Consider the following 72,089-nt stretch of genomic DNA (forward strand, 5'->3'; position numbering starts at 1 on the left):
AAATCAAATCGTGCTATAACGTTCTTTCTTGTTTAGAACATTAAATTTATTCGAAACTCCATATCTACGAATTCTGGACCATTACCAGAGATGTCCAATCGTAAAAAGAAGAAACGAAGGGACAAAGCTCCAAAAGAAATAGAAAATTGGAGTATAAATCACAACAAAATAGGAGAGAGCATTAACTGTGGATGACAATGATTATAGAAAATAGAAGCAGAGATTTCGAAATATAAGAGAAAATATAAAGCCCAATAACAACACAGAGATTACAAACCGTGGATATTAATACGAATAACAATATAAAAACACGGTATAATTAAGAATAGTATCACCCCAAGGTAATAGTAGAAGTAAACAGATTCTTCTGGTAGAAGATTGAAAAGAAGGATGATAGAAATGATAATTAGAAAAATATCAAGGATTAGAACTGGATTAAGCATTTTCAGAATCTTTTGGATGTATGAAACAAGAAGGAAAGTATAGGAATGGTGAGAATAATGGAACGGAAGAGTTTAATTTATAATGGAAATTTCAGACAAGAGTAATCGAAGCAGATCACCGTATTTAATTAGAGAGATCTTAATTTATTTATTCGCCGAAAAATCAGATCTTATAGATTTCCAAGATTTTCTTTTAAATCCCTTGAATTCCGGAATTCAACCAAGACAACATCAAAAGTTAAGACGCACCTTATTTTCTAAATTTAATCGTGACTACGTCAAAAGTTATAAAAAATCTCCATTTCTTCATCTCGATCTTTTTTGATAGCTTCATTCGTGCTCTTCGAATAATCTAATTATTTTATCTGTATTATTCAATAATGATAAAACTCTATTTATCAGCTCATATTCGTCAGAAAAACGTATTTATTGTTAGCTATGATGACCTCACTCAAATTTCGGGACGAAATTTCTTTAACGGGTAGGTACTGTGACGACCCGAAAATTTCCGATCAAATTTAAACTTCATTATTAGATGAAATCGACACAATAAGCAAAGTCTGTAAAGTTGAGTCTCATATTTTTTTTAATTGTTTATATAAGTACATTTGTCCTTCGACTGTTTTCGACGATTCACGAACCATTGTGTAAATAAATATATAAATAAATATACATATATATACGTAATTATAAATAAAAGTGTATATGTGATATTTTGAATTAATAAAATAAACCTTAATCAATCAGAATTAAACATATAAAATAATAATTAATTAAGTATTTATATACAAATCTATACATGATATTATTGTGAATCTATATGTATATGTATGATTCTACTAATACTTATTAATTGTATATTGTGATATATATATATATATATATATATATGTATATATATATACATATATATATATATGTATACGAAATTTATACTTAATTAATGATTACATGTATATTACTATATAATAAAATGTATAATGTTCAATATATGTTATTATATAATATGTAGTTAATAAGTATTATATAAATAATAAAATATAAAATTTATATATTGAATTTATTTATAGAGTTAAAATATATATGTTATATTAATATCATTATTATTTGAACTAGTAGGAAAATTATAATTTTAGTTATATTATGATTCTTATCACTAAAAGTTATCATTTTATTTATTATCATTATTTCTTCTATTATTACTTTTATCATTATTCCTATTATTATTAATATTATTTTGATATCATTATTAATACTATTATATATAAAATGTGGATATAAAATGAATACATTTAATTGGTTATAATATTATTATTATTAATATTATTGTTATCATTATTAATATCATTAGTTACAATATTGTTAATATTTAACATTAAACTTGCTGTTAATAGTGTTATTGTTATTTTTGAAAGTATTATTATTATTATTAATATATTTATATTTATTAGCTATTAATATTAATTATAAATCATAAATAAATACTACAGAATTTTAACATCAATAACTGATTTATTTAATGTAACTACTGGATTAAATAATATATGTAAAAGTAGAATTCGTACCCTATCACAATCTGATTCATATTTATTTGTTTTTTTTCCTTTTGTCTGAGTAAATCACGGATGACACCTTCAATTATAGGTAACAAACGAACATTCTACTTTATGGACTAAATTCATTCAATCTTCCAATAACACTATCAAATATAACCACAACTGCCTTTATCTTACGCGATTAAACAAAAATTTTTAAAGAAAAAGGCTTAGTATCTCTGTCTCAAACCAATTATACCAAAAGCTCTAATTCAAATGAAATTGCAAGATGTAAAATTGCAGTTACGTTGGAAATCCTCTAATGAAACTACCTGCAAAGTTTCATATTCCAATTTTTAATATTGAATCCAAATTTACGAGTCAAACATAATTTTCCAAAAAGTCAAACTTTTGTTCATCATCAAATTTGAATTCAAATCGATGTTTCTGATTCAATTGAGTTTACAGGAAGATTCTAGGAGTAATTTCAAACCTTTTTCATGTTATAAATTTCACCTAAAACGATCTAAAATTCTAAATTTGATTTACGTTTTCATCGTGTTTTTTTCACAGATTGTTTTCAGCGATTTTTTTATTATTTTATTTCTTTTGTTTTAATTAATTGAGTCGTTTAATAAAAGTTTAAGAATAATAACCCAAATGAATTAATGGTTGTTGCAATGGTTTGATCCCTGGACAAATTCCAAGTTGGGTTGAAGAAGATGAACATGGTGAAAGTCGAATTACGGGCTATAGAAATTAAAATAGGTTTATAAAACAGAAAAACGGGCTACAGCCCATGGTTCAATATGTTTGCGTATAAGCGGGAGGTCGCGGGTTCGAATCTCGTTTGTGACAAATTTTTTTTAGAAAGGCCTACATTTGAGGTAGTTATTATATTTTTATTATTTCCTTATTATTATTATTGTTATTATTATTATTATTATTATTATTATTATTATTATTATTATTATTATTATTATTATTATTATTATTATTATTATTATTGATGTTACAAGTATTATTATTATTGTTAACAGTATTTATTATTAATAAGATTAAGATTACCATTATTACTATTAATATTAATTGCTATTAGTATTATCATTATTATTAAAAATTATTACCATTAGTATTATTATTAGTAGTAAAATTATTGTGATTACTATTATTAGCATCTTTACTATCAATGTTAATATTATTATCGTTAGTATTATTGAAATTATTATATAAAGTATTGTTATTATAATTACTAAGCATATTATTATATTTATCATCTTTAACATGTATTATCTAAAATTATCATTGTTATTAAGAATTAGTATTATTATTAAAAAGTATTATTTTTAATATCATTAAACTTTTTATTAAAAACTACTGTTGTTATCATTATAAGATTTATTATTAAAACAATTATTAATATTATCATTAATAAGATCATTACTCCTATTATCACCATCATTATTATTATCATAAGTATCATTATTACTAGTATTATGACAAATATATATTTTTACATAAAAATACATTACACTAATACTAATAATACATATCACTATATTTTTGTTAAAATGAAAGTAACTAAACTATATATAAAATGAAACAACTAATATATAAATATATGTTGTCATCATATATAAACCCTAATATAAATTTTTATTATTAACATTTGTATATGGATATTCATATAAATAACAAATTAAGTATCTTAATACAATATTAACCAAATATATATTAATATAACTATATTAATATTTATATACAAAATGAATACATTTAATTAAATAATGAAGTATATATATAAGTTATTAATATAAAAATTACATCACTAATAATAATATATTTATTTATTCGATTACGATTATATATATATATTAATGAATACACAAATGATATAGGTTCGTGAATCCGAGGCCAACCTTGTATTGTTCAGTTGTTCAATGTCGCCATATGTATTTTTACTACAAAATACATTAGGTGAGTTTCATTTGCCTTTTTACCCCTTTATATTTTTGGGCTGAGAATACATTCTCAATTTTTATAAATGTTTTACGAAATAGACACAAGTAATCGAAACTACATTATATGGTTGAATTATCGAAATCGAATATGCCCCTTTTTAGTCTGGTAATCTAAGAATTAGGGAACAGACACCCTAATTGACGCGAATCCTAAAGATAGATCTATCGGGCCCAACAAGCCCCATCCAAAGTACCGGATGCTTTAGTACTTCAAAATTTATATCATGTCCGAAGGAGGATCCCGGAATGATGGGGATATTCTTATATGTATATTGTGAATGTCGGTTACCAGGTGTTCAATCCATATGAATGATATTTTTGTCTCTATGCATGGGACGTATGTTTATGAGAAATGGAAATATGAAATCTTGTGGTCTATTAAAAATTATGAAATGATTATTTATGTTAAACTAATGAACTCACCAACCTTTTAGTTGACACTTTAAAGCATGTTTATTCTCAGGTATGAAAGAAATCTTCCGCTGTGCATTTGCTCATTTTATAGATATTACTTGGAGTCATTCATGGCATATTTCAAAAGACGTTGCATTCGAGTCGTCGAGTTCATCAAGATTATTATCAACTCAATTATAGTTGGATATATTATGAAATGGTATGCATGACTGTCAACTTTCGATGTAATGAAAGATTGTTTTTTTCAAAAACGAATGCAATGTTTGTAAAATATATCATATAGAGGTCAAGTACCTCGTGATGTAATCAACTGTTGTGAATTATTTATAATCGATATGGACTTCGTCCGGATGAATTAGGACGGGTCTTCACAGATAATGTATCAACATCATCTGATTTGATGGCAAAAAAAAAAAAAACATAAAAGTTAAAAGTATAACATTAAATACCACCGCTCGAGACGTATGCGCCAATATCTCTACAATACCAAAACACCCAATACATTATACCATTTCCCCCAAATAATGAAAAAAAACAACAATTAACGCACTTCTGATGTGTATACTCAACGTGATTAATAGCCTTAACCAATTGCAACATCAACATCCTAAAATCACACTCAACGTGATTTGAATCTCTCTTTTTTTTCGTACAAAATTAGAGAACAGAGTGTACGGGTAAGGGTACGTCTGACAATAGCTTATGAGTTATGCGTGGGATGACACAAGTTACAACATCGAGCTTGTCAAAGGGAAAATTACTTCATTGTCCCTTATATCATTATACATCATTACACTTTTATCTTTAAAATGTCATGCCATTTTAAATAAATATACTGAATGATTTAACACTGAATGATACGTAATCTGAGTGATTCAAAGTCTCTGAATAAACTTTGTTCTGAATTAAAATAAGCTGTTTAATAATTATTTTGAATGATTGATATTAGTTGGGTAAAATTACATTATTAACTTGTTACACGAATAAAAAATTTATATATATACTAGTTTGTTAAGTATTTTAGATATGGTTTGAGAAAGATATTGTAGAAAATTTAGATGTTTATGTCAAATATGGTGGCCTTGGTTGGTGAGTTCTATAGTCAAAAACACACATGTATATTGTGGTATAAGACTTGGTAAAACTTGGCATACTATACCTACCAAATTGTCTACTAAATATTTACCATTTAGCCATCTTGAATTAGTATAAATAGAGCAACATGTAAGCTCATTTATACATCCCATATTCATTCTTCAATCTTGTATTCTAGTAGATAAATAGAGAGTTGAGAGTATTAATCTCCTAATTACAAGAGATATAAAGATTGATGCTTATCCTTGTAATTAGAGAGAAAGTGTAATTCCTATTTTTCTTATTAGTGAAACGTTTCTTTCCTTGCCCGTGGTTTTTACCATATTGGAGTTTTCCACGTTAAATCTTGGTGTTCCTTTATTGTCATTATTTCGAGTATTACTAGCGGTTTGCTATAATTCGTGTCGCTTTCCTCAACAAGTGGTATCAGAGCTAGTGTCTAATATCTAGTGTGTATTAATCTACTTATCGTATGCTCTATGGTTACCACGGGAGTGGATCGTCCACATCAGAAAATAAGTAAGATTATTTTCACTCGATAAGATAAAATTTCCGTGGGTACTATTTCTCGAAAAATAGTATTGTTGAAAAGAAGATTGTAATTATAGCAATGTCTACGAAATTTGAAATTGAAAAGTTCAACGGGGGTAAATTCTCGTTATGGAAACTAAAGATGAAAGCTATCCTGAGAAAGGATAAGTGTTTGGCGGCCATCAGTGGACGTTCCGCCGAAGTCACTGATGAAAAATGGGAAGAGATGGACGGCCAGGCTATCGCAAATCTTCATCTGGCACTAGCATATAGCGTTTTGTCTAGCATTGAAGAAAAGAAGACGGCGAAAGAGATTTGGAATCACCTCGTAAAATTGTACGAGACCAAATCACTCCACAACAAGATATTCCTTAAGAGGAAACTTTATGCGCTACGCATGAATGAATTGACTTCAGTTAATGAGCATATTAATTCTTTGAATACTCTATTTTCTCAACTCGCTTCATTAAGTTGCAATATAGAGCCAAAAGAACGTGCTGAACTTTTACTTCAGAGTCTACCTGACTCGTATGATCAACTCATTATTAACTTAACCAATAATGTTCTCTCGGAGTATCTAGTCTATGATGAAGTTGCGGATGCTATTCTAGAAGAAGAAAATCGGCGCAATAACAAAGAGGATAAACAGGACAGTTCACGACAAATGGAGGCCTTGGTGGTGTCAGGAGGGAGATCAACGGAATGTGGCCCAAGTGGGAGTCACAATCATGGTAAACCGAAGTCTAAAAAGAAGAAGACCTATACATGCTACAATTGTGGCAAGAAAGGTCACCTGAAGAAGGATTGTCGGAGTTTAAATAACTCAAATCCTCAAGGAAATATTGCAAGCACTTCAGATGATGGGACTGCTTTGGTTAGTGAGGCAGTGGTAGCAAATGAAGGCAGAAAGACATTTGTTGATATCTGGTTATTTGACTCGGGAGCTACTTTTCACATGACCCTTAGAAGATAATGTTTCAAATAATATGAACGTATCTCAGGAGGATCTGTATACGGTTGCAATGATCATGAACTAAAGATCATTGAAATTGGAGATATCATTCTGAAGATGCACGATGGTACAGTTCGTACTATTCAAGGTGTACGACACGTGGAGGGTTTGAAGAAGAACTTATTGTCTTTAGGACAATTGGATGATCTTGATTATAAGATGGAGATACAAGACAAGATCATGAAAATCATGAAAGGCGCAGTTGTAATTATGAAAGGAGAAAAGGTGGGTGCTAATCTATACATTCTGAAATGCGAGACGGTACGGGAAGCGGAAGCATCCATTGCTTCGAATAGTTCAAGTGATAAAACTGCTATAACATGGCATCAAAAGCTTGGACACATGTCTGAACAAGGTATGAAGTTTCTTGTTGAAAGAAATCTTATTCCTGGTCTTACAAAGGTATCACTACCTTTCTGTGAGCATTGTGTAATCAGCAAGCAGCATCGCCTGAAGTTTAACACATCAAATTCTAGAAGTAAATTGGTTCTGAAATTGGTTTACTCTGATGTGTGGCAAGCACCAGTTCAATCCCTAGGAGGAGCAAAGTATTTTGTATCATTTATTGATGATTATACTAGGAGATGTTGGGTGTACCCAATCAAGAGGAAAGCAGATGTCTTTGAAGTTTTCAAAGTTTACAAAGCGCGGGTTGAACTTGAAACTGGTAAAAAGATCAAGTGTTTAAGGACTGATAATGGAGGAGAATACACTGGTGATGAATTTGATAAGTTCTGCAAACAAGAAGGTATCAAAAGGCAGTTCACGACGACATACACTCCTCAATAAAATGGAGTGGCAGAGCGGATGAACAGAACCTTGTTAGATAGAACGAGGGCGATGTTGGCAACTGCAAGCTTGGGAAAATAATTCTGGGCAGAAGCAGTAAGTACTGCCTGTTACGTAATAAATCGATCACCATCAACTGCAATTGAGTTAAAATCGCCGATGGAAATGTGGACTGGAAAACCAGTTAATTATTCTGACCTTCATGTATTTGGAAGTCCTGTGTACGCAATGTACAATTCTCAAGCAAAGACAAAGTTGAATCCGAAGTCCATAAAGTGTTTGTTCTTGGGGTATGCTGACGGAGTTAAGGGGTATCGCTTGTGGGACCCCACTGCCTACAAAGTAGTCATCAGCAGAGATGTTGTCTTTACAGAAGACAAAGATCTTGAAGATGTTAGCATTTCAAAAGAAACTATACCGGTACAGGTGGGTAATGAATTCCATAAAGATTCTTCTGAAGTAGTACCAGAGCACGATGAAAATCAAGTAGTCGTTGATGAAGCTCCAGCGACTCATATTTCTAATCGGGAAAGGAAACATCTAGGGTGGCACTCAGATTATATTATAGAAAGCAATGTTGCATATTATCTTCTAATAGAGGAAGGAGAGCCAACAACTCTTCGCGAGGCACTAAATCATTCACATGCATCTCAGTGGATGACAGCTATGCAGGAAGAAATTGAAGCTCTTCATAAAAATAAAACATGGGAACTTGTGTCATTGCCGAAAGGTAGAAAACCAATTGGAAATAAATGGGTGTATAAGATCAAGTGAAATGGCCATGATCAAGTGGAGCGGTATCGTGCAAGACTGGTGGTTAAAGGATATGCTCAGAAAGAAGGTATAGACTTTAATGAAATATTTTCTCCTGTGGTTCGAGTTACAACAATTCGAGTAGTTATAGCGATGTGTGCTACATTTGATTTGCATCTAGAGCAGCTAGATGTGAAAACTGCATTTCTTCATGAAAATCTTGAAGAAGAAATTTATATGCTTCAACCAGAAGATTTTGAACTACAAGGAAAAAAGAACTTGGTTTGCAGGTTAAAGAAATATCTGTATGGTCTCAAACAGGCGCCGGGATGTTGGTACAAGAGATTTGATTCTTTCATAATGAGCCTTGAATATAACAGACTTTATGCAGACCCTTGTGCATATTTTAAGAGGTTTGGGGACAATAATTTTGTCATTTTACTGTTATATGTAGACGACATGTTGGTTGCAGGACCCAACAAAGATCGTATTAATAAGATGAAGGCTCATTTGGCTAGGGAGTTTGAAATGAAAGAATTGGGTGTCGCAAACAAGATTCTAGGGATGCAAATTCACCGAGACAGAGATAATAGGAAGATTTGGCTTTCTCAAAAGAATTATTTGAGGAAAATCTTGGAGCTTTTCAATATGCAAGATAGTAAGCCAATCTCAACCCCACTTCCTACTAATCTCAAGTTATCCTCCGTTATGTGTCCTAGCAGTGAAGACGAGAGGAAGGAGATGTCTCGAGTACTGTATGCATCAGCAGTGGGAAGTTTAATGTTCGCAATGATATGTACAAGACCAGACATTGCACATGCAGTGGGAGTAGTTAGTCGGTACATGGCGAATCCTGGTAAAGAGCATTGGAATGCAGTAAAGAGGATCCTAAGATACATTAAGGGTACCTTAGATGTTGCATTATGTTATGGGGAACCGGAATTTATTGTCAAAGGGTATGTTGATTCTGATTATGCAGGGGATATCGACAAAAGTAAATCTACCACTGCATATGTTTTCAAACTTTGTGGTGGAACAGTAAGTTGGGTTTCAAAACTGCAGTCAGTTGTGGCGATGTCAACAACAGAAGTAGAATATGTAGCAGCTACTCAAGCTACTAAAGAGGCAGTATGGTTAAAGATCTTGTTGGAGGAACTCGGGCACAAACAAGAGAATATCACTCTATTTTGTGACAACCAGAGTGCCTTGCATCTTGCAAGGAATCCGGCATTTCATTCAAAGACAAAGCATATACGAGTTCAGTATCACTTCGTTCAAGATAAAATGGAAGAAGGAACCGTGGATATGTAGAAAATTCATACTGACGACAGTGTGGCTGATTTTCTAACAAAGTCAATCAACCGTGACAAGTTTATTTGGTACCGTTCCTTATGCGGCCTAGCAGAGACGTAAGCAACATCATTGGCAAGGAAGGATTATCATGTAAAGATCGATTGAGCTTCAATCGAATCTTCAAGTGGGAGATTGTCAAATATGGTGGCCTTAGTTGGTGAGTTCTATAGTCAAAAACATACATGTATATTGTGGTATATGAAATGTTCCGTTCTTATTGATTAAAAACGTTCCATATTAATTGATTTCGTTGCGAGGTTTTGACCTCTATATGAGACATTTTTCAAAGACTTCATTCATTTTTAAAACAAACCATAACCTTTATTTCATAGATAAAGGTTTTAAAAAGCTTTACGTAGATTATCAAATAATGATAATCTAAAATATCCTGTTTACACACGACCATTACATAATGGTTTACAATACAAATATGTTACAACAAAATAAGTTTCTTGAATGCAGTTTTTACACAATATCATATAAGCATGGACTCCAAATCTCGTCCTTATTTAAGTATGCGACAGCGGAAGCTCTTAATAATCACCTGAGAATAAACATGCTTAAAACGTCAACAAAAATGTTGGTGAGTTATAGGTTTAACCTATATATATATCAAATCATAATAATAGACCACAAGATTTCATATTTCAATACACATCCCATACATAGAGATAAAAATCATTCATATGGTGAACACCTGGTAACCGACATTAACAAGATGCATATATAAGAATATCCCCATCATTCCGGGACACCCTTCGGATATGATATAAATTTCGAAGTACTAAAGCATCCGGTACTTTGGATGGGGTTTGTTAGGCTCAATAGATCTATCTTTAGGATTCGCGTCAATTAGGGTGTCTGTTCCCTAATTCTTAGATTACCAGACTTAATAAAAAGGGGCATATTCGATTTCGATAATTCAACCATAGAATGTAGTTTCACATACTTGTGTCTATTTTGTAAATCATTTATAAAACCTGCATGTATTCTCATCCCAAAAATATTAGATTTTAAAAGTGGGACTATAACTCACTTTCACAGATTTTTACTTCGTCGGGAAGTAAGACTTGGCCACTGGTTGATTCACGAACCTATAACAATATATACATATATATCAAAGTATGTTCAAAATATATTTACAACACTTTTAATATATTTTGATGTTTTAAGTTTATTAAGTCAGCTGTCCTCGTTAGTAACCTACAACTAGTTGTCCACAGTTAGATGTACAGAAATAAATCGATAAATATTATCTTGAATCAATCCACGACCCAGTGTATACGTATCTCAGTATTGATCACAACTCAAACTATATATATTTTGGAATCAACCTCAACCCTGTATAGCTAACTCCAACATTCACATATAGAGTGTCTATGGTTGTTCCGAAATATATATAGATGTGTCGACATGATAGGTCGAAACATTGTATACGTGTCTATGGTATCTCAAGATTACATAATATACAATACAAGTTGATTAAGTTATGGTTGGAATAGATTTGTTACCAATTTTCACGTAGCTAAAATGAGAAAAATTATCCAATCTTGTTTTACCCGTAACTTCTTCATTTTAAATCCGTTTTGAGTGAATCAAATTGCTATAGTTTCATATTGAACTCTATTTTATGAATCCAAACAGAAAAAGTATAGGTTTATAGTCATAAAAATAAGTTACAAGTCGTTTTTGTAAAAGTCATTTCAGTCGAAAGAACGACGTCTAGATGACCATTTTAGAAAACATACTTCCACTTTGAGTTTAACCATAATTTTTGGATATAGTTTCATGTTCATAATAAAAATCATTTTCTCAGAATAACAACTTTTAAATCAAAGTTTATCATAGTTTTTAATTAACTAACCCAAAACAGCCCGCGGTGTTACTACGACGGCGTAAATCCGGTTTTACGGTGTTTTTCGTGTTTCCAGGTTTTAAATCATTAATTTAGCATATCATATAGATATAGAACATGTGTTTAGTTGATTTTAAAAGTCAAGTTAGAAGGATTAACTTTTGTTTGCGAACAAGTTTAGAATTAACTTAACTATGTTCTAGTGATTACAAGTTTAAACCTTCGAATAAGATAGCTTTATATGTATGAATCGAATGATGTTATGAACATCAATACTACCTTAAGTTCCTTGGATAAACCTACTGTAAAAGAGAAAAATGGATCTAGCTTCAACGGATCCTTGGATGGCTCGAAGTTCTTGAAGCAGAATCATGACACGAAAACAAGTTCAAGTAAGATCATCACTTGAAATAAGATTGTTATAGTTATAGAAATTGAACCAAAGTTTGAATATGATTATTACCTTGTATTAGAATGATAACCTACTGTAAGAAACAAAGATTTCTTGAGGTTGGATGATCACCTTACAAGATTGGAAGTGAGCTAGCAAACTTGAAAGTATTCTTGATTTTATGTAACTAGAACTTGTAGAATATATGAAGAACACTTAGAACTTGAAGATAGAACTTGAGAGAGATTAATTAGATGAATAAAATTGAAGAATGAAAGTGTTTGTAGTTGTTTTTGGTCGTTGGTGTATGGATTAGATATAAAGGATATTTAATTTTGTTTTCATGTAAATAAGTCATGAATGATTACTCATATTTTTGTAATTTTATGAGATATTTCATGCTAGTTGCCAAATGATGATTCCCACATATGTTAGGTGACTCACATGGGCTGCTAAGAGCTGATCATTGGAGTGTATATACCAATAGTACATACATCTAAAAGTTGTGTATTGTACGAGTACGAATACGGGTGCATACAAGTAGAATTGTTGATGAAACTAAACGAGGATGTAATTGTAAGCATTTTTGTTAAGTAGAAGTATTTTGATAAGTGTATTGAAGTCTTTCAAAAGTGTATAAATACATATTAAAACACTACATGTATATACATTTTAACTGAGTCGTTAAGTCATCGTTAGTCGTTACATGTAAGTGTTGTTTTGAAACTTTTAGGTTAACGATCTTGTTAAATGTTGTTACCCCAATGTTTATAATATCAAATGAGATTTTAAATTATTATATTATCATGATATTATCATGTATGAATATCTCTTAATATGATATATATACATTAAATGTCTTTACAACGATAATCGTTACATATATGTCTCGTTTAAAAATCATTAAGTTAGTAGTCTTGTTTTTACATATGTAGTTCATTGTTAATATACTTAATGATATGTTTACTTATCATAGTATCATGTTAACTATGTATATATCCATATATATGTCATCATATAGTTTTTACAAGTTTTAACGTTCGTGAATCACCGGTCAACTTGGGTGGTCAATTGTCTATATGAAACATATTTCAATTAATCAAGTCTTAACAAGTTTGATTGCTTAACATGTTGGAAACATTTAATCAGGTAAATATCAATCTCAATTAATATATATAAACATGGAAAAGTTCGGGTCACTACAGTATAAGACTTGGTAAAACTTGGCATACTATACCTACCAAATTGTCTACTAAATATTTACCATTTAGCCATCTTGAATTAGTATAAATAGAGCAACATGTAAGCTCATTTATACATCCCATATTCATTCTTCAATCTTGTATTCTAGTAGATAAATAGAGAGTTGTGAGTATTAATCTCCTAATTACAAGAGATATAAAGATTGATACTGGTGGACTAATTTGACTCAATTCCAATTTGGATTGTGAGTTAGGCCACCTAAAATATCTAGATGGATCACATGGGTGGTTGTTGAAATATGCATTCAACACATGGGATTATTCAAGGTTGGCCATGAAATGTCTTGAATTCACACATGCATTCATATTCTCAGTCAACAAAAGATGGCAATGAATTCAATGAAAGATGGTCATGCAAAGTTACGTGATCATACTTGCTTGCTTTTACATCATCTATAAAATGGAATGGCAGTAGCTTCATTTTGATCATCCCATCTCAAGTTACATAATACTTGAAAGAGTCTATAACACTCTTGTGAGAAGTATTGTAGAAAATAGAGAGAGTATAGAATTATTAAATAAAATTCTATACGAGTGAGTTACGAGGGAAGTGTAATAATCTAGTGAGTGGTCTAAATACTTTGTTAGTATTTTCGGAGCCTAGATTGAGTGATACATTGTAACCTCGGGTTTGCCATATTTGCTAGTAAAATCCATCTCTGCTTCCGCCCGTGGACTAGGACTCACGCCGAACCACGTAAAATCTTGTGTCTTTATTTATTGCTTAATTGTTCTATTAATTTCTCGGGTCTTGAAAGTGCGCTAAATCACAACAAACTGGTATCAGAGCGTAGCTGTGATTAAATATTCAAGATGATGATAATCAGGTCCGATGTAGAGAAATTTAATGGCCATAACGATTTTGGTCTTTGGCGAATGAAGATGCGGGCTCTACTGAGCCAACAAGGTTATTTGTTAGCTTTGAAACGGAGAGAACATCTACCCAAAAAGTTGACAGATGAAGAAAAGGATGAACTTCTGGAAAAGGCACACGGCATGATTATTCTAAATCTTGCCGATTGTGTGCTTAGAGAAGTTGAGGCAGAAACCACACCGGCTGGACTTTGGAAACAGCTAAAATCTCTATATATGACTAAGAGTCTCACAAATCGGTTGTATATGAAACAACGGTTGTATACTCTTCGGATGAAAGAAGGTTCATTAAATGATCACATCGATGAGTTCAATAAAATAATTTTGGACTTGAATAATATTGGTGTGAAAATTGACGATGAAGATCAATAATTAATTTTCTTATGTTCCTTGCCAAAATCATACGAGCATTTGGTTACAACTCCACTATATAGTAAGGATACTATTTCCAAGGAGGATGTCAAATCTACCTTGGACTCTGTTGAGTTAAGGAAGAAATCCTCTGCGGATTATGTGGAAGAAAGTGCAAATGGTTTGGTGGTGAGTGGAAGAAGTAATGATAGAGCATCAAGTAGTAACAACAAAGGTCGTTCTAGATCGAAACCAAGATCTAGAAAGATCAAGTGTTACAATTGTCACAAGGAAGGTCACATGCGTAGAGACTGCCCAGACTTAAAAGGAAAAAAAGAGACTTGGAATGCAGCGGGAGCCGAAAAAGTTGTCGCGGTTGCAGAAAACGATTCTGATGGCGCAAATGTTCTTAGTGTTACCGATGGTCGCTCAAGTGACGAGTGGATTCTTGACTCAGGTTGTTCTTATCACATGTGTCCTATTAGGGATTGGTTTACCACCTATCGAGAAATAAATGGTGGTAAAGTCCTTATGGGAAACGATGTGGCTTGTTGGAATAGGAACGGTCCAAATTAAGATGTATGATGGCACGGTGAGGACTTTGACAGATGTCAGGCATGTTCCAGAATTGAGAAAGAATCTTATTTCCTTGGGTACGTTGGACTCCATCGGCTGCAATTATCGAGCTCGAGGTGGAGTGATAGTTAAAGCTAAGGTGTATAAAATACTATTAAATTTTACTAGGAAATAATATTAAATACGATACAATTTTATACAAGATATTTATTTATTTATAGAATGGATATATTTAAACCTTGCTACAACACTTATAGGCAGTGTACCTAATCGTACAGTAGTGTAGTTTTTAGTAAGTCCGGTTCGTTCCACAGGGAATCTTTTAAACAAAGCTTAACGCTATATTAGTTTTAATTTATAAAAATACAAATATATATATAAGTAATATTATTATTATAAAGGGGGGTTTTTTACCGTTTAATGACCGGTTTGTCGATTTTAAAAACTTTAGTCGCAGTTAAAACCTAATGTAAAATATTAAATAAATAAAAGACTTAATTTAAAGCATAAAGTAAATAACGATAATGAAATTGCGATAAATAAAAGTGCGATAAAATAAAATTGCGATAATTAAAAAGTACGATAATTAAAAGTGCAATTAAATACAATAACAATAAATAAAAGTGCGATAATTAGAAGTGCAATTAAATATAAAATAAAATAAATTAAATATGAAATAAAAGAATTATGCTTATTTAAACTTCCGTAATCATGATGTTTGACGTGTTGATTTTAATTTATTCCCATGGGTTAATTGTTCTTTGTCCTGGATTATTTAATATGTTCATACGGATTTGTCCATAATAGTCCATCAGCCATAAATATAAAGAGCGTAAGCCTTCGTCAAATTATCCTTATTCCCGAAGTCAAATATTCCAACTAATTGGGGATTCGAATTGTAACAAGGTTTTAATACTTTGTTTAATGAATACACCAGGTTATCGACTGCGTGTAAACCAAGGTTTTACTACTTTGTTAACAATTACACCAATTACCCTTGAATGTAATTCACCCCTGTTTCAACAAGTCTATTAACTATTAATCCAGTTCCGTGTCCAGTAAAATGAATAATTATTGGTATTTATAGATATCCCGCCCACCGTACTCAGTCAAGCGTATGTGGTTATATATAAATACGTCAAATTATAAGTTTGTATATTAAATTAATAAGGTATTGTTTAGTTAATATAAAACCCACTAATAGCCCATAGTCTAATTTCCACAAGTGTCGCTCTTTTATCCAAACCCCAATTATGGTACAAAGCCCAATTACCCAATTTTAATATTTTTAGCCCAACATCATGATTACTTCGGTATTAAATAAGCATAATAATAACTTAGCTACGAGACATTAAATTAAAAAGGTTGAACATAACTTACAATGATTAAAAATGGCGTAGCGTTACACGGACAGAATTTCGACTTACACCCTTACAACATTCGCTAACATACCCTTATTATTAGGATTTAAAATTAAAATTAAAATTAAAATATAAATATAAATATTTACGTATACATATATAGAGAGAGATTGATTTTATGGATGATTTAAAACGATCGAAATGCGTTAGCTTTTATAGGCATTTTTGTCCAGGGAAGCTCCGCGAGTCGCGGCATTCTAACACTTCAAACTCCGCAAGTTGCGGAGTTTGATTTTACAGCTCACACAAGTTTGGATCTTCTTTGCCGACGAATTATATAAATAAATATAATATATAAATAATTTTAGTAATTATTTAAATATTATATTATATTTATGTGCATAGTTGACTTGTAATTTTTAGTCCGTTGCGTCGAGCGTTGGGAGTTGACTCTTGTCCCGGTTCCGAATTTTCGAACGTCCTTGCGTACAATTTAATATCTTGTACTTTGCGTTTTGAATCTTGTACTCTTATAATTCTGAGACGTTTCTTATCAATAATTGGAACCTCTTTGATTGTATTTTGTACTTTTGAGCTTTTTGGTCGTTTGCGTCTTTAATTCGTCGAATCTGTCTTTTGTCTTCACCTTTTATTATTTAAACGAATATCACTTGTAAATAGAACAATTGCAACTAAAAGCTTGTCTTTCTTGAGGAATAATGCTATGAAATATATGTTTGCTTTTAGCATTATCAAATATTCCCACACTTGAGTGTTGCTTATCCTCAAGCAATATAGTCTTGAAATACTAGAATCACTTCTTTATTCTACACACTTTGTACATCAGTGATTTCTATATGGCGGTATAAACAATGGTAGTAACGATGTGGTTTACAGTCTCACATGACTTATGAAAATTTAGATCCATTAAGGAAATTGGATCTTTATGAAAACATTTGATCTTTTGAAAATTAAATCTAGCTTTTACCCTAGATAAGTTTTCCGGAATAACCCTTCACCGGTGTTTGCAAATTCTTTTTGTGGGTTTGGTGGGTTTCATATTTGAAATTTTTAGCTCAAAACTTGTGGTTTTGTGTCACCCACTTGCTAACCTTGTATTGGAAAAGCAACACGTCCAGTATACTTGCTCCGTATATTACCTTTCGATAAACTACCGTCCAGTTGTAAAGGAAAGCGTTGAACAAGCAACTGTTAAGGCAATGTCCCCTGACATGCTTTTAATTATGGTCTATAACGTGTCGGACGCAATTACTATTATTGGTAGGAGCAATAGTAAAGCTCACCCTTATAATTTTCCGATCTGGCACAAGGTCCTGTCTTTGACCATGCTATGCAACCACCGTTCTTACGGTTGACACCCGATTTGGTTCAGGTGACCTAATGAATTCCAGTTGAATTCCTAGGATTTTACGTTCAATGGTAATGAACGCATTGAAAATGGGTTTTCAGAAAACAAATCAGTTTGTAATTTTGATCAAAATATTTTCTCGTTCAAGCTCGAGTTTAGATATCATCGAATTCCATGAGTTTGAATTCTCAATCTTTAAGGTCAATCTCAAGGATTGAGTAATATCAGTCTTAAAAGCTGATTTTTGATCTTTTAAGGAGATTATCCTTTCTGGGGATCTGATTCATTAGTCTTATCAAGCTAATTTGCACGGTGCCCCCCATTGTACGTGATAAATCCTTCTCATGGTTAGGATAAATCTGACCACTTGGCGACCCTGTTTTATGCTGAGGTCCGTGGATTTCCTGCTGATTTTAGAGATGACTTTTCTAGGTTTTTCGTCAACCTACAGCTGGTCTGGATGACAACTTCATGACCTAAATCAAGAAGCGCGTTTCTTTTTCGGAAGACTTTACTTCCTTTTAATGATGGAATTGATTCATCGTGTAGATCCATCTCTTCTTTTCTTTCATTGGGTAAAACAGTTAATTATCGTCCAAAACAAAAGTATTTTCAATTATTTGTACAAAAATATGTGATATATGTTTTGAATAACTTGGTAAAAATTTCCCACACTTGGCTTTTATTTTTCCTTTTTGTTCTCCTCTATTCCATTTTAAATGAATTCTAACATTTTGGTTTGTTTCTCAATTTATGTCCTTTCCAAGGTAACAATAATTTCGGTGTTAACACCTAGTTTTATCGTTCATAAATATGTATAAACATGATTTTGAGTTCATTTAATTGAAAATTTTGAAAAAATTTACTAGAATTGGGTAGTCAGTATATAAGACTAGGGCTGTTCTTTATTATCAGAGAGCAGTAGATTCTAATATAACTAGTGCTTTACTAGTATTTCTAATGGTAACCAAGTGTATAAAGTAAAAATTTTAAAATCCGAAAGAATTTAACCCCTTCCCACACTTAAGATCTTGCAATGCCCTCATTTGCAAGAAATCAGTAACAATTTAAATTATTGAGGGTGATTAGCGTAGAAAAATGATTAAATTTTACCAAAGTTTCCAAACATATTGGCGTTTATTTGCTGAATGATAAATGTTGCACATCATTTGTTCATTCCGTCTTGTTGTTACATCACATTTATTTTTCATCTTGTCGTCAAAATTAGTAGCTTTTGCTGAACTTAATGCCAGTCTTTGAAAATGCGTTGTTTTACCCTGTTGTGTACATAAGATAAACTGCAAACATATATACATATTTTTGAAGTTTGGTATATTACCCCACATTCAAAAATTATTAAAATCTAATAATAAAAGTTAGAAAATTATAAAAAACTATTACAATATCAACATAAGTGTATAATGTAGTAACATTGCAAAAATAAAATAAATAAAACTAAATAAACTAGGGTTGTTACTGATACCAGTAGGGGTTCCATGCATAACCGTATGTGTTATAAAATGCTTCAGCTGGGTTATAAGTAGGATACGGTGGTTGCATCTCTATAGACCAGGGAGGAAATACGGGCGTTGGAGTAGGAATATAGTTTCTACCTATATGTTGGCAATGAGCTATGATTTGGTTTTGATGAACTTGCCAATCTTCAAATGCTCGATGTCTAGCATTTTCATACTCTTGTGAAGCTATAAACCTTTGCATTTCTGTCATTTCATTTCCCCCTACCACATTACCTGGCTGTTGATTTCTCTCAACATGTGAATGTCTTCCATTATATCTTACTGCGGCGTTATTTCGCCTCTTCAAAACCTTAGCACCATGATATACATTTAAACCAATTGTATCGTGGAGTTCTGGTTCTTCGATTAATAATCCCCCCGACTTATATCCACATTGAGATACTCAAAAATTAATGTAATAAATATACCACCTCCTATTATACTGTGCGGTCTCATCTCCCTAACCATAGCTGATAAATAATAACCCACACAATAAGGTATACTTACAGCACTTTGTGGGTCTCGAATACACATGTAGTAAAACAAATCCTGTTCATTTACCTTTTCCTTATTTTTTCCTCGTTGTGTAATCGAGTTCGCTAGAAACCTATGAATTACTCTTAACTCAGCTCTATCTATATCCAAATAAGAGTAATTTCCCCCTTTAAATCGGTGATGGCTAGTCATTTGACTCCATACACCATGCGTATCAAAATTTTCATCAATCTTCCTATCATTCAATATCAACCCTCGACAATCGGCAGATGCTAGCTCCTCAGGCGTATATATACATAAGGCCTGAGCCATGTCTAGTAGAGACATGTGGCGCATCGAACCTCCTAACAAAAATCTAATAAAACTTCGATCGGTTAAACTAGCTACCCGATCATTTATTTCTATACTACACAATAATTCTTCACACCATACTTTATATACAGGTCTACGCATGTTGAATAATCGTACCCAATCGTTAAAAGTAGAATTACCATACCTCTGTGTAAGTAATTCTCTAATTGGCTCGGCCAATTCTACAGCTTCTAACGGTTCCCATTCTATTACCCTAGGTACTTCAACAGCTTTAGAATGAAGAGTGTGCAATCCCCTTTGGTATTTTGGATAATCTATCCAACGTCTGTCTAATCTCAAGTTCGGGTGCAAATCTTCCACGTGCATATCTGAAAATGTCATAACTGGATGAGGTATATCTTGTTTGTAATGGTTATCAACATCTTGTTGTTCCGTATTCTCAGGAGGAGCAATGCGAGCTTGGGATGAAGATTCACCCCTTTCAGTCTGCAAAACACATCAAACACAATTTTTGTGCATCCAAATATGCATTAGTGTCAGCAAAATCATCAAGTAAAATAATTACAATGACATGTTCAATTTATATCAAACTTATGCTCATTTTCATATTTTTATCAAATCTACACTTTTTCAAATAAGCAGATACGAAAATGTTCGCCAAGTTCATAAGCATTCAACTCAAATAACATGTCAAAATAATCATTATTAGCAATTAAACAAGTTTCAAATAGCATTATCTCTCAAAAATCAAGTTCATGAATTTTAGACTTGAAAAAGTCCACTTTAATTCTCAAAAATAATGTTTAGGCTCAAAGTTTGGATCATTTAACTACCTAAACATGTTACACTACTTAATTTAGCAATAATTCATGACAAAAATCGGCCATAACCTGTTTATATCAAAAAGCCCCAAATTGCTCAAGAACACAAACCCTAGATTACTCAAAATTTGAAGTTTAAGGCTTCTAATCATGTTAAATAGCATCAATCTTGGTTATACAAGCATAATACATAAGCAATTTAAGCATAATTACACTAAAAAGCATCAAAATCGAATTGGGTATAAATTTGTTCAAGAACACTAATTTTCGGATTAAATGGTGTTTTGGTGTAGAAATTTACCGTTTTCTTTGAGTAATTCCTTGATAGCATTCTTCTCAACATGATTTTGTGAAAGATTTGATGAAAAATGGCCAAAAATTGCGAATTTGTGTGTGTTTTTTCGGGTGTTTTTCGCAGTTTTTAGGTGTTTTGTGTTGGTTACTGGTCTGTCTCGATCCCTTTTATTTTTTTTTCTGGATTTTGAAAGCTCCGCGAGTCGCGGTATATTTCCTCTTCAAACTCCGCGAGTCGCGGAGTTTGATTTTTTTTTTTATATAAAAACTTTAACTTATAAAACAATTAATTAATTAATTTTAAAATTTTGTTTCCCTTATTATTTAGGACGAGGTCGTTTCGGAACGATGTCCTAGTCCGTCCCTCGACAAAATTTTAAAATTTGTCAATTTAAAGCGTGGTTTTAAAAGCAAAGATTTTTTGGTTTTTTAATGTTTTTGGCATACTTTAATTCAATAAGATTAAAAATAATGATAATAAAAGTTCTCGTCCCTCCCTCGGGTAAAGCAATTTCGGTTCAACGACCTAGTCTTCAACTCACGACGAATTTTAAAAATCATATTTTTAACTTAGCGAAATAATGTAAATTTTTGTTTTTAAATTCACATCAAACTTAAATTTAAAATGCATAACATTAAAAATTCACACCAAACTTAATTAAAAATTCATATTATAAATTCACACCAAACTTAAATTATATTTTTGTTTTTTACATACAAACTTATATTAAAAATATTAATTTTTCAAATATTTACAATTTTAAAAGTTTACAATATTTATTTTAATATTAATTTATTAATTTTAAAACATGGTAAAAATAAAATTAAAAATCTTTTTGGCTTTTATCCCACTTCAATCAATCAAATATTATCAAAAATATACGCCCCTCTTTTCGGTAAAGTAATTTCGATTCCATGACCTAATTTAACTCATGACGAATTTTTGAAATATTTTGTGTTGATTGATTAAAGATATTTATACCTTAAGAATAAATGTTAAATTTCGCAGTGATGTAATAAATTTTTGTATGATATCAATAATTTCGGTCGCAAGACCTAATTTCATCGAATACCAATTTAATACTTTATAGCGAACAAATTAGCGTTTATTATCAAAAGGTTAAAAATAAAAATAAAAATAAAAATGAAAACTGTACAAACTTACCTGTGAAATATATTTCTTAGTGATATGCTCTAGCCCACTCATAAGATAGTCGGACTAATTAGTTTTCCATGGCTACATAGGCGTAACCTCGAGCATTTAATGTTTTTTTCTTCTAAACATATGAACGGTCCATCTCTGCATAAAGTAACAAATTCGGTATTTGAATAGGTTTGATTATTTGAACATTTACCTTCGTGTGACCATTTTCCGCATTTCTGACATTTTTCAAGGTGTCGTGCTCTTCTTTTCACTGCGGATTTTGATTTTCCTTTACCAAATTGTAACTTATTATCTTCGCATCTGGATTCTTTTCTTACTCCGTCCAATTTACCTCTGATTAATGATACTATTTCACTTGGAAGTGTGTCATTATTACGTTTAGTGATCAAAGCGTGTAGCATTAGACCATGGTTTAATTCACAGGAAGTCTTCATTTCGTAAAAACCTAAAAAAAAAAAAATTCAGAATGGGGGGAGAAGACTAGTTCTTTAGGGTCTGCTAGGGAAAGACCATTCGGGTTCCAATTTCGAGAACTACACGAAAACAGAAAATCTAACTCTAACAGAAATACATAAACCTCCCTACACTTAGTTGAAATTGTGATTAACATTATTTTCAATTGAATCATCAACAACTTGTATATCTTTGACTTTTACTTCAATCCATTTGTTGATTTCCTCCGTAGCTTTCACAAATTCAACTAACATCTCCTTTTCTTTTGGCAATAAATTGGATACTAATCGATTACATAACTTAAAGTTTCCTTTAATCTTAGCATCGTGAATCCGTTTATAAAGTTTCTTCGTTGAACTGTTAAAAATGGGTTCATCTAATTTCGTATCATCAACGGCATTCTTTGTGATTGGATCATCATTAAGTGTTTCTTCATCTTCCCCACAATTATGCGTTTTTATTGGTCTAACAGTTTTGGTTGGTGGAGATCTAAACTTTCGGTTCACAAAGGTGATCGATGTATCACCATCCCTAAGTGTCATTCTACCTTCTCTTACATCAATGAATGCCTCGGTGGTTGCTAAAAATGGGCGACCTAGAATTAGAGGAATATCAAGGTTTTCCTCCATATTAATCACTATGAAGTTTGCAACAAAGGTCAAACTTCCCACGTTAACAAGTAAATTATTTGCTATTCCAACCGGGTGTTTAATGGTTTGGTCAAATGATTGAACACCTATTTTGGTTGGTTTTAATTTACCCATGCCTAATCTTTTGTATAAGGAAAGAGGCATAATATTTGCACTTGCTCCTAAATCTGCGAGTCCATTATATACAGCACCATCATTAAGCAAGTAAGAAATGAAAAATTCACCCGGGTCTCCTGCTTTAGTAAGTCGAGTTGGTTTGTAAACCTTTTTCGGGTGTTCTTTTCTTGGTTCTTTCACTTCTATTTGAACTTCTTGTTCACATTTTTCTTCGTTTCTTGGAATGGGAGGTTTGTATAAGAATTCTTCTTCATCACTCAAATTTGACTCCTCCCTATATTCCAATTTTGATTTTTCATATGTTGTTGATAACATATTTATGTTTTCATTTTGAAGGTTTTCTTGGGTGGTGAAATTATGATTAACTTCATTGTCAACTTCCATCGGTCCATGTATGTAATGTTTAACTCTGTGACCATTAACTTTAAATTCAATCCCATTTGAATTTATTAATTCTACTGTTCCGTATGGGAAAACTCTTTTGACTATGAATGGTCCATACCATCTTGATTTCAATTTTCCAGGAAATAGCTTGAATCGTGAATTGAAAAGAAGAACTCTGTCTCCTTTTATGAATTCTTTTGAACTTCTGATTCTTTTATCATGCCATTTCTTCGTTCTTTCTTTATAGATTAACGAATTTTCATATGCTTCATGTCTTAATTCTTCTAATTCGTTTAATTGACTTAACCGTAGACGTCCGGCTTCATGTAAATCAAGATTACATGTCTTCAAAGCCCAAAATTCTTTGTGTTCAATTTCTACTGGAAGATGACATGCTTTTCCATAAACGAGTTTAAAAGGTGTGGTTCCAATTGGAGTTTTGTAGGCTATTCTAAAAGCCCAGAGTGCATCCTCCAATTTAATGGACCATTCCTTCGGATTTGATCCTACAGTTTTCTCTAGAATACGTTTTAAAGCTTGGTTGGTATTTTCAACTTCTCCACTTGTTTGTGGATGATATGCGGTGGAGATTTTATGAGTTACTCCATATCTTTTGAGAACTTTCTCAAGTTGATTATTACAGAAATGAGTACCCCGATCACTTATTAAAGCTTTCGGTGTTCCAAACCTTGCAAAAAGACATTTTAAAAAGTTGACTACAACTCGTGCATCGTTAGTTGGGAGAGCTTGTGCTTCTGCCCATTTAGATACATAATCAATGGCAACGAGAATGTAGAGATTATTATGAGATTTTGGAAATGGACCCATAAAGTCAATACCTCAAATGTCAAATACTTCACATACTTGAATGACATTTTGTGACATTTCATCACGTTGACTTATTTTTTCGGCCCTTTGACAAGCATCACAGGATTTGCAAAGAAGGTGCGCGTCTTTGTAAATTGTAGGCCAATAGAATCCAGTATCGTAAACTTTTCTTGCTGTGAGTTGAGGCCCATAATGCCCTCCTGTTGGTCCTGTGTGACAATGGTTTAAGATTTTCCTAGCTTCATCTCCGAATACACATCGGCGCATTATTCCATCGGGACAACTTTTAAACAAATGTGGATCTTCCCAGAAATAGTGTTTTATATCACTAAAGAGTTTCTTTCGTTTTTGGTACGATAATCCTTTTTCAAGGAATCCACATACTAAATAGTTTGCATAGTCAGCAAACCATGGAATTTCATTATAATCTATCTTCAATAGATATTCATCAGGAAAGTTGTCTTGTATGGCCGATTCATTTAGAACTTCTAATTCGGGATTTTCAAGACGAGAAAGATGATCGGCGGCGAGATTTTCTGCTCCTCTTTTATCTCGGATTTCAATATCGAACTCTTGTAAGAGTAAGATCCAACGGAATAATCGTGGTTTAGCATCTTGTTTCGAAAATAGGTATCTAAGAGCAGAATGGTCGGTATAGACCACCGTTTTAGCTAGAACGAGATATGATCGAAATTTGTCAAAAGCAAAGACAATAGCAAGGAGTTCTTTTTCAGTAGTTGTATAATTCGTTTGTGCTCCTTGTAACGTCTTACTAGCATAATATATAGGTTGAAATCGTTTCTCAATTCTTTGTCCTAAAACGGCTCCCATTGCAAAATCACTTGCATCGCACATTAGTTCAAATGGTAGATTCCAATTTGGTGTTATCATGATCGACGCATTAGTGAGTTTCTCTTTAAGAATATTAAAAGATTTGATGCATTCATCTGAAAAGATGAATGGAGCATCCTTTTCTAGGAGTTTATTCATAGGAGTGGCAATTTTAGAAAAATCTTTTATGAAACGTCGGTAAAAACCGGCATGCCTTAGAAAACTCCTAACTCCTCTAACATTGGTGGGATATGGAAGTTTAGCAATTACATCTACTTTAGCTCTATCCACTTCAATTCCTTCCTTTGAAATTTTATGTCCAAGAACGATGCCTTCTTTAACCATGAAATGGCATTTCTCCCAATTAAGTACTAGATTTGATTTTTCGTATCTAATAAGCATTCGTTTAAGATTCACTAGACATGATTCAAATGTATCACCGAAGACTGAAAAGTCATCCATGAAACTTCCATGCATTCTTCTATCATGTCGTGAAAAATCGCCATCATGCACATTTGAAAGGTTGCAGGGGCGTTGCAAAGTCCAAATGACATGCGTTTGTAAGCAAAAGTACCATAAGGGCACGTGAACGTGGTTTTCTCTTGGTCCTCGGGTGCTATTGGAATTTGAAAATATCCGGAAAAACCATCAAGAAAACAATAGTAACTATTTCTGGCTAATCTTTCCAACATTTGATCAATGAAAGGTAAAGGAAAGTGATCTTTTCTGGTGGCGTCATTTAATTTTCTATAATCAATACACACACGCCATCCTGTTACAGTCCTAGTAGGAATAAGCTCATTTTTCTCATTTGTAATGACAGTCATGCCACCCTTCTTAGGCACGCATTGAACTGGGCTTACCCATGGACTATCAGAGATTGGATAAATTAAACCTGCATCTAGCAGTTTAATAATTTCTTTCTTAACTACATCTTGCATATTAGGATTTAGTCTTCGTTGGCGTTGCACATACGTTTTATGACCTTCTTCCATAAGGATTTTATGTGTGCAATACGAAGGACTTATTCCTTTAATATCATGAATTTTCCATGCAATGGCTGGTTTATGAGCTTTTAACACAGAAATGAGTTGTGATTTCTCATTTTCAGTAAGAGAAGACGATATTATTACAGGTAATTCAGATTCACCATGTAAATAAGCATATTCCAAATGGTTTGGAAGTGGCTTTAACTCTAATTTTGGAGGTTCTTCTATCGATATCTGTCTTCTTCTTTTAGCATTTGAATTTATTCTGTTGTTGGTTCATATCCATTAACCATTAGTGTAGCTAACATTTTAGCTTCATTAATTGGTTCAGTTCCTTCTTCTAAAGAACATTCTCCTGTTCCTTGTAATTTTGGAAATTCTTCTAACAATTCTGCATGTGAATCTATAGTTTGAATATAATAACTATCATCTGCAGATTGCGGTTGTTGCATAGCTCTATCAACTGAAAAGGTAACACTCTCATCCTCTATACTTAGGGTCAGTTTCTTACCGAACACGTCTATCATTGCTTTAGCCATGTTTAAGAATGGTCTTCCTAATATGAGAGGAACTTGAGAATCTTCTTCCATGTCCAGAACAACAAAATCTACTGAAAATACTAAAGTACCAACTTTAACTAGCATGTTCTCCATTATCCCTCTAGGATATTTTATTGATCGATCGGCTAGTTGTATGCTTATTCGTGTTGGTTTCAAGTCTCCAAGGTCTAGTTTAGTGTATAGTGAATATGGCATTAAATTTATACTAGCACCTAAGTCTGCCAATGCTTCTATTAAACTAAGACTACCCAGAAAATATGGAATTGTGAAACTTCCTGGATCAGATAGTTTTTCTGGTATCTTATTCAACAGCACTGCTGAACAATTAGCATTCATAGTAACAGCCGAGAGTTCTTTCATTTTTTTTCTATTTGTGATTAAATCTTTCAGAAATTTGGCATATCTAGGCATTCCTGAAATTACATCAATGAAAGGAAGATTTACATTTATCTGTTTAAACATATTCAAGAATTTAGATTGCTCGGCTTCAAGTTTCTCTTTCTTCATTTTTCTCGGGTAAGGAAGTGGTGGTTGGTATGGTTTAACATAAGGTTTAGCCTTAACTGTGTTATCTTCATTAACCTTTTCAACTACCGGTTCTTTTTCCTTATCTTGTTCAGGTTGTGGTTTTTGTGGAGTAGGAATAGCTTCCTCAGAAATTACAGGTATTTCAGGTGGTTTAAGTGTTGTACCACTTCTTGTGGTAATGGCTTTAGCTGTTTCATTCCGGGGGTTAGCATTTGTATCACTAGGTAAACTTCCCAGTTTTCTTTCACCTATTAACCTTGCTAGGTTACTTACTTCTTGTTCCAAATTTTGAATAGAAGCTTGTTGATTTCTAAATGCTTGAGCATTTTGTTCATTCGTTTGTTTCTGAGATGTGAAAAACTGTGTTTGAGATTCAACTAGCTTCGTCATCATATCTTCTAAATTTGGCTTTTTATCATCGGTTTGTTGTGGTTTGTTTTGAAAATTAGGTCTTTGCTGATTGTAAGTATTGTTGGATACTTGTTGATTGCTAGGACCTTGTTGATTGTTGTATGAAACATTTCGGTTATAATTCTGGTTTTAATTGTAAATTGGTCTTGGCGGTTGATAATTATTCTGATAATTATTTCCAGGCCTTTGGTTTAGATATGAAATATTCTCTCTTTGTTCCATTGTTAGCTCAATACTGAGACAATCTTTTGTCAAATGTGGTCCTCCACACTGCTCACAACTAATTCGTATTGAGTGTATATCCTTAGTCATCTTTTCCATTCGTCTCTCGACAGCATCTATCTTTGCTGAAATGGAATCTAAGTCATGGCTAGAATCGGCTCTAGCTGCTTTAGATGATCTAACGATATCTTTTTCTTGGTGCCACTCATGTGAGTGGGAAGCAGTGTTATCAATAATTTTATAAGCATCAGTTTCGGTTTTCTTCATAATGGAACCACCAGCTGCTATTGTAGTGACCCGAACTTTTCCATGTTTATATATATTAATTGAGATTGATGTTTACATGATTAAATGTTTCCAACATATTAAGCAATCAAACTTGTTAAGACTTGATTAATTGAAATAGGTTTCATATAGACAATTGACTACCCAAGTTGACCGGTGATTCACGAACGTTAAAACTTGTAAAAACTATATGATGACATATATATGGTTATATATATAGTTAACATGATATTATGATAAGTAAACATATCATTAATTATATTAACAATGAACTACATATGTAAAAACAAGACTACTAACTTAATGATTTTGAAACGAGACATATATGTAACGATTATCGTTGTAAAGACATTTAATGTATATATATCATATTAAGAGATATTCATACATGATAATATCATGATAATATAATAATTTAAAATCTCATTTGATATTATAAACATTGGGTTAACAACATTTAACAAGATCGTTAACCTAAAGGTTTCAAAACAACACTTACATGTAACGACTAACGATGACTTAACGACTCAGTTAAAATGTATATACATGTAGTGTTTTAATATGTATTTATACACTTTTGAAAGACTTCAATACACTTATCAAAATACTTCTACTTAATAAAAATGCTTACAATTACATCCTCGTTCAGTTTCATCAACAATTCTACTCGTATGCACCCGTATTCGTACTCGTACAATACACAGCTTTTAGATGTATGTACTATTGGTATATACACTCCAATGATCAGCTCTTAGCAGCCCATGTGAGTCACCTAACACATGTGGGAACCATCATTTGGCAACTAGCATGAAATATCTCATAAAATTACAAAAATATGAGTAATCATTCATGACTTATTTACATGAAAACAAAATTACATATCCTTTATATCTAATCCATACACCAACGACCAAAAACACCTACAAACACTTTCATTCTTCAATTTTCTTCATCTAATTGATCTCTCTCAAGTTCTATCTTCAAGTTCTAAGTGTTCTTCATAAATTCCAAAAGTTCTAGTTTCATAAAATCAAGAATACTTTCAAGTTTGCTAGCTCACTTCCAATCTTGTAAGGTGATCATCCAACCTCAAGAAATCTTTGTTTCTTACAGTAGGTTATCATTCTAATACAAGGTAATAATCATATTCAAACTTTGGTTCAATTTCTATAACTATAACAATCTTATTTCAAGTGATGATCTTACTTGAACTTGTTTTCGTGTCATGATTCTGCTTCAAGAACTTCGAGCCATCCAAGGATCCATTGAAGCTAGATCCATTTTTCTCTTTTCCAGTAGGTTTATCCAAGGAAATTAAGGTAGTAATGATGTTCATAACATCATTCGATTCATACATATAAAGCTATCTTATTCGAAGGTTTAAACTTGTAATCACTAGAACATAGTTTAGTTAATTCTAAGCTTGTTCGCAAACAAAAGTTAATCCTTCTAACTTGACTTTTAAAATCAACTAAACACATGTTCTATATCTATATGATATGCTAACTTAATGATTTAAAACCTGGAAACACGAAAAACACCGTAAAACCGGATTTACGCCGTCGTAGTAACACCGCGGGCTGTTTTGGGTTAGTTAATTAAAAACTATGATAAACTTTGATTTAAAAGTTGTTATTCTGAGAAAATGATTTTTATTATGAACATGAAACTATATCCAAAAATTATGGTTAAACTCAAAGTGGAAGTATGTTTTCTAAAATGGTCATCTAGACGTCGTTCTTTCGACTGAAATGACTACCTTTACAAAAACGACTTGTAACTTATTTTTCCGTCTATAAACCTATACTTTTTCTGTTTAGATTCATAAAATAGAGTTCAATATGAAACCATAGCAATTTGATTCACTCAAAACGAATTTAAAATGAAGAAGTTATGGGTAAAACAAGATTGGATAATTTTTCTCATTTTAGCTACGTGAAAATTGGTAACAAATCTATTCCAACCATAACTTAATCAACTTGTATTGTATATTATGTAATCTTGAGATACCATAGACACGTATACAACGTTTCGACCTATCATGTCGACACATCTATATATATTTCGGAACAACCATAGACACTCTATATGTGAATGTTGGAGTTAGCTATACAGGGTTGAGGTTGATTCCAAAATATATATAGTTTGAGTTGTGATCAATACTGAGATACGTATACACCGGGTCGTGGATTGATTCAAGATAATATTTATCGATTTATTTCTGTACATCTAACTGTGGACAACTAGTTGTAGGTTACTAACGAGGACAGCTGACTTAATAAACTTAAAACATCAAAATATATTAAAAGTGTTGTAAATATATTTTGAACATACTTTGATATATATGTATATATTGTTATAGGTTCGTGAATCAACCAGTGGCCAAGTCTTACTTCCCGACGAAGTAAAAATCTGTGAAAGTGAGTTATAGTCCCACTTTTAAAATCTAATATTTTTGGGATGAGAATACATGCAGGTTTTATAAATGATTTACAAAATAGACACAAGTACGTGAAACTACATTCTATGGTTGAATTATCGAAATCGAATATGCCCCTTTTTATTAAGTCTGGTAATCTAAGAATTAGGGAACAGACACCCTAATTGACGCGAATCCTAAAGATAGATCTATTGGGCCTAACAAACCCCATCCAAAGTACCGGATGCTTTAGTACTTCGAAATTTATATCATATCCGAAGGGTGTCCCGGAATGATGGGGATATTCTTATATATGCATCTTGTTATTGTCGGTTACCAGGTGTTCACCATATGAATGATTTTTATCTCTATGTATGGGATGTGTATTGAAATATGAAATCTTGTGGTCTATTGTTACGATTTGATATATATAGGTTAAACCTATAACTCACCAACATTTTTGTTGACGTTTAAAGCATGTTTATTCTCAGGTGAATATTAAGAGCTTCCGCTGTTGCATACTAAAATAAGGACAAGATTTGGAGTCCATGTTTGTATGATATTGTGTAAAAACTGCATTCAAGAAACTGATTTCGATGTAACATATTTGTATTGTAAACCATTATGTAATGGTCGTGTGTAAGCAGGATATTTTAGATTATCATTATTTGATAATCTACGTAACGCTTTTTAAACCTTTATTTATGAAATAAAGGTTATGGTTTGTTTTAAAAATGAATGCAGTCTTTGAAAAACGTCTCATATAGAGGTCAAAACCTCGCAACGAAATCAATTAATATGGAACGTTTTTAATCAATAAGAACGGGACATTTCAGTTGCTATCCGAGCGTTGGTCTTAGAGAACCAGAAAATTTGCATTAGTGTGTCTTATTGAGTTTGTTAGGATGCATTAGTGATTCTGGACTTCGACCGTGTTTTCTTTAAAAATGATTGCTTAACATTTTTGTTGGAAACTATATATTTTTAACATATGAATATTATGTGATATATTAATCTCTTAACGTGTTTGATATTATGTGATAGATGTCTACCTCTAGAACAAGTCCCATTGACTCAACTAATAATAATGAAGAGTCAAATGTAAATTGGAATGATTCGTGGACTGATTCACAAGTTCCCGAAGAGGAACCGGAAGAAGAGTCGGAACCGGAAGAAGAATCGGAACCGGAAGAAGAATCGGAACCGGAAGAAGAATCGGAACCGGTGGGGGAAATAATAAAACGGTTAAGTAAAAGAAAATCCTCAACCAACCGACCAAAGTTAATTATGGTCAATGGTGTTTCCGCCAAGGAAGCAAAATATTGGGAGGATTACCAATTCTCCGATGAATCGGATTCCGACGAGAATTCCGATGATGTTATAGAAATTACCCCAACTGAATTTAAAAAGGCAAAAGAAAATAATAAGGAAAAGGGCATAAAAATAGAGAAATCTAATTCCAATCCCGATGAACTTTATATGTATCGTCAACCCCCGAAGTCCTTAAGTTGTAACAATGACCCGGGAACCTCTAAACCACCAGGTTTTTCTAAACCAATGTGGACAACGACGGCTCGTATTAGGGGAACATCATATATCCCTAGAAACTTGGCAAAACGAACCAAAACCGAAGAAGAAGAAACGAGCGAGTCGGAATAAGATAGTTGTATTCGTGTGGTGTAATATATGTAATATAGTGTTCTTATGCTTTATGATATATGTAAAAATTGCTTGTATTAATAAGTATTTTTTTTATGAATCTAACTCTTGTCTATTTTACAGTTTAAAAACACAAAATGGATAGACAACCCAATATTTTAAGAGACCTACCCGGAGACATGATTGATGAAATCTTGTCTAGAGTCGGCCAGAATTCTTCGGCACAACTATTTAAGGCGAGATCAGTTTGTAAGACATTCGAAGAACGTTCCAAGAATGTCTTGGTTTATAAGAGACTTTCATTTGAAAGATGGGGGATATCACATTGGGAAACCCATAAGTTACGATGTGTTTACTTTGACGCATATATTGCGGGGAACCCAAATGCTATTTTACGCAACGGGTTAAGAAATTATTTTGACTCAATATATCCGAATATTGGACTTCGTGATTTAGAAAAAGCGGCTAACATGCAACATAAAGAAGCATGTTATGCTTACGGATTAGTAATGTTCGCTTCTCACCAAAGTGAGAACAAGAACATCGGGCTACAACTATTAAACAAAACGTTTCCACAAGTGACGGAGTCGGTAATTGGGGTAAGAAATGAGGTTTTTAGATTATTACGGGACTGTTGGACATTACGTAACCCTCGTCCCTTTGATGACGTTACAACACGCTGTCTTATCAACGGCCATAACGGTTATGTTGCACAAGACCAAGGATGGGAAGTAGTCCTAGTAAAACCAGAATGCATGACTTGTTTCTGGACGTATGAATTACGTGTCTTTATTGCCTTTGCTGAACGACTTGTGTACTAGCTAGAATTATCTTCACAACTATCTTGTATCAAAGTTATTGTGTGCTATATTTCATGCTTTATGTAAAATAAGCGGTATTGTAAGTTTGTAAAATATTGTATAAAAGTTTGAACGCGAAATATTATTATAATCAGTTTTTCATATAGAATTGTAGTAGTTGAATTGTATATTAGCTACTAAGTATGAACTTAACGGGTAGGTACTACCCGAATTTAAACTTATAAAACGCTAATATGAAGAAAAAGCTTTTATAAATGAGTTCATATTATGCTACGAAATACTATTAACTACTCTTAATATTCTGTATGATTAACTTGTTCCATTTAACTATTTTGAAGGAAATGGCACCGACTACTCGACACACCGTGAATATGAATGAAGAGGAATTCCGTACTTTTCTAGCTTCAAACATAGCCGCAGTACAGGCTGCGCTACATACCAACAATAACCTTGGATCTAGCAGTACAGGAAATCGTGTAGGATGCACCTACAAAGAATTCACTGCCTGCAAACCTTTGGAATTTGATGGAACCGAAGGACCGATCGGATTGAAACGGTGGACCGAGAAGGTTGAATCGGTGTTTGCCATAAGTAAGTGTACTGAAGAGGACAAAGTGAAGTACGCTACGCATACCTTCACAGGTTCTGCGTTAACATGGTGGAATACCTATCTAGAGCAAGTGGGACAAGATGATGCGTACGCACTACCGTGGTCAGCATTCAAGCACTTGATGAACGAGAAGTACCGTCCCAGAACCGAGGTCAATAAGCTCAAGACAGAACTTAGAGGGTTACGAACCCAAGGATTTGATATTACCACGTACGAAAGACGATTCACAGAATTGTGCCTATTGTGTCCGGGAGCATTCGAAGATGAGGAAGAGAAGATCGACGCGTTTGTGAAAGGATTACCGGAAAGAATCCAAGAAGATATAAGTTCACACGAGCCCGCCTCCATACAACAGGCATGTAGAATGGCTCACAAACTAGTGAACCAGATTGAAGAAAGAATTAAAGAACAGACTGCTGAAGAGGCCAATGTGAAGTAAGTCAAAAGAAAGTGGGAGGAAAACGGTGATAAGAATCACCAATACAACAACAACAGCAATTACAACAATAATCGCAACAATTATCCCAACAATCGCAACATCAATCGCAACTACAACAAACGGCCCAACAACAACAACAACAACAACAACAGCAACTACAACAATCATCCCAACAACAATAATAACCGCAACAACAACAACAATCAGAAGCAGCTATGCCAAAGGTGTGAAAAGAATCACTCGGGGTTCTGCACCAAATTTTGCAACAAGTGTAAAAGAAATGGTCATAGCGCGGCGAAGTGTGAGGTCTACGGACCAGGGGTTAATAGAACGAAAGGAACAAATGGTGTTGGAACGAGTAATGGCGGAGCAAGTAGTGTCGGAGCAAGTTATGCCAATGTAGTTTGTTATAAATGTGGAAAACCAGGCCACATTATTAGAAATTGCCCGAACCAGGAGAACACGAATGGACAAGGCCGTGGAAGAGTTTTCAATATTAATGCGGTAGAGGCACAGGAAGACCCGGAGCTTGTTACGGGTACGTTTCTTATTGACAATAAATCTGCTTACGTTTTATTTGATTCGGGTGCGGATAGAAGCTATATGAGTAGAGATTTTTGTGCTAAATTAAGTTGTCCATTGACGCCTTTGGATAGTAAATTTTTACTCGAATTAGTAAATGGTAAATTAATTTCAGCAGATAATATATGTCGGAATCGAGAAATTAAACTGGTTAGCGAAACATTTAAGATTGATTTGATACCAGTAGAGTTAGGGAGTTTTGATGTGATAATCGGTATGGACTGGTTGAAAGAAGTGAAAGCAGAGATCGTCTGTTACAAAAATGCAATTCGCATTATACGAGAAAAAGGAAAACCCTTAATGGTGTACGGAGAAAAGGGCAACACGAAGCTACATCTTATTAGTAATTTGAAGGCACAAAAACTAATAAGAAAAGGTTGCTATGCTGTTCTAGCACACGTCGAGAAAGTACAAACTGAAGAAAAGAGCATCAATGATGTTCCCATTGCAAAAGAATTTCCCGATGTATTTCCGAAAGAATTACCGGGATTACCCCCACATCGATCCGTTGAATTTCAAATAGATCTTGTACCAGGAGCTGCACCAATAGCTCGTGCTCCTTACAGACTCGCACCCAGCGAAATGAAAGAACTGCAAAGCCAATTACAAGAACTTTTAGAGCGTGGTTTCATTCGACCAAGCACATCACCGTGGGGAGCTCCTGTTTTGTTTGTCAAGAAGAAAGATGGTACATTCAGGTTGTGTACCGACTACCGAGAGTTGAACAAACTTACCATCAAGAACCGCTACCCACTACCGAGAATCGACGACTTATTTGATCAACTACAAGGCTCGTCTGTTTATTCAAAGATTGACTTACGTTCCGGGTATCATCAAATGCGGGTGAAAGAAGATGATATTCCAAAGACTGCTTTCAGAACACGTTACGGTCATTACGAGTTTATGGTCATGCCGTTTGGTTTAACTAATGCACCAGCTGTGTTCATGGACCTTATGAACCGAGTGTGTGGACCATACCTTGACAAGTTTGTCATTGTTTTCATTGATGACATACTTATTTACTCAAAGAATGACCAAGAACACGGTGAACATTTGAGAAAGGTGTTAGAAGTATTGAGGAAGGAAGAATTGTACGCTAAGTTTTCAAAGTGTGCATTTTGGTTGGAAGAAGTTCAATTCCTCGGTCACATAGTGAACAAAGAAGGTATTAAGGTGGATCCGGCAAAGATAGAAACTGTTGAAAAGTGGGAAACCCCGAAAACTCCGAAACACATACGCCAGTTTTTAGGACTAGCTGGTTACTACAGAAGGTTCATCCAAGACTTTTCCAGAATAGCAAAACCCTTGACTGCATTAACGCATAAAGGGAAGAAATTTGAATGGAATGATGAACAAGAGAAAGCGTTTCAGTTATTGAAGAAAAAGCTAACTACGGCACCTATATTGTCATTGCCTGAAGGGAATGATGATTTTGTGATTTATTGTGATGCATCAAAGCAAGGTCTCGGTTGTGTATTAATGCAACAAACGAAGGTGATTGCTTATGCGTCTAGACAATTGAAGATTCACGAACAAAATTATATGACGCATGATTTGGAATTAGGCGCGGTTGTTTTTGCATTAAAGACTTGGAGGCACTACTTATATGGGGTCAAAAGTATTATATATACCGACCACAAAAGTCTTCAACACATATTTAATCAGAAACAACTGAATATGAGGCAGCGTAGGTGGATTGAATTATTGAATGATTACGACTTTGAGATTCGTTACCATCCGGGGAAGGCAAATGTGGTAGCCGATGCCTTGAGCAGGAAGGACAGAGAACCCATTCGAGTAAAATCTATGAATATAATGATTCATAATAACATTACTACTCAAATAAAGGAGGCGCAACAAGGAGTTTTAAAAGAGGGAAATTTAAAGGATGAAATACCCAAAGGATCGGAGAAGCATCTTAATATTCGGGAAGACGGAACCCGGTATAGGGCTGAAAGAATTTGGGTACCAAAATTTGGAGATATGAGAGAAATGGTACTTAGAGAAGCTCATAAAACCAGATACTCAATACATCCTGGAACGGGGAAGATGTACAAGGATCTCAAGAAACATTTTTGGTGGCCGGGTATGAAAGCCGATGTTGCTAAATACGTAGGAGAATGTTTGACGTGTTCTAAGATCAAAGCTGAGCATCAGAAACCATCAGGTCTACTTCAACAACCCGAAATCCCAGAATGGAAATGGGAAAACATTACCATGGATTTCATCACTAAATTGCCAAGGACTGCAAGTGGTTTTGATACTATTTGGGTAATAGTTGATCGTCTCACCAAATCAGCACACTTCCTACCAATAAGAGAAGATGACAAGATGGAGAAGTTAGCACGACTGTATTTGAAGGAAGTCGTCTCCAGACATGGAATACCAATCTCTATTATCTCTGATAGGGATGGCAGATTTATTTCAAGATTCTGGCAGACATTACAGCAAGCATTAGGAACTCGTCTAGACATGAGTACTGCCTATCATCCACAAACTGATGGGCAGAGCGAAAGGACGATACAAACGCTTGAAGAAATGCTACGAGCATGTGTTATTGATTTCGGAAACAGTTGGGATCGACATCTACCGTTAGCAGAATTTTCCTACAACAACAGCTACCATTCAAGCATTGAGATGGCGCCATTTGAAGCACTTTATGGTAGAAAGTGCAGGTCTCCGATTTGTTGGAGTGAAGTGGGGGATAGACAGATTACGGGTCCGGAGATTATACAAGAAACTACCGAGAAGATCATCCAAATTCAACAACGGTTCTTTTATTTTTATAGTAACAGCCGAGAGTTCTTTCATTTTTTTTATAGCATTCATAGTAACAGCCGAGAGTTCTTTCATTTTTTTTCTATTTGTGATTAAATCTTTCAGAAATTTGGCATATCTAGGCATTCCTGAAATTACATCAATGAAAGGAAGATTTACATTTATCTGTTTAAACATATTCAAGAATTTAGATTGCTCGGCTTCAAGTTTCTCTTTCTTCATTTTTCTCGGGTAAGGAAGTGGTGGTTGGTATGGTTTAACATAAGGTTTAGCCTTAACTGTGTTATCTTCATTAACCTTTTCAACTACCGGTTCTTTTTCCTTATCTTGTTCAGGTTGTGGTTTTTGTGGAGTAGGAATAGCTTCCTCAGAAATTACAGGTATTTCAGGTGGTTTAAGTGTTGTACCACTTCTTGTGGTAATGGCTTTAGCTGTTTCATTCCGGGGGTTAGCATTTGTATCACTAGGTAAACTTCCCAGTTTTCTTTCACCTATTAACCTTGCTAGGTTACTTACTTCTTGTTCCAAATTTTGAATAGAAGCTTGTTGATTTCTAAATGCTTGAGCATTTTGTTCATTCGTTTGTTTCTGAGATGTGAAAAACTGTGTTTGAGATTCAACTAGCTTCGTCATCATATCTTCTAAATTTGGCTTTTTATCATCGGTTTGTTGTGGTTTGTTTTGAAAATTAGGTCTTTGCTGATTGTAAGTATTGTTGGATACTTGTTGATTGCTAGGACCTTGTTGATTGTTGTATGAAACATTTCGGTTATAATTCTGGTTTTAATTGTAAATTGGTCTTGGCGGTTGATAATTATTCTGATAATTATTTCCAGGCCTTTGGTTTAGATATGAAATATTCTCTCTTTGTTCCATTGTTAGCTCAATACTGAGACAATCTTTTGTCAAATGTGGTCCTCCACACTGCTCACAACTAATTCGTATTGAGTGTATATCCTTAGTCATCTTTTCCATTCGTCTCTCGACAGCATCTATCTTTGCTGAAATGGAATCTAAGTCATGGCTAGAATCGGCTCTAGCTGCTTTAGATGATCTAACGATATCTTTTTCTTGGTGCCACTCATGTGAGTGGGAAGCAGTGTTATCAATAATTTTATAAGCATCAGTTTCGGTTTTCTTCATAATGGAACCACCAGCTGCTATTGTAGTGACCCGAACTTTTCCATGTTTATATATATTAATTGAGATTGATGTTTACATGATTAAATGTTTCCAACATATTAAGCAATCAAACTTGTTAAGACTTGATTAATTGAAATAGGTTTCATATAGACAATTGACTACCCAAGTTGACCGGTGATTCACGAACGTTAAAACTTGTAAAAACTATATGATGACATATATATGGTTATATATATAGTTAACATGATATTATGATAAGTAAACATATCATTAATTATATTAACAATGAACTACATATGTAAAAACAAGACTACTAACTTAATGATTTTGAAACGAGACATATATGTAACGATTATCGTTGTAAAGACATTTAATGTATATATATCATATTAAGAGATATTCATACATGATAATATCATGATAATATAATAATTTAAAATCTCATTTGATATTATAAACATTGGGTTAACAACATTTAACAAGATCGTTAACCTAAAGGTTTCAAAACAACACTTACATGTAACGACTAACGATGACTTAACGACTCAGTTAAAATGTATATACATGTAGTGTTTTAATATGTATTTATACACTTTTGAAAGACTTCAATACACTTATCAAAATACTTCTACTTAATAAAAATGCTTACAATTACATCCTCGTTCAGTTTCATCAACAATTCTACTCGTATGCACCCGTATTCGTACTCGTACAATACACAGCTTTTAGATGTATGTACTATTGGTATATACACTCCAATGATCAGCTCTTAGCAGCCCATGTGAGTCACCTAACACATGTGGGAACCATCATTTGGCAACTAGCATGAAATATCTCATAAAATTACAAAAATATGAGTAATCATTCATGACTTATTTACATGAAAACAAAATTACATATCCTTTATATCTAATCCATACACCAACGACCAAAAACACCTACAAACACTTTCATTCTTCAATTTTCTTCATCTAATTGATCTCTCTCAAGTTCTATCTTCAAGTTCTAAGTGTTCTTCATAAATTCCAAAAGTTCTAGTTTCATAAAATCAAGAATACTTTCAAGTTTGCTAGCTCACTTCCAATCTTGTAAGGTGATCATCCAACCTCAAGAAATCTTTGTTTCTTACAGTAGGTTATCATTCTAATACAAGGTAATAATCATATTCAAACTTTGGTTCAATTTCTATAACTATAACAATCTTATTTCAAGTGATGATCTTACTTGAACTTGTTTTCGTGTCATGATTCTGCTTCAAGAACTTCGAGCCATCCAAGGATCCATTGAAGCTAGATCCATTTTTCTCTTTTCCAGTAGGTTTATCCAAGGAAATTAAGGTAGTAATGATGTTCATAACATCATTCGATTCATACATATAAAGCTATCTTATTCGAAGGTTTAAACTTGTAATCACTAGAACATAGTTTAGTTAATTCTAAGCTTGTTCGCAAACAAAAGTTAATCCTTCTAACTTGACTTTTAAAATCAACTAAACACATGTTCTATATCTATATGATATGCTAACTTAATGATTTAAAACCTGGAAACACGAAAAACACCGTAAAACCGGATTTACGCCGTCGTAGTAACACCGCGGGCTGTTTTGGGTTAGTTAATTAAAAACTATGATAAACTTTGATTTAAAAGTTGTTATTCTGAGAAAATGATTTTTATTATGAACATGAAACTATATCCAAAAATTATGGTTAAACTCAAAGTGGAAGTATGTTTTCTAAAATGGTCATCTAGACGTCGTTCTTTCGACTGAAATGACTACCTTTACAAAAACGACTTGTAACTTATTTTTCCGTCTATAAACCTATACTTTTTCTGTTTAGATTCATAAAATAGAGTTCAATATGAAACCATAGCAATTTGATTCACTCAAAACGAATTTAAAATGAAGAAGTTATGGGTAAAACAAGATTGGATAATTTTTCTCATTTTAGCTACGTGAAAATTGGTAACAAATCTATTCCAACCATAACTTAATCAACTTGTATTGTATATTATGTAATCTTGAGATACCATAGACACGTATACAACGTTTCGACCTATCATGTCGACACATCTATATATATTTCGGAACAACCATAGACACTCTATATGTGAATGTTGGAGTTAGCTATACAGGGTTGAGGTTGATTCCAAAATATATATAGTTTGAGTTGTGATCAATACTGAGATACGTATACACTGGGTCGTGGATTGATTCAAGATAATATTTATCGATTTATTTCTGTACATCTAACTGTGGACAACTAGTTGTAGGTTACTAACGAGGACAGCTGACTTAATAAACTTAAAACATCAAAATATATTAAAAGTGTTGTAAATATATTTTGAACATACTTTGATATATATGTATATATTGTTATAGGTTCGTGAATCAACCAGTGGCCAAGTCTTACTTCCCGACGAAGTAAAAATCTGTGAAAGTGAGTTATAGTCCCACTTTTAAAATCTAATATTTTTGGGATGAGAATACATGCAGGTTTTATAAATGATTTACAAAATAGACACAAGTACGTGAAACTACATTCTATGGTTGAATTATCGAAATCGAATATGCCCCTTTTTATTAAGTCTGGTAATCTAAGAATTAGGGAACAGACACCCTAATTGACGCGAATCCTAAAGATAGATCTATTGGGCCTAACAAACCCCATCCAAAGTACCGGATGCTTTAGTACTTCGAAATTTATATCATATCCGAAGGGTGTCCCGGAATGATGGGGATATTCTTATATATGCATCTTGTTATTGTCGGTTACCAGGTGTTCACCATATGAATGATTTTTATCTCTATGTATGGGATGTGTATTGAAATATGAAATCTTGTGGTCTATTGTTACGATTTGATATATATAGGTTAAACCTATAACTCACCAACATTTTTGTTGACGTTTAAAGCATGTTTATTCTCAGGTGAATATTAAGAGCTTCCGCTGTTGCATACTAAAATAAGGACAAGATTTGGAGTCCATGTTTGTATGATATTGTGTAAAAACTGCATTCAAGAAACTGATTTCGATGTAACATATTTGTATTGTAAACCATTATGTAATGGTCGTGTGTAAGCAGGATATTTTAGATTATCATTATTTGATAATCTACGTAACGCTTTTTAAACCTTTATTTATGAAATAAAGGTTATGGTTTGTTTTAAAAATGAATGCAGTCTTTGAAAAACGTCTCATATAGAGGTCAAAACCTCGCAACGAAATCAATTAATATGGAACGTTTTTAATCAATAAGAACGGGACATTTCAGCTATGTCTATGTCTTTCCTTGTAGTGATGTCGCATCCTTGGTAGAATATTTGTACTATTTGACAGGTGTCTAAACCATATTGCGGTCATCCTCTTAATAACTTTCTAAATCTTGTCCATGCCTCATATAGAGTTTCATTTGGTTTCTGTGTGAACGTAACAATTTCTCCTTGAAGTCTCACGGCTTTAGATGCCGGAAAGAATTGTTTAAGAAATTTTTCAACTAAAACATCCCATGTATCAATCGCCCCTTCAGGTAACGATTCCAACCAATCTTTGACTTCTCCCTTTAAAGTCCAGGGAAATAACATGAGATATATCTGTTCATCCTCCACTTCTCTTATTTTAAATAGTGTGCAGATCTTATTAAAGGTACGAAGATGTTCATTTGGATCTTCCTTCGGCTCATCACTAAATTGGCATTGATTAGTCACCATGTGTAGAATTTGTCCTTTGATTTCATAATCTGGCGCATTAATGTATGGATGAGTAATTGCGTGACCTTGGCCAGTGCGTTTAGCTCTCATTCGGTCTTCCATACTTAAAGGTTCCAGATTCTCCATGATTGAATTTGTTGAATCTGAATCACTAGAGGATTCTGATTTAATGGTTCATTCCTCAACAATCTCTGTTTGAATAATTGGTGGTTCCGGAGGAAAAATTAATGGTTCAGGATCTATGAATCGTCCCTGAATATTCTCCGGATTCTCAATTGTGAGGTCGGGTTCAAAAAATGGATTATCGGAAATTTGAATTGGAGTACTTGGTCGACTGGATGACGATTCTAAAGAAAAATCAACGGCGGCAATATTTGCTAGATGTCTTGATCGAGTTACAGGTGGTGAACGTACAAAAGGTGGCGAACGTCTTGCTCGGTGCATTCACTGAATATCCTATTAGTTTTTAAAAGGAAAGAAAAATTATATAAGTTATCCAATTAATAGACTTTTCTGATTTTGCCCACGTTTCGAATAGCCAAAAGATGCAGCAGAGGGGCATGATTCGTTTGGTCTCAATATAATTGAGTACTGTTTGGCTCCAATAACCCGGTCCACGTACAAATCCAACTATTACTACGAACCAGAAAATTTTGATGTCTATCAATTTAGCCACTTAAAATAAATTTTCGTAATTTTAAGAAATTTAGGGAAGAAATAGAATAAAAATCTATGTCCTAAAAACTAGAATGACGAGAAATAAGAAAGAAAAAGAGCGCGTCGAAAAAGGTCGAAAAAAAAAGAAAAGGGTTGAAAAATAAAAGGCGTCGAAAAATAAGAAAGAAAGAAAAAATTGACTTATGAAACTTTAAAACACTCAACTAACCCAACCTTATTACTATTACTAACTTAAAATTAAAATTGAAAATTGAGATTACTAATTAGAGTGATAATTGATACATAGGTAAAAGGCGTCGAAAAATAAAAATAAGAAAGTAGCGCGTCTAAACTTAAAAAGGAACTAAAAACTAAGAATTAAAAGTTGCGTCTAAAAATATTAAAGCTTAAAAGAAAAACTGTATCCCAAATGGCAATAACTTAAAAAGGTACTAAAACTTAAAAAGGCATCGCAAAATTCTAAAGCACCTAAATCTTAGTCTAAAGAAAAAGCACTTAAGGGATTTTACGGCAAAGCCTAAAAATCTAAAAAATAAAAATAAGCTATGGCAAAAACTATATTTAAAACTAAATACGAGCGAAAAATACAAAAGTTACGCTAAAAACGAATAAAAAGGGACAAAATATAAAAATATACTAAAAGTTGTAAAAAGTACAATTTTTTTTAAAAATATTTTTTTTATATTATTTATTTTATAAAACTATTAATTTTACAATTTAAATAAAACTAATTAAAATTAATTATAACAAAATAATAAAATTAAAAGTAAATATTATAATAATAATACCCTAATTAGGGTTTAAAATTAATAATAATAATAATTATCCCGTAATTAATGCGAAATTAGGGTTCTGGACACGCGTGTCAGGGTGGCTCCGCGAGTCGTGGTACCACCTACCAGCAAACCCCGCGAGTCGCGGTCGATGAAAATTCAACTCAGGTGTGGGTTTCGTTCGACATGTTTCAGTTTTTATTATATTTTTTTTTATTTTCTGTTTTAATAATTAAATAAAATATTTATATAAATTAAATAAAAACTTATGTTTTAAAAACTAAAATAAAAATAGAAATACTTTATAATTTTATAAAAAACTTAAAAATAGATTTATATATATATTTTTTTCTTTTTTCAGTTTTTTTATATGTTTTAAATAAAAACAAAATATTTAAATAAAACTTATATTTTTATAAAATAAAAATAAAGAAACTTTATAAAACTTAAATATTTAACAAACTCTTAAAAATATTTATATTTTTGTTTTTCTTTTTATATTTTCGAATATTTAAAACGTATTTTTACAAAAACGTATTTTTATAAAAAATAAACTAAAAATAAAAATCTTTTTTTTATGTGGCGTTTTGCTTCGGCGTTCCCCTGCAGCGGCGCCAAAAATACTTGATAGTTAATGCTAAGGTGTATAAAATACTATTAAATTTTACTAGGAAATAATATTAAATACGATACAATTTTACACAAGATATTTATTTATTTATTGAATGGATATATTTAAACCTTGCTACAACACTTATAGGCAGTGTACCTAATCGTACAGTAGTGTAGTTTTTAGTAAGTTTGGTTAGTTCCACAGGGAAAATTTTAAACAAAGCTTAACGCTATATTAGTTTTAATTTATAAAAATACAAATATATATATATATATATATATATATATATATATATATATATATATATATATATATATATATATATATAAGTAATATTATTATTATAAAGGGGGTTTTTACCGTTTAATGACCGGTTTGTCGATTTTAAAAACTTTAGTCGCAGTTAAAACCTAATGTAAAATATTAAATAAATAAAAGACTTAATTTAAAGCGTAAAGTAAATAACGATAATGAAATTGCGATAAATAAAAGTGCGATAAAATAAAATTGCGATAATTAAAAAGTACGATAATTAAAAGTGCAATTAAATACAATAACAATAAATAAAATTGCGATAATTAGAAGTGCAATTAAATATAAAATAAAGGAAATTAAATATGAAATAAAAGAATTATGCTTATTTAAACTTCCGTAATCATGATGTTTGACGTGTTGATTTTAATTTATTCCCATGGGTTAATTGTTCTTTGTTCTGGATTATTTAATATGTCCATACGGATTTGTCCATAATAGTCCATCAGTCATAAATATAAAGAGCGAAAGCCTTCGTCAAATTATCCTTATTCCCGAAGTCAAATATTCCAACTAATTGGGGATTCGAATTGTAACAAGGTTTTAATACTTTGTTTAATGAATACACCAGGTTATCGACTGCGTGTAAACCAAGGTTTTACTACTTTGTTAACAATTACACCAATTACCCTTGAATGTAATTCACCCCTGTTTCCACAAGTCTATTAACTATTAATCCAGTTCCGTGTCCGGTAAAATGAATAATTATTGGTATTTATAGATATCCCGCCCACCGTACTCAGTCAAGCGTATGTGGTTATATATAAATACGTCAAATTATAAGTTTGTATATTAAATTAACAAGGTATTGTTTATTTAATATAAAACCCACTAATAGCCCATAGTCTAATTTCCACAAGTGTCGTTCTTTTATCCAAACCCCAATTATGGTACAAAGCCCAATTACCCAATTTTAATATTTTTAGCCCAACATCATGATTACTTCGGTATTAAATAAGCATAATAATAACTTAGCTACGAGACATTAAATTAAAAAGGTTGAACATAACTTACAATGATTAAAAATAGCGTAGCGTTACACGGACGGAATTTCGACTTACACCCTTACAACATTCACTAACATACCCTTATTATTAGGATTTAAAATTAAAATTAAAATTAAAATATAAATATAAATATTTACGTATACATATATAGAGAGAGATTGATTTTATAGATGATTTAAAACGATCGAATTGCGTTAGCTTTTATAGGCATTTTTGTCCAGGGAAGCTCCGCGAGTCGCGGCATTCTAACACTTCAAACTCCGCAAGTTGCGGAGTTTGATTTTACAGCTCACACATGTTTGGATCTTCTTTGCCGACGGATTATATAAATAAATATAATATATAAATAATTTTAGTAATTATTTAAATATTATATTATATTTATGTGCATAGTTGACTTGTAATTTTTAGTCCATTGCGTCGAGCGTTGAGAGTTGACTCTTGTCCCGGTTCCGGATTTTCGAACGTCCTTGCGTACAATTTAATATCTTGTACTTTGCATTTTGAACCTTGTACTCTTGTAATTCTGAGACGTTTCTTATCAATAATTGGAACCTCTTTGATTGTATTTTGTACTTTTGAGCTTTTTGGTCGTTTGCGTCTTCAATTCGTCGAATCTGTCTTTTGTCTTCACCTTTTATTATTTAAACGAATATCACTTGTAAATAGAACAATTGCAACTAAAAGCTTGTCTTTCTTGAGGAATAATGCTATGAAATATATGTTTGTTTTTAGCATTATCATGGAGTATTAATAGTCTCAAAAGGTGCACTTGTTGTGATGAAAGGTGAAAGGTGTAATGGCCTTTACCTGTTAAAGGGTAGCACGGTTACTGGTGCGGCTGGAGTTTCTTCATCGGCTAAAGATGTAGATACCATGAAGTTATGGTACATGCATCTTGGGCACATGAGCGAGAGAGGAATGATGGAACTTAGTAAACGAGGTTTGCTGTGCGGTCAGAATATCGGAAGATTGGAATTCTGCGAGCACTATGTATTCGGAAAACAGAGCCGAATAAAGTTTCGCACAGCCGTTCACAGGACGAAAGGTACTTTGGATTATATCCATTCAAATCTTTGGGGTCCATCTCCTGTTCCTTCAAAAGGTGGTGCGAGATACATGTTAACCTTTATTGATGACTATTCGAGAAGAGTGTGGGTTTATATCCTTAAACGTAAGGATGAAGTCTTTATCAATTTCAAGCAATGGAAGATGATGATAGAGAAGCAGACTGGAAAGTTCATCAAGCGCTTGAGAACTAACAATGGACTGGAATTCTGCAAAGGCGAATTCAATGACTTCTGCAAGAACGAAGGTATTGTGAGACACCACACAGTGCGGTTTACACCACAACAGAATGGCATTGCCGAACGGATGAATAGAACGCTCCTTGAGCGAGCGAGGTGTATGCTCTCAAATGCAAAATTACCAAATATATTTTGAGCTGAAGCTGTCAACAAAACTTGTTATTTAGTAAATCGGTCTCCATCAACGGCAACTGATTGTCAAACTCCTTTGGATAAATGGTCAGGTTCCCCTGCAAGTTATAGTGATTTGAAAATTTTTGGTTGTCCTGCTTATGCTCATGTGAAAGATGGTAAACTTGAGCTGAGGGCTAAGAGATGCATATTTCTAGGGTATGCAGATGGGGTGAAGGGTTATAGATTGTGGTGCCCTGATGGTAAATCATCGTGATTTCTTATCAGCAGGGATGTGACATTTGATGAGTCTGCTGTGTTGAAAAAGACAGAGGAGAAACAAGTAGTTGCTGGAAAAGATCGTGAAGTTGAAGAGCAGGTGGAGCAAGAAATAGAAGTTCCACAAGGAGTAGTACAAGATACTCCTGTCGAGCCCGTTGTAGAAGACGTACATGACTTAGGTGTTGATCATATGACACCAGAATATCAGTCAGATGAACAACATGATCTACAGAATTATAATCTAGTAAGAGATAGAGAACGACGAGTAATAAAACCACCACAACAGTTCGGGCATGGAGATTTGGTAGCTTATGCCCTGAGTATGGCAGAAGATATAGAGGTCCAAGAACCTGCTACATATCGTGAAGCTATAAGTGGCCCAGAATCTGCAAATTGGTCTGTAGCTATGAATGAAGAGATGGAGTCTCTTTATAAGAATCATACGTGGGAGCTGGTGAAACCGCCTAAAGATCAGAAGATTGTTGGATGCAAATGAATCTTCAAGAAGAAGGATGGAATTCCGGGTGTAGAAGATGAAAGGTTCAAAGCATGCCTTGTAGCAAAAGGCTTTACTCAGAGCAAAGGAGTTGACTTTAATGAAGTTTTCTCACCGGTCATAAAGCATACATCTATTCGCGTGTTACTTGCCATGGTTGCCTTACTTGATATGGAGCTGCAGCAATTAGATGTCAAAACGGCATTATTACATGGTGAGTTGGAGGAACGGATCTTTATGCGCCAGCCAGAGGGATTTGTTGTTCAAGGAAAGGAAGATCATGCTTGTTTGTTGAAAAAGTCATTATATGGCTTGAAGCAATCACCTCGACAATGGTATAAGCAGTTTGACGTATTTATGACGTATTTATGACTAGTAAATCTTACTCACAGAGTGATTATGATAGTTGTGTATATCACAAGAAGCTTCCTGATGGCTCGTACGTTTATTTACTGTTATATGTGGATGATATGTTGATTGCTTCGAAAAACATGTCTGAGATCGATCAGTTAAAATCTCAACTCAAAAGTGAGTTTGAGATGAAAGATTTGGGTGCAGCTAAGAAGATATTGGGAATGGAGATTATCAGAGATAGACATGAAGGAAAATTGTATTTGTCACAAAAGAAATATATTGAGAAGGTTCTTCAGCGTTTTGGGATGGATAACTCCAAACCAGTTAGTACTCCACTTGCTGCACATTTCAAATTTTCATCGGCGTTGTCACCGGAAACTGAGGAGGAAGTGGAGCATATGTATAACGACCCATCCTAATCCATCTAGACGAATACATTACATTTGGTTACATCGCGAGGTATTTGACCTCTATATGATACATTTTACAAACATTGCATTCGTTTTTAAAAGACAAACTTTCATTTCATCGAAAGTTGACAGGCATGCATACCATTTCATAATATATCAAACTATCAATGACTTAATAATATTCTTAATGAACTCAACGACTCGAATGCAACGTATTTTAAAATATGTCATGAATGACTCCAAGTAATATCTCTAAAATGATTAAATGCACAGCGAAAGATTTCTTTCACACCTGAGAATAAACATGCTTTAAAGTGTCAACCAAAAGGTTGGTGAGTTCATTAGTTTATTATCAATATTCATTTTTATCATTTTAATAGACCACAAGATTTTCATTTCTATTTCTCATAAACATCATGCATCTGCATAAAAATCATTCATATGGATTGAACACCTGGTAACCGACATTAACAAAATGCATCTAGAATATCCCCAAATATATAACGTCGAAGTACTAAAGCAGTTCAAATTCTCTGACTGGGGCGTGTCAAAGCCCATAGATCTATCTTTAGGATTCGCGTCAATTGGTGGCAATTATAATAAACACCAATTCTAGGCTACCAAGTTCAACAAGGGCGATATCCGGTATAACGATTCAACCATAGAATGTAGTTTCGATTACGTGTGTCTATTTCGTAAAACAGTTATAAAAGTGCATGTATTCTCAGTCCCAAAAATATATATTGCAAAAGCATTTAAAAAGGGAGCAAATGAAACTCACTCTACAATATTTTGTAGTAAAAATATTCATACGACGAAACTGAACAAAGCAGGGTTGGCCTTGGATTCACGAACCTATATCATTATATATATATATATATATATATATATATATATATATATATATATATATATATATATATATATATATATATATATATATATATATATATATATATATATATATATATATATATATATATATATATATATATATATATATTAACACATATAATCGTAATCGAACAAAATTTATATATATATATATTTAGTTGTGTATTAATATTTATGTATAATTTTATTAATACTTATAATATATTATAATATTTATTTGATATATAATTCAATTAACGTTATAATATTATATTAGTTAAAACATAATTTTTATGTAATATTAGTAAACTTATGTAATAAATATATTTAATGTATAAAATATTTATTTATTAGAATGATAGTTTTGAAAATATTGATTTACTAATAGTAATAATAATAATAATAACTTTATTAATAATGATAATACTAATAACACAAATGAAAATGATATTTTTTTTAATAATAATGATACTAATAATAATATTAATAATAATAATGATAACAATCATTATAATATTGATAATAATACTAATGTTAATAATAATAATAACAAAATTTTATTAATCTTTTTAATACTAAAGATAATAATATTAATGGTAATAATAATAATAATAATAATATTACTAATACTAACAATAATGATAATAATATTAATTGTATGAATGATACTAATAATTATAACTTTAATACTTGTAATAATAATAATAATAATAATAATAATAATAATTAATAATAATAATAATAATAATAATAATAATAATAATAATAATAATAATAATAATAATAATAATAATAATAATAATAATAATAATAATAATAATAATAATAATAATAAGGAAATAATAATAATAATAAGAGTATTAGTAATAACTACCTCAAAGGAGTAGCTCTTAAAAAAATGCCCAAGTCCGGGTTTGAACTCGCGATGTCCCGCTAACCCGATACTCCCTAACCATTCCTCATTTACTTCTTTTATGATCAAATGGCCATACTAATTTTTATATAACTTGTCTCCTCCTGTTTTCATCTTCATTATTACTAATATCATAATCATTATCATTTCATCTTCACTGAATTTTAGTCACCATCCTCCCTTCATCATCATGCATCATCCTTAACATAGCATCCTTCATCATCAATCGTACACACATCATAATCAACTCACGATCACTATCGCCTCCCTCACAACCGCTAATCATCATCATCCTTGCATTAACAGTCCCTTCATCCTCTTCATCATTCATAACTCACCATCACCTTTCATTAATATTATAACACCCGTATCATTTACATATCTCCCATCGTCATTCTGCTTACTTTTAAATAAATAAAAAAGCAAGTCCCTAAAGTATTATGGTGGGCAAATTAGTCTCACTTGTCTAATCTTTGAAAAATTTAATAATGTATAATACAGTGCTCCAATATTCCAATCGACTAGATAGTAATACCAGTGGGGTTCACTTTTAGGTAATTGTCCACCATTATAATTTAACTAGTCCCACTTGTATTATAAAACCAAAAATAAAAAACGCTGCATAATACACTTATATATCAAGTTAACAACTTTATTTTGTGGACATATTTCCTTCATTCTTTTCGTTAATTTGCTCGATAGGATAGCAATGAATAGCAGACATATCAGCTATACAGCAGTTTGTCGCTGCTTTGGATGTCTGTTTTCGACGGCGATAGCACGCAAATGCAGCAGGGTTCGAGAGAAAAAAAGTTGCAATGTTGATCTAGGTTCACGAAGAAGAAATTCAAGAAAGAGAGAGAAAAATGGTGGAGTGACGTTTTGGGCAGCAGCAGGTTTAAATGCGTTTGGTTTTGGTTTTACCTCATCGACAGGAAAACATCCACGGAGTAGCAGTCTAGATAGGTTTCAATGGTGGTGGTTGTGGTGTTCGTTTTAAAAATAGGAAAATAATAAATCAAGTGGTCAAGTGGGTTTAGGTGATGGTTTAGTAGATTTCAAGTAGCATTAAAAGAGTAGCAAAACCGTTGGTTATTGTGGTTCTTGGTTACCCAATGGTGATGATTTAATGTGATAATCGGTTTACGTTCCAACCAGAAAAGAACAAGCAGCACTTCGAAAGTGGTGTTTTCGGTTTTTTTTTTAGTTACGTACATCTTCAAAGTTCGAATCATTATGGTGATGGAGTTTTGATGGTTGTTTCATGAAAGAAGGAAAAGGTGACGAGGTGGTGTTCTTGAAGATGGGAGTGGCGGTTTATGGTGTTGAAAGGTGGTGGGTGTCGATATACAATAAAGTTTCCGATGAAGATGGTTAGTCGATGCAGGAGAGTGGAGAAGAAGAGGTTGTTTTGTGGTTCCAACAAAAACAAAGAAGAATTGTAGAAGTGAGTTTTGTATGGTTGATCTATATTTGTATGTATATGTACAGGGTGATGAAATGATCTAATATAGATAGATGGATTCGATGACAGTATTATATACATGTTATATATCTAAAGAATTGATAGATAAGTTAGATGGTGATATGTTGTTTTCATGGATACAGGGTTTTAACTTTAACTTTACATTCCGTGAATTGTTGTCTGCCTAATTGATATCATGATATATGTATATGGATTTTACACGTAATTGAAAAGAACACATATAGAATATCAATAGGTCATTACTCTTGAATGGGTAAACAGCTCATCACATCATGGATTTAATTTGGATTCACTTGCCTACATTATTGTATGTAAAATTGATTGATTTCACAAATGATGGATCCTTCTCCATTTACTATATTAAATATTCAGTGAATGAGCTTTACATAATAGACTAGATATAGATATAAATATAACTATAAACTAGACATGAACTTATCCTAATACAAAATAAATTCATAAAAATATATATGCACTAATAGTACGTACTGGTATCTCGTGCACTGTTTGAAATCAGTGGCGGATAAAAGTATTCAGCAAAATCTCAAAATTTTAAATTAACTATATTTATTTATTTTGGTCATTATGGTATAAAATTTGATCATAAATTATTTAAACAAAAATTAACTCACTGCCCACTCCCGATCCTTGGCAAAATATAAAAAGTGTTGAAATTTATTAATTAGTTTCTAAATATATTTTTAATAAGCCTAAAATTTATATGACTCATTTTCGAATCACCGTTTATTTTAAAATCACGTAAGTTTGAATTTAACTTGTTTAATATCCATCGAATGGCAATTTGAGTGTTACCGTCATTTACTATATAGATTCGAAATCACAAAATATATATTTTATATACTTTATTTATATATGTAGATATGTTTTATATAATAATTATTATAATATCATATTTTTATTTTATTTTACATAATTAATTTTAATGCAACAACATATAATATTTAAAATAAATTTCCAAATTATTATATTTATATATATATATATATATATATATATATATATATATATATATATATATATATATTTAAATACACAAAAATCTATTTACAATTATCTGTTCGTGAATCATCGAAATTGGCCGAAGGTTAATTGAATATATGTAACAGTTCAAAGTTTTTGAGACACAACCTAACAGACTTTACTTATCGTGTCAAAAATATTAAATCGTATCGAGAGTTTGGTTCAAAATTAGTCGAAATTTCCGGGTCGTCACAGTACCTACCCGTTAAAGAAATTTCGTCCCGAAATTTGAATGAGGTCGTCATGACTAACAAAAAAAATGTTTTCGTGACGAATATGAGTCGATAAATAGAGTTTTATCATTATTGGTTAATATGGATAAACAATTCGATCACTCGAAGAGTACGAGTGAAGCTATCACTAAATAGTGAAATGAGAAAGACATGTTTCATCATAATTTTTGACTAGTCATGGTTGAATTTTGGAATTCAAGGGATTTAAAGAAAATCTTCGAAATCTAAAAGATTTGATTCTTCGGCAAACAAGGAAATTAGAATCCTCTATAGTTAAATGCGATGATCTATTTCGATTGCTCTGTCTGATATTTCCATTATAAATTAAACTCTTCCGTTCCATTATTCTCACCATTCCTATAGTTTCTTTCTTAGTTCGTACATCCAAAAGATTGTGAAAATGCTTAATCCAGTTCTAATCCTTGATATTTTCCTAATTATCATTTCTGTCATCTTTTTTCTCAATCTTTCACCAGAAAAATCTATTTACTTTTACTATTACCTTGGGGTGATACTATTCTTAATTCTACCGTGTATTTATATTGCTATTTGTATTAATATCCATGGTTTATAACCTTCGCGTTGTTATTGAGCTTTATATTTTCTCTTATATTTTGGAGCTCTTTGCCTTTTTATTCTCCTCTCGACCTCTAGTAAAGCGAGTAATGGTCCAGAATTTGTAAGTATGGAGTTTCGAATGATCTTAATGTTCTAAACAGGAAAGAACGTAATAGCACGATTTGATTTGTCAAATTACCAGAATTCAAAAGAAAAGATAGGACTATCAAGAAAATATGTTCTTGATGTGTTTGGAGATTAGATAGAATGTAAGAGTCGTGTAACATGGCACATGATGACATTATGATCTGTGAATCATCACGTTCCATTAGAAACTCAGCATGACTTACTGTAATATAATCACGTTGATCAAGTGTCATTATATTATACTAACTCATGCATCAGTTCCCAACACTACTTTAAAAACATTCATATTTTAAACTCGAAGGTTTCAAAATTTAGAAACTAAAACAGTTTCTCTTCTGATATAACATTGATATCGCGAAGAGATAAATGATTTCAGATGAGAATTGTGATGGCCCCGTCAAAACACTTAACGGCTCCGTCACTTGGTCCCACAGCTTGATCGAACTTAAATGAATTTAACAAATGACATTGCATTCTTTTATTTCAAAAGTTTCCCAAAAAAGAAAGCATACCAAAATATGTAGTTTAATACAACCCAACATATTAATTAACCAAACTTGACACAAAACATTGCCAACAAACCCACAAATTTAAATTATCCAAAAACAGAATGCAAGCTTAAGTTTCATAATTGTTTCATAAAATCTGCCCAAATGCATGCAGACTCTTCTAAACACAGCGGAAGCATCACATAAACTCAAGTAGCTGTGAAAACATGCGAGTAAACTGTCAACACAAAGGTTGGGTGAATTATAGGTTTAAATAATTGAATAAACTTTAGACCACAAGATTTAAAAATGTTAGAAAACATTAAACATTATTCCATTAACAATGAGCCACCTGGTAACCACTTAACCCTTTATTTACCCTTGCCAAACACAATAAATGATATACACCGGACAGTGTATCTACAACAAAATACGAAGTACTAAATATTCCGATTATAAATTGCTAGCGCGACTAGCTCGAAATGGGGTTGTCAAACCCGATAGATCTATCTGTAGGATTCGCGTTCACCAGTAGAAACCAGTGATTACAGTTACCAGACTAGGGGATATTTTTGTCCAACTCACAATGAATAATTTAAATTTAATTGTCACTTGTGTCTAAACGTGAAATAAAATGCATGTAATCACATCCCAAAAATATACTTTGAAAAGTATATAAAAACGAGACTATAACTCACCTTAATAGTAACGAAGTAACCAACACAAATAAGCGAACAGCAAATGAGTACAGTGATCAGGAATGATCACAACGCCGACCTATAAATAAAGCAGGCCGATATAAATAACTAACTTAGGTCAAGTCTTAGTATGATAGCTATTGTACATGTTTCAGGTAGACATAGAACAATACTCAGCATGCATCGGTTTGATCGGAACAGCGTACGGACACACACTTTCTATTTTTAGAAAGTTTCTATTTTTAGCAGGTTTCCATTTTTGGAAAGTTTCTATTTTTGGAAAGTTTCTATTTTTGGAAAGTTTCCAAATTTAGAAAGTTGCTATTTTTGGAAAGTTTATTAGTTAGGAAAGTTTCCTTAATTAGAAAGTCAACAAAAGTCAACTGAAAGTCAAAGTCAACTGAAAGTTAACTCAAAAGTCAACCTTATTCAAACATAGTCAACGTTAATTTTGAAATGTCCCGTTCTTATTGATTAAAAACGTTCCATATTAATTGATTTCGTTGCGAGGTTTTGACCTCTATATGAGACGTTTTTCAAAGACTGCATTCATTTTTAAACAAACCATAACCTTTATTTCATCAATAAAGGTTTAAAAAGCTTTACGTAGATTATCAAATAATGATAATCTAAAATATCCTGTTTACACACGACCATTACATAATGGTTTACAATACAAATATGTTACAACAAAATAAGTTTCTTGAATGCAGTTTTTACACAATATCATACAAGCATGGACTCCAAATCTTGTCCTTATTTAAGTATGCGACAGCGGAAGCTCTTAATAATCACCTGAGAATAAACATGCTTAAAATGTCAACAAAAATGTTGGTGAGTTATAGGTTTAACCTATATATATCAAATCGTAACAATAGACCACAAGATTTCATATTTCAATACACATCCCATACATAGAGATAAAAATCATTCATATTGTGAACACCTGGTAACCGACAATAACAAGATGCATATATAAGAATATCCCCATCATTCCGGGACACCCTTCGGATATGATATAAATTTCGAAGTACTAAAGCATCCGGTACTTTGGATGGGGTTTGTTAGGCCCAATAGATCTATCTTTAGGATTCGCGTCAATTAGGGTGTCTGTTCCCTAATTCTTAGATTACCAGACTTAATAAAAAGGGCATATTCGATTTCGATAATTCAACCATAGAATGTAGTTTCACGTACTTGTGTCTATTTTGTAAATCATTTATAAAACCTGCATGTATTCTCATCCCAAAAATATTAGATTTTAAAAGTGGGACTATAACTCACTTTCACAGATTTTTACTTCGTCGGGAAGTAAGACTTGGCCACTGGTTGATTCACGAACCTATAACAATATATACATATATATCAAAGTATGTTCAAAATATATTTACAACACTTCTAATATATTTTGATGTTTTAAGTTTATTAAGTCAGCTGTCCTCGTTAGTAACCTACAACTAGTTGTCCACAGTTAGATGTACAGAAATAAATCGATAAATATTATCTTGAATCAATCCACGACCCAGTGTATACGTATCTCAGTATTGATCACAACTCAAACTATATATATTTTGGAATCAACCTCAACCCTGTATAGCTAACTCCAACATTCACATATAGAGTGTCTATGGTTGTTCCGAAATATATATAGATGTGTCGACATGATAGGTCGAAACATTGTATACGTGTCTATGGTATCTCAAGATTACATAATATATAATACAAGTTGATTAAGTTATGGTTGGAATAGATTTGTTACCAATTTTCACGTAGCTAAAATGAGAAAAATTATCCAATCTTGTTTTACCCATAACTTCTTCATTTTAAATCCGTTTTGAGTGAATCAAATTGCTATGGTTTCATATTGAACTCTATTTTATGAATCTAAACCAAAAAAGTATAGGTTTCTAGTCGGAAAAATAAGTTACAAGTCGTTTTTGTAAAGGTAGTCATTTCAGTCGAAAGAACGACGTCTAGATGACCATTTTAGAAAACATACTTCCACTTTGAGTTTAACCATAATTTTTGGATATAGTTTCATGTTCATAATAAAAATCATTTTCTCAGAATAACAACTTTTAAATCAAAGTTTATCATAGTTTTTAATTAACTAACCCAAAACAGCCCGCGGTGTTACTACGACGGCGTAAATCCGGTTTTACGGTGTTTTTCGTGTTTCCAGGTTTTAAATCATTAAGTTAGCATATCATATAGATATAGAACATGTGTTTAGTTGATTTTAAAAGTCAAGTTAGAAGGATTAACTTTTGTTTGCGAACAAGTTTAGAATTAACTAAACTATGTTCTAGTGATTACAAGTTTAAACCTTCGAATAAGATAGCTTTATATGTATGAATCGAATGATGTTATGAACATCATTACTACCTTAAGTTCCTTGGATGAACCTACTGGAAAAGAGAAAAATAGATCTAGCTTCAATGGATCCTTGGATGGCTCAAAGTTCTTGAAGCAAAATCATGACACGAAAACAAGTTCAAGTAAGATCATCACTTGAAATAAGATTGTTATAGTTATAGAAATTGAACCAAAGTTTGAATATGATTATTACCTTGTATTAGAATGATAACCTACTGTAAGAAACAAAGATTTCTTGAGGTTGGATGATCACCTTACAAGATTGGAAGTGAGCTAGCAAACTTGAAAGTATTCTTGATTTTATGAAACTAGAACTTTTGGAATTTATGAAGAACACTTAGAACTTGAAGATAGAACTTGAGAGAGTTCAATTAGATGAAGAAAATTGAAGAATGAAAGTGTTTGTAGGTGTTTTTGGTCATTGGTGTATGGATTAGATATAAAGGATATGTAATTTTGTTTTCATGTAAATAAGTCATGAATGATTACTCATATTTTTGTAATCTTATGAGATATTTCATGCTAGTTGCCAAATGATGGTTCCCACATGTGTTAGGTGACTCACATGGGCTGCTAAGAGCTGATCATTGGAGTGTATATACCAATAGTACATACATCTAAAAGCTGTGTATTGTACGAGTACGAATACGGGTGCATACGAGTAGAATTGTTGATGAAACTGAACGAGAATGTAATTGTAAGCATTTTTGTTAAGTAGAAGTATTTTGATAAGTGTATTGAAGTCTTTCAAAAGTGTATAAATACATATTAAAACACTACATGTATATACATTTTAACTGAGTCGTTAAGTCATCGTTAGTCGTTACATGTAAGTGTTGTTTTGAAACCTTTAGGTTAACGATCTTGTTAAATGTTGTTAACCCAATGTTTATAATAACAAAAGAGATTTTAAATTATTATATTAACATGATATTATGATGTACGAATATCTCTTAATATGATATATATACATTAAATGTCGTTACAACGATAAACGTTACATATATGTCTCGTTTCAAAATCATTAAGTTAGTAGTCTTGTTTTTACATATGTAGTTCATTGTTAATATAATTAATGATATGTTTACTTATCATAATATCATGTTAACTATATATATAACCATATATGTCATCATATAGTTTTTTTACAAGTTTTAACGTTCGTGAATCACCGGTCAACTTGGGTGGTCAATTGTCTATATGAAACCTATTTCAATTAATCAAGTCTTAACAAGTTTGATTGCTTAACATGTTGGAAACATTTAATCATGTAAACATCAATCTCAATTAATATATATAAACATGGAAAAGTTCGGGTCACTACAGTACCTACCCGTTAAATAAATTTCGTCCCGAAATTTTAAGCTGTTGAAGGTGTTGACGAATCTTCTGGAAATAGATGCGGGTATTTCTTCTTCATCTGATCTTCACGCTCCCAGGTGAACTCGGGTCCTCTACGAGCATTCCATCGAACCTTAACAATTGGTATCTTGTTTTGCTTAAGTCTTTTAACCTCACGATCCATTATTTCGACGGGTTCTTCGATGAATTGGAGTTTTTCGTTGATTTGGATTTCATCTAACGGAATAGTGAGATCTTCTTTAGCAAAACATTTCTTCAAATTCGAGACGTGGAAAGTGTTATGTACAGCCGCGAGTTGTTGAGGTAACTCAAGTCGGTAAGCTACTGGTCCGACACGATCAATAATCTTGAATGGTCCAATATACCTTGGATTTAATTTCCCTCGTTTACCAAATCGAACAACGCCTTTCCAAGGTGAAACTTTAAGCATGACCATCTCTCCAATTTCAAATTCTATATCTTTTCTTTTAATGTCAGCGTAGCTCTTTTGTCGACTTTGGGCGGTTTTCAACCGTTGTTGAATTTGGATGATCTTCTCGGTAGTTTCTTGTATAATCTCTGGACCCGTAATCTGTCTATCCCCCACCTCACTCCAATAAATCGGAGACCTGCACTTTCTACCATAAAGTGCTTCAAACGGCGCCATCTCAATGCTTGAATGGTAGCTGTTGTTGTAGGAAAATTCTGCTAACGGTAGATGTCGATCCCAACTGTTTCCGAAATCAATAACACATGCTCGTAGCATGTCTTCAAGCGTTTGTATCGTCCTTTCGCTCTGCCCATCAGTTTGTGGATGATAGGCAGTACTCATGTCTAGACGAGTTCCTAATGCTTGCTGTAATGTCTGCCAGAATCTTGAAATAAATCTGCCATCCCTATCAGAGATAATAGAGATTGGTATTCCATGTCTGGAGACGACTTCCTTCAAATACAGTCGTGCTAACTTCTCCATCTTGTCATCTTCTCTTATTGGTAGGAAGTGTGCTGATTTGGTGAGACGATCAACTATTACCCAAATAGTATCAAAACCACTTGCAGTCCTTGGCAATTTAGTGATGAAATCCATGGTAATGTTTTCCCATTTCCATTCCGGGATTTCGGGTTGTTGAAGTAGACCTGATGGTTTCTGATGCTCAGCTTTGACCTTAGAACACGTCAAACATTCTCCTACGTATTTAGCAACATCGGCTTTCATACCCGGCCACCAAAAATGTTTCTTGAGATCCTTGTACATCTTCCCCGTTCCAGGATGTATTGAGTATCTGGTTTTATGAGCTTCTCTAAGTACCATTTCTCTCATATCTCCAAATTTTGGTACCCAAATCCTTTCAGCCCTATACCGGGTTCCATCTTCCCGAATATTAAGATGCTTCTCCGATCCTTTGGGTATTTCATCCTTTAAATTTCCCTCTTTTAAAACTCCTTGTTGCGCCTCCTTTATTTGAGTAGTAATGTTATTATGAATCATTATATTCATAGATTTTACTCGAATGGGTTCTCTATCCTTCCTGCTCAAGGCATCGGCTACCACATTTGCCTTCCCCGGGTGGTAACGAATCTCAAAATCGTAATCATTCAATAATTCAATCCACCTACGCTGCCTCATATTCAGTTGTTTCTGATTAAATATGTGTTGAAGACTTTTGTGGTCGGTATATATAATACTTTTGACCCCATATAAGTAGTGCCTCCAAGTCTTTAATGCAAAAACAACCGCGCCTAATTCCAAATCATGCGTCGTATAATTTTGTTCGTGAATCTTCAATTGTCTAGACGCATAAGCAATCACCTTCGTTCGTTGCATTAATACACAACCGAGACCTTGCTTTGATGCATCACAATAAATCACAAAATCATCATTCCCTTCAGGCAATGACAATATAGGTGCCGTAGTTAGCTTTTTCTTCAATAACTGAAACGCTTTCTCTTGTTCATCATTCCATTCAAATTTCTTCCCTTTATGCGTTAATGCAGTCAAGGGTTTTGATATTCTGGAAAAGTCTTGGATGAACCTTCTGTAGTAACCAGCTAGTCCTAAAAACTGGCGTATGTGTTTCGGAGTTTTCGGGGTTTCCCACTTTTCAACAGTTTCTATCTTTGCCGGATCCACCTTAATACCTTCTTTGTTCACTATGTGACCGAGGAATTGAACTTCTTCCAACCAAAATGCACACTTTGAAAACTTAGCGTACAATTCTTCCTTCCTCAATACTTCTAACACCTTTCTCAAATGTTCACCGTGTTCTTGGTCATTCTTTGAGTAAATAAGTATGTCATCAATGAAAACAATGACAAACTTGTCAAGGTATGGTCCACACACTCGGTTCATAAGGTCCATGAACACAGCTGGTGCATTAGTTAAACCAAACGGCATGACCATAAACTCGTAATGACCGTAACGTGTTCTGAAAGCAGTCTTTGGAATATCATCTTCTTTCACCCGCATTTGATGATACCCGGAACGTAAGTCAATCTTTGAATAAACAGACGAGCCTTGTAGTTGATCAAATAAGTCGTCGATTCTCGGTAGTGGGTAGCGGTTCTTGATGGTAAGTTTGTTCAACTCTCGGTAGTCGATACACAACCTGAATGTACCATCTTTCTTCTTGACAAACAAAACAGGAGCTCCCCACGGTGATGTGCTTGGTCGAATGAAACCACGCTCTAAAAGTTCTTGTAATTGGCTTTGCAGTTCTTTCATCTCGCTGGGTGCGAGTCTGTAAGGAGCACGAGCTATTGGTGCAGCTCCTGGTACAAGATCTATTTGAAATTCAACGGATCGATGTGGGGGTAATCCCGGTAATTCTTTCGGAAATACATCGGGAAATTCTTTTGCAATGGGAACATCATTGATGCTCTTTTCTTCAGTTTGTACTTTCTCGACGTGTGCTAGAACAGCATAGCAACCTTTTCTTATTAGTTTTTGTGCCTTCAAATTACTAATAAGATGTAGCTTCGTGTTGCCCTTTTCTCCGTACACCATTAAGGGTTTTCCTTTTTCTCGTATAATGCGAATTGCATTTTTGTAACAAACGATCTCCGCTTTCACTTCTTTCAACCAGTCCATACCGATTATCACATCAAAACTCCCTAACTCTACTGGTATCAAATCAATCTTAAATGTTTCGCTAACCAGTTTAATTTCTCGATTCCGACATATATTATCTGCTGAAATTAATTTACCATTTGCTAATTCGAGTAAAAATTTACTATCCAAAGGCGTCAATGGACAACTTAATTTAGCACAAAAATCTCTACTCATATAGCTTCTATCCGCACCCGAATCAAATAAAACGTAAGCAGATTTATTGTCAATAAGAAACGTACCCGTAACAAGCTCCGGGTCTTCCTGTGCCTCTGCCGCATTAATATTGAAAACTCTTCCACGGCCTTGTCCATTCGTGTTCTCCTGGTTCGGGCAATTTCTAATAATGTGGCCCGGTTTTCCACATTTATAACAAACTACATTGGCATAACTTGCTCCGACACTACTTGCTCCGCCATTACTCGTTCCGACACCATTTGTTCCTTTCGTTCTATTAACCCCTGGTCCGTAGACCTCACACTTCGCCGCGCTATGACCATTTCTTTTACACTTGTTGCAAAATTTGGTGCAGAACCCCGAGTGATTCTTTTCACACCTTTGGCATAGTTGCTTCTGATTGTTGTTGTTGTTGCGGTTATTATTGTTGTTGGGATGATTGTTGTAGTTGCTGTTGTTGTTGTTGTTGTTGTTGTTGTTGTTGGGCCGTTTGTTGTAGTTGCGATTGATGTTGCGATTGTTGGGATAATTGTTGCGATTATTGTTGTAATTGCTGTTGTTGTTGTATTGGTGATTCTTATCACCGTTTTCCTCCCACTTTCTTTTGACTTGCTTCACATTGGCCTCTTCAGCAGTCTGTTCTTTAATTCTTTCTTCAATTTGGTTCACGAGTTTGTGAGCCATTCTACATGCCTGTTGTATGGAGGCGGGCTCGTGTGAACTTATATCTTCTTGGATTCTTTCCGGTAATCCTTTCACAAACGCGTCGATCTTCTCTTCCTCATCTTCGAATGCTCCCGGACACAATAGGCACAATTCTGTGAATCGTCTTTCGTACGTGGTAATATCAAATCCTTGGGTTCGTAACCCTCTAAGTTCTGTCTTGAGCTTATTGACCTCGGTTCTGGGACGGTACTTCTCGTTCATCAAGTGCTTGAATGCTGACCACGGTAGTGCGTACGCATCATCTTGTCCCACTTGCTCTAGATAGGTATTCCACCATGTTAACGCAGAACCTGTGAAGGTATGCGTAGCGTACTTCACTTTGTCCTCTTCAGTACACTTACTTATGGCAAACACCGATTCAACCTTCTCGGTCCACCGTTTCAATCCGATCGGTCCTTCGGTTCCATCAAATTCCAAAGGTTTGCAGGCAGTGAATTCTTTGTAGGTGCATCCTACACGATTTCCTGTACTGCTAGATCCAAGGTTATTGTTGGTATGTAGCGCAGCCTGTACTGCAGCTATGTTTGAAGCTAGAAAAGTACGGAATTCCTCTTCATTCATATTCACGGTGTGTCGAGTAGTCGGTGCCATTTCCTTCAAAATAGTTAAATGGAACAAGTTAATCATACAGAATATTATATTAAGAGTAGTTAATAGTATTTCGTAGCATAATATGAACTCATTTATAAAAGCTTTTTCTTCATATTAGCGTTTTATAAGTTTAAATTCGGGTAGTACCTACCCGTTAAGTTCATACTTAGTAGCTAATATACAATCCAACTACTACAATTCTATATGAAAAACTGATTATAATAATATTTCGCGTTCAAACTTTTATACAATATTTTACAAACTTACAATACCGCTTATTTTACATAAAGCATGAAATATAGCACACAATAACTTTGATACAAGATAGTTGTGAAGACAATTCTAGCTAGTACACAAGTCGTTCAGCAAAGGCAATAAAGACACGTAATTCATACGTCCAGAAACAAGTCATGCATTCTGGTTTTACTAGGACTACTTCCCATCCTTGGTCTTGTGCAACATAACCGTTATGGCCGTTGATAAGACAGCGTGTTGTAACGTCATCAAAGGGACGAGGGTTACGTAATGTCCAACAGTCCCGTAATAATCTAAAAACCTCATTTCTTACCCCAATTACCGACTCCGTCACTTGTGGAAACGTTTTGTTTAATAGTTGTAGCCCGATGTTCTTGTTCTCACTTTGGTGAGAAGCGAACATTACTAATCCGTAAGCATAACATGCTTCTTTATGTTGCATGTCAGCTGCTTTTTCTAAATCACGAAGTCCAATATTCGGATATATTGAGTCAAAATAATTTCTTAACCCGTTGCGTAAAATAGCATTTGGGTTCCCCGCAATATATGCGTCAAAGTAAACACATCGTAACTTATGGGTTTCCCAATGTGATATCCCCCATCTTTCAAACGAAAGTCTCTTATAAACCAAGACATTCTTGGAACGTTCTTCGAATGTCTTACAAACTGATCTCGCCTTAAATAGTTGTGCCGAAGAATTCTGGCCGACTCTAGACAAGATTTCATCAATCATGTCTCCGGGTAGGTCTCTTAAAATATTGGGTTGTCTATCCATTTTGTGTTTTTAAACTGTAAAATAGACAAGAGTTAGATTCATAAAAAAAATACTTATTAATACAAGCAATTTTTACATATATCATAAAGCATAAGAACACTATATTCCATATATTACACCACACGAATACAGCTATCTTATTCCGACTCGCTCGTTTCTTCTTCTTCGGTTTTGGTTCGTTTTGCCAAGTTTCTAGGGATATATGATGTTCCCCTAATACGAGCCGTCGTTGTCCACATTGGTTTAGAAAAACCTGGTGGTTTAGAGGTTCCCGGGTCATTGTTACAACTTAAGGACTTCGGGGGTTGACGATACATATAAAGTTCATCGGGGTTGGAATTAGATTTCTCTATTTTTATGCCCTTTCCCTTATTATTTTCTTTTGCCTTTTTAAATTCAGTTGGGGTAATTTCTATAACATCATCGGAATTCTCGTCGGAATCCGATTCATCGGAGAATTGGTAATCCTCCCAATATTTTGCTTCCTTGGCGGAAACACCATTGACCATAATTAACTTTGGTCGGTTGGTTGAGGATTTTCTTTTACTTAACCGTTTTATTATTTCCCCCACCGGTTCTATTTCTTCATCCGGTTCCGATTCTTCTTCCGGTTCCGATTCTTCTTCCGGTTCCGACTCTTCTTCCGGTTCCTCTTCGAGAACTTGTGAATCAGTCCACAAATCATTCCAATTTACATTTGACTCTTCATTATTATTAGGTGAGTCAATGGGACTTGTTCTAGAGGTAGACATCTATCACATAATATCAAACACGTTAAGAGATTAATATATCACATAATATTCATATGTTAAAAATATATAGTTTCCAACAAAAATGTTAAGCAATCATTTTTAAAGAAAACACGGTCGAAGTCCAGACTCACTAATGCATCCTACAAACTCGATAAGACACACTAATGCAAATTTTCTGGTTCTCTAAGACCAACGCTCGGATACCAACTGAAATGTCCCGTTCTTATTGATTAAAAACGTTCCATATTAATTGATTTCGTTGCGAGGTTTTGACCTCTATATGAGACGTTTTTCAAAGACTGCATTCATTTTTAAACAAACCATAACCTTTATTTCATCAATAAAGGTTTAAAAAGCTTTACGTAGATTATCAAATAATGATAATCTAAAATATCCTGTTTACACACGACCATTACATAATGGTTTACAATACAAATATGTTACAACAAAATAAGTTTCTTGAATGCAGTTTTTACACAATATCATACAAGCATGGACTCCAAATCTTGTCCTTATTTAAGTATGCGACAGCGGAAGCTCTTAATAATCACCTGAGAATAAACATGCTTAAAATGTCAACAAAAATGTTGGTGAGTTATAGGTTTAACCTATATATATCAAATCGTAACAATAGACCACAAGATTTCATATTTCAATACACATCCCATACATAGAGATAAAAATCATTCATATGGTGAACACCTGGTAACCGACAATAACAAGATGCATATATAAGAATATCCCCATCATTCCGGGACACCCTTCGAATATGATATAAATTTCGAAGTACTAAAGCATCCGGTACTTTGGATGGGGTTTGTTAGGCCCAATAGATCTATCTTTAGGATTCGCGTCAATTAGGGTGTCTGTTCCCTAATTCTTAGATTACCAGACTTAATAAAAAGGGCATATTCGATTTCGATAATTCAACCATAGAATGTAGTTTCACGTACTTGTGTCTATTTTGTAAATCATTTATAAAACCTGCATGTATTCTCATCCCAAAAATATTAGATTTTAAAAGTGGGACTATAACTCACTTTCACAGATTTTTACTTCGTCGGGAAGTAAGACTTGGCCACTGGTTGATTCACGAACCTATAACAATATATACATATATATCAAAGTATGTTCAAAATATATTTACAACACTTCTAATATATTTTGATGTTTTAAGTTTATTAAGTCAGCTGTCCTCGTTAGTAACCTACAACTAGTTGTCCACAGTTAGATGTACAGAAATAAATCGATAAATATTATCTTGAATCAATCCACGACCCAGTGTATACGTATCTCAGTATTGATCACAACTCAAACTATATATATTTTGGAATCAACCTCAACCCTGTATAGCTAACTCCAACATTCACATATAGAGTGTCTATGGTTGTTCCGAAATATATATAGATGTGTCGACATGATAGGTCGAAACATTGTATACGTGTCTATGGTATCTCAAGATTACATAATATATAATACAAGTTGATTAAGTTATGGTTGGAATAGATTTGTTACCAATTTTCACGTAGCTAAAATGAGAAAAATTATCCAATCTTGTTTTACCCATAACTTCTTCATTTTAAATCCGTTTTGAGTGAATCAAATTGCTATGGTTTCATATTGAACTCTATTTTATGAATCTAAACCAAAAAAGTATAGGTTTCTAGTCGGAAAAATAAGTTACAAGTCGTTTTTGTAAAGGTAGTCATTTCAGTCGAAAGAACGACGTCTAGATGACCATTTTAGAAAACATACTTCCACTTTGAGTTTAACCATAATTTTTGGATATAGTTTCATGTTCATAATAAAAATCATTTTCTCAGAATAACAACTTTTAAATCAAAGTTTATCATAGTTTTTAATTAACTAACCCAAAACAGCCCGCGGTGTTACTACGACGGCGTAAATCCGGTTTTACGGTGTTTTTCGTGTTTCCAGGTTTTAAATCATTAAGTTAGCATATCATATAGATATAGAACATGTGTTTAGTTGATTTTAAAAGTCAAGTTAGAAGGATTAACTTTTGTTTGCGAACAAGTTTAGAATTAACTAAACTATGTTCTAGTGATTACAAGTTTAAACCTTCGAATAAGATAGCTTTATATGTATGAATCGAATGATGTTATGAACATCATTACTACCTTAAGTTCCTTGGATGAACCTACTGGAAAAGAGAAAAATAGATCTAGCTTCAATGGATCCTTGGATGGCTCAAAGTTCTTGAAGCAAAATCATGACACGAAAACAAGTTCAAGTAAGATCATCACTTGAAATAAGATTGTTATAGTTATAGAAATTGAACCAAAGTTTGAATATGATTATTACCTTGTATTAGAATGATAACCTACTGTAAGAAACAAAGATTTCTTGAGGTTGGATGATCACCTTACAAGATTGGAAGTGAGCTAGCAAACTTGAAAGTATTCTTGATTTTATGAAACTAGAACTTTTGGAATTTATGAAGAACACTTAGAACTTGAAGATAGAACTTGAGAGAGTTCAATTAGATGAAGAAAATTGAAGAATGAAAGTGTTTGTAGGTGTTTTTGGTCATTGGTGTATGGATTAGATATAAAGGATATGTAATTTTGTTTTCATGTAAATAAGTCATGAATGATTACTCATATTTTTGTAATCTTATGAGATATTTCATGCTAGTTGCCAAATGATGGTTCCCACATGTGTTAGGTGACTCACATGGGCTGCTAAGAGCTGATCATTGGAGTGTATATACCAATAGTACATACATCTAAAAGCTGTGTATTGTACGAGTACGAATACGGGTGCATACGAGTAGAATTGTTGATGAAACTGAACGAGAATGTAATTGTAAGCATTTTTGTTAAGTAGAAGTATTTTGATAAGTGTATTGAAGTCTTTCAAAAGTGTATAAATACATATTAAAATACTACATGTATATACATTTTAACTGAGTCGTTAAGTCATCGTTAGTCGTTACATGTAAGTGTTGTTTTGAAACCTTTAGGTTAACGATCTTGTTAAATGTTGTTAACCCAATGTTTATAATAACAAAAGAGATTTTAAATTATTATATTAACATGATATTATGATGTACGAATATCTCTTAATATGATATATATACATTAAATGTCGTTACAACGATAAACGTTACATATATGTCTCGTTTCAAAATCATTAAGTTAGTAGTCTTGTTTTTACATATGTAGTTCATTGTTAATATAATTAATGATATGTTTACTTATCATAATATCATGTTAACTATATATATAACCATATATGTCATCATATAGTTTTTTTACAAGTTTTAACGTTCGTGAATCACCGGTCAACTTGGGTGGTCAATTGTCTATATGAAACCTATTTCAATTAATCAAGTCTTAACAAGTTTGATTGCTTAACATGTTGGAAACATTTAATCATGTAAACATCAATCTCAATTAATATATATAAACATGGAAAAGTTCGGGTCACTACAAATTTTAAAAGTGTAAGTTATAATAATAATATAAGTTATAATGTTTATTAAAGTTAAATATGTATAATTATGTCATAACATAAGTTTAATTAAATTAAAATGAATTATTAAAGTTAATATAAGTTTAAATGATATAATTAATATAACATAAGTATTTAATTAATTAATTAAATATTAGTCATAATATAAGTATTATTAATTAATAATAAGTTTTAAATCATATCATAAGTATTATTAATTAATAATGAATTATTAATCATATCACAAGTTTCTAATTATAATCATTAAATCATAAGTATTTAATAATTAAATTATAATTAAATAATAACTAAGCCTTATAATAATTAAATAATTAATTAATCCTTATTATAAGTTTTATTATAATAATCTCATAATATAAGTTTAATACTTATCATAAGTATTTTCCATTAATAATAAAGTATTATTAATCATAAGTTTAATTAAAATGTTAATTAAATCATAAGTAATAATTAAATGATATAATAAATATATATCATAAGTCTTAAATTATAATAATTACTTTTTATATCATAAGTAATTTAATAATAATTAAAATCATTATTTATGTCATAAGTTTAATTATTAACCATAAGTTTTAAATCAAAAGTTCATCGGGTCGTATCTTGAGCCCCGGGTGTCGATTTTCGGCGAGCCTTTTATATATATATCCGCCTAATCAAACCACCCGACACATTGATGCACTCAAGAACACACCAAGAACAGTCCACAAGTTGTGATGATCAGCCATTACACCACTTGGAACTTCAATTCATTCAAAAACGTGTTTTAGCCATAACGGGTGATTCGTGGCTCGGATTTAGATGACCCGAACATGAAAGTTCATCCCATCATCAATCTTAACACACTAACACACCCTAAATACACCAAATATGGTCACAAATTCGGAACACACCTGGTTCATATCAATATCACATTTCAATCTTAACAAAATACCATTTTGATCATATCTAGGGCTCCGGGAATCGAAACGACATGAATCCGGAGTCTAAAATTAATTTCTTGATGAGAGGAACTCATCTATATACTTTATTTTCACTTTTATATCTTCTAAAATATCAGAAAAGAACGTATAAGCTGCTGTCCCAATTAAATCAAACCGAAAACATAATTATTTGAGCAATTCTACGCATACAAACATCGATACAATAACATGTAATCATCATACTATCAATATATCATCAAAATACAGAAAAGTAATGAAAAATTAAAAATCTAGGGTTAGGGTTTATACCCTAAACGAGAATCAAGTAGTATAGTCGCGTAGAGGAGATTGAGAGGAACGCGTTGATGTTAATTAATTGATGATCCAAGCTATATTTGTTGATGATGATGATGATGTTATGGTGGTGTTGGGAGACAGCCAAGGAAGAAGGAAGAGGGAGAGGAGAGCAAAAATAAGAAATTAGGTTTTGATAAAATTGGAATGGAAATAATAAACCACAAAATAAAAATCAAGGGAGTATTACTCCCTCCCCTTGGTTGCTTCGGCCGAATGTGTAGTGACCCGAACTTTTCCATGTTTATATATATTAAATGAAATTGTTATTTACATGATTAAGTGTTTCCAACATGTTAAGCAATCAAACTTGTTAAGACTTGATTAATTGAAATAGGTTTCATATAGACAATTGACCACCCAAGTTGACCGGTGATTCACGAACGTTAAAACTTATAGAAACTATATGATGACATATATATGATTATATCTATAGTTAACATGATATTATGATAAGTAAGTATCTCATTAGGTATTTTAACAATGAGTTATATACATAAAATTGAGTTTATTGAATTAAGAAACTCGAACGATATATATAACGATTATCGTTATAACAACGTCTTACTAAATACATATGAATCATATTAAGATATTGATAAACTATGTTTAATCATGATAAATGATAAGTAAACATGTCATTAAGTATATTAACAATGAACTACATATGTAAAAACAAGACTACTAACTTAATGATTTCGAAACGAGACATATATGTAACGATTATCGTTGTAACAACATTTAACTGTATATATATCATACTAAGATATATTAATATATCATAATATCATGATAATGTAATAATTTAACATCTCTTTAGATATAATAAACAATGGGTTAACAACATTTAACAAGATCGTTAACCTAAAGGTTTCAAAACAACATTTACATGTAACGACTAACGATGACTTAACGACTCAGTTAAAATGTATATACATGTAGTGTTTTAATATGTATTCATACACTTTTGAAAGACTTCAAGACACTTATAAAAATACTTCTACTTAACAAAAATGCTTACAATTACATCCTCGTTCAGTTTCATCAACAATTCTACTCGTATGCACCCGTATTCGTACTCGTACAATACACAGCTTTTAGATGTATGTACTATTGGTATATACACTCCAATGATCAGCTCTTAGCAGCCCATGTGAGTCACCTAACACATGTGGGAACCATCATTTGGCAACTAGCATGAAATATCTCATAAAATTATAAAAATATTAGTAATCATTCATGACTTATTTACATGTAAACAAAATTACACATCCTTTATATCTAATCCATATACCAACGACCAAAAACACCTACAAACACTTTCATTCTTCAATTTTCTTCATCTAATTGATCTCTCTCAAGTTCTATCTTCAAGTTCTAAATGTTCTTCATAAATTCTATAAGTTCTAGTTTTATAAAATCAAGAATA

General features: G+C 32.8%; 1 protein-coding gene across 1 annotated transcript; it reads left to right on the forward strand.

The window, feature by feature from the left end:
- The first annotated feature begins 15,255 nt into the window (after positions 1–15,255).
- Positions 15,256–48,585, forward strand: LOC139842876 (uncharacterized). The gene is made up of 4 exons (XM_071832976.1): positions 15,256–15,393; positions 47,125–47,437; positions 47,864–48,026; positions 48,099–48,585. Exons 1-4 carry the CDS (start codon positions 15,256–15,258, stop codon positions 48,583–48,585), a joined length of 1,101 nt encoding a protein of 366 aa, XP_071689077.1.
- The last annotated feature ends 23,504 nt before the right edge of the window (positions 48,586–72,089 follow it).

Source organism: Rutidosis leptorrhynchoides, chromosome 4, assembly GCF_046630445.1.
Source record: "Rutidosis leptorrhynchoides isolate AG116_Rl617_1_P2 chromosome 4, CSIRO_AGI_Rlap_v1, whole genome shotgun sequence".
In the NCBI taxonomy this organism is placed as follows: Eukaryota; Viridiplantae; Streptophyta; class Magnoliopsida; order Asterales; family Asteraceae; genus Rutidosis; species Rutidosis leptorrhynchoides.

Bases quoted from the DNA above. Each gene is read 5' to 3' on its own strand.
- LOC139842876 (XM_071832976.1), top strand. From the start codon at position 15,256: ATGTATGATGGCACGGTGAGGACTTTGACAGATGTCAGGCATGTTCCA. The intron at 47,438-47,863 runs GTACTTTGGATT...CTTGTTATTTAG, and splicing joins AGCCGTTCACAGGACGAAAG to TAAATCGGTCTCCATCAACG. The intron at 48,027-48,098 runs GTATGCAGATGG...TCTTATCAGCAG, and splicing joins AAGAGATGCATATTTCTAGG to GGATGTGACATTTGATGAGT.